Source organism: Oryctolagus cuniculus, chromosome 19 (genome assembly GCF_051225735.1).
Source record: "Oryctolagus cuniculus isolate XC-2025 breed Fujian yellow rabbit chromosome 19, ASM5122573v1, whole genome shotgun sequence".
Classification (NCBI taxonomy): Eukaryota; Metazoa; Chordata; class Mammalia; order Lagomorpha; family Leporidae; genus Oryctolagus; species Oryctolagus cuniculus.
Genome location: NC_142885.1, coordinates 47,786,940 through 47,851,055, shown reverse-complemented (window position 1 = coordinate 47,851,055; position 64,116 = coordinate 47,786,940). Strand labels below are relative to the sequence as shown.

The 64,116-nt window shown below is 43.1% G+C and overlaps 1 protein-coding gene across 1 annotated transcript; it reads right to left on the bottom strand.

The window, feature by feature from the left end:
* Positions 1 to 31,742: 31,742 nt before the first annotated feature.
* LOC127486342 (transport and Golgi organization protein 1 homolog) lies at positions 31,743 to 56,790 on the bottom strand. Its single transcript, XM_089320823.1, has 18 exons — positions 56,667 to 56,790; positions 56,439 to 56,556; positions 53,609 to 53,709; positions 47,987 to 48,118; positions 44,953 to 44,974; positions 42,448 to 42,536; positions 42,107 to 42,184; positions 40,490 to 40,561; positions 39,953 to 40,025; positions 39,651 to 39,789; positions 37,509 to 37,610; positions 36,831 to 36,891; positions 36,687 to 36,722; positions 36,542 to 36,609; positions 36,325 to 36,407; positions 34,844 to 34,914; positions 33,293 to 33,449; positions 31,743 to 31,909 (listed from the first exon to the last, which is right to left on the bottom strand). The coding sequence occupies exons 2-18, from the start codon at positions 56,524 to 56,526 to the stop codon at positions 31,833 to 31,835; spliced, it is 1,449 nt and encodes a 482-aa protein (XP_089176949.1). The 5' UTR covers positions 56,527 to 56,556; positions 56,667 to 56,790; the 3' UTR covers positions 31,743 to 31,832.
* Between the last annotated feature and the right edge of the window lie 7,326 nt (positions 56,791 to 64,116).

The following is a 64,116-nucleotide window of genomic DNA, read 5'->3' as shown; positions in this document are numbered from 1 at the left end:
TTTTGCTTCAAGTTATTTGCATCTGAGGGGACAAACCCTGTGCACACCCATAACATTTTGTCTTTGAACCAGTAACTAAAATGTGAGAAGTTGTTAAGGCACCTTGTAAAAGTTGAGAGGTCAGTGAAGGGTTTGAACCTGAATAACACAGCACTCTTTTAACCTTTTAGTTCAAAACAAACAGACACACCATAAGCTCACTGACAGAAAAGCTGTTTTATTCCTCTGCTGTAGATAATCCACATGGCCTGTTTTGTTCACCTTTCTCCTCTTATAGAAATAGTGCACTTCCCAGGCAGTCAAAGCCAAAATCAACTATTGGGATTGCATCAAATTGAGAAGTTTCTGTACTGCAAAAGAAACAGTCAGGAGAGTGAAGAGACAACCGACAGAATGGGAAAAAATATTTGCAAACTATGCAACAGATAAAGGGTTAATAACCAGAATCTACAAAGAGATCAAGAAACTCCACAAAAACCAAATGAACAACCCACTTAAGAGATGGGCCAAGGACCTCAATAGACATTTTTCAAAAGAGGAAATCCAAATGGCCAACAGGCACATGAAAAAATGTTCAAGGTCATTAGCAATCAGGGAAATGCAAATCAAAACCACAATGAGGTTTCACCTCACCCCGGTTAGAATGGCTCACATGCAGAAATCTACCAACAACAGATGCTGGCGAGGATGTGGGGAAAAAGGGACACTAACCCACTGTAGGTGGGAATGCAAACTGGTCAAGCCACTATGGAAGTCAGTCTGGAGATTCCTCAGAAACCTGAAGATAACCCTACCGTTCGACCCAGCCATCCCACTCCTTGGAATTTACCCAAAGGAATTTAAATTGGCAAAAAAAAAGCGGTCTGCACCCTAATGTTTATTGCAGCTCAATTCACAATAGCTAAGACCTGGAACCAACCTAAATGCCCATCAATGGTAGACTGGATAAAGAAATTATGGGATATGTACTCTTTAGAATACTATACCGCAGTAAGAAACAATGAAATCCAGTCATTTGCAACAAAATGGAGGAATCTGGAACACATCATGCTGAGTGAAATAAGCCAGTCCCAAAGGGACAAATACCATATGTTCTCCCTGATCGGTGACAACTGACTGAACACCAAAAAGGAAACCTCCTGAAGTGAAATGGACACTATGAGAAATGGTGTCTTGATCAGCATAGCCCTGACTGTTAATGAACAACTTAATACATTATCCCTCTTAGTAGTTTTTTTGTCTGTTCTACTTAATATGACTGGTTTAATTCTGTAATTAATACACAGTTATTCTTAAGTGTTAAAAATTAACTGAAATGTGATCCCTGTTAAACATAAGAGTGGGAATAAGAGAGGGAAGAGATGTATAATTTGGGACATGCTCAAGCTGACTTGCCCCAAATGGTAGAGTTAAAAACATACCAGGGGATTCCAATTCAATCCCATCAAGGTGGCATGTACCAATGCCATCTCACTATTCCAAGTGATCAATTTCAGTTCACAATTGATCATAATGAAAGGACTAAGAGTCAAAGGGAGCACATAAACAAGTCTAGTACCTGCTAACACTAACCGATGAAATAAATAAAGGGGAGAGTGATCCAACATGGGAAGTGAGATACTCAGCAGACTCATAGAATGGCAGATGTCCTAAATAGCACTCTGGCCTCAGAATCAGCCCTGAAGGCATTCGGATCTGGCGGAAAAGCCCATGAGAGTATTTCAGGCATGGAAAGCCAAGACACTCTGGCAAAAGATCTCTGCGGGTGAGATCCCAGTGGAAAGAACAGGTCTTCAAAGAAGGAGGTACCTTTCTCTGAAGGGAGGAGAGAACCTCCACTTTGACTATGACCTTGTCTAAACAAGATAAGAATCGGAGAACTCAGAGGGCTTCCATAGCCTTGGAAACTCATGACTGGAGCATAGGGAGACTACTGATGCCATAGACAGGAGTGTCAATTGGTAAAGTCAACAACAGGAGTCACTGTGCACTTACTCCTCATGTAGGATCTCTGTCCTTAATGTGCTGTGTATTGAAATTTAATGCTATAACGAGTACTCAAACAATATATTTCACTTTGTGTTTCTATGGGGGTGCAAACTGTTGAAATCTTTACTTAATGTATACTAAACTGATCCTCTGTAAAAAAAAAAAAAGAAAGAAATTATCAACTCCCAACTTGACTCTCACTGGGATTAAACATGACAATAGGTCTGATCTGATTTCATCATCATTTAAAAAAAATCATCTATTATTTTTCACTTTATGTTTCTGTGTGGGAGCAAACTGTTGAAATCCTTACTTAATGTATACTAAGCTGATCTTCTGTATATTAAGATAATCGAAAATGAATCTTGATGTGAATGGAAGGGAGAGGGAGTGGGAAAGTGGAGGGTAGTGGATGGGAGGGACGGTATGTGGGGGAAGCCATTGTAATCCATAAATCGTACTTTGGAAATTTATATTCATTAAATAAAAGTTTAAAAAAATTAATCTGAGACTTTTTATAATACATCATTTCAAATATTAACATTTTGCTTAAAATGTACTCCATCATTTATATTATAATTAAAATTGTGCATAAAAACTAAAATATTCCTACCTTTCAAAATGCATTAAAATGCTTGCCATGAACAAAAAAATGCTGACTCTGGCATTCTGACATATTAATATAATATTAGTAATATTAAAAATAATGTGGGTTAATTTTAATCACTTAGAATATATGGTTCTCATTTGTTATCACTAGTTTGAAAAACAATGTTCCTGTTGCTAAGTATTCCCACTGAGTGAATAATAAAACTTTACAGGATGATAATTATTAGAGTTCATAAATCTATTTTCTCAAAATATCGAGCAGGCTTAGTCATCTTTATATAGAAGTATGATCTTCAACTAGTTTCAAAATGTTATTTAAAATTTCAATTCTAAAAGACATTTTTTAAACACACATCACAGTGAGGTTGAATTAATATACTCACCAATGTACTTAGCTTGCATTTTTACTGGTTTGTTCCTAATAGTCATGATAAGCTGGGGACTATTTTCATTTATTCTAATGTATAACCAATAACTATCAATCTGCCCATTAAGTTCATTCCAAGACATGGGCTATCTTTCTAACAATATATTAGTTAAATATTGTTAGAATGGCAATTTATTTTATAATTTTGTTTTAATGAATTTTGATTACTGATAATGGATTATCTTAGTGACAAAATTAAGTCAGAGTTACTCAATCAAATCTAAAATTGTCATTGATATATATGTCTGTGAAATAAAAATATATAAAAAGTCTATTTTTGCATTCCCCACTCACCTATTCTCTTTAATTTCAAAGTGATGTATTTTATCTATTTATTTGAAAGATAGAATGATAGAGTTATCCAGGCAGAGAGATCTTTCATCCTCTGGTTCACTCCCCAGTGCCAGCAACATCCAGGACTTGGTCAGCCCTAAACTAGAAGCCAGGAACTCCACCTGAGTTTCCTTTGGCAAGAGGCTGGATCAGAAGCAGAGTCAGGTCTCAAATCCAGGCACTTTGATATGGAATGTGGGTGTCCCAATGGTATCTTTAACCACTGTGCCAATATGCACACCCTGACTCATTCTTACTAACAGATATTGTTAAGTGCTTTCTTTTTGTTATGGCTAATTTTATATCTAAAGTAATACATTATAATTTCCTTTCTTAATTTCAAAGAGGTAAACATCATCTGTTGTTTGTTCATTATGGAAAAGAATTTCTCTTAATTATACACTGGCATTGTCTTTTAATGTATTTGTCACTCTATTTGCTCCATAGATCAAGCTTCTAAATTGAAAAAAAAAATCTGAAATTTTATTCTCTCTCTTTTCAAACATACACATGGTTTTGATTCTATTCTTTGGATTTTTCTTTTTGGTCTCCTAACTGAATATAAAAACTTAGGTACGAAACACAAAGATGTTATAAATCCTTAATATACTCATTACCAATTATCTATGGAATCCCTTTCTATGTGAAAAATAGGTACTTTTATTGTTCACATTAATATGACTGTAATGATTTGCTTCTAGGGTGAGACAAGAAATTCACAAGGATTAGATTTTCATCTTTAAGAATTTAACAGATCCAACCTGTGTATCCAAAATACTTCTCTGTGTTTATTAATGAAATTTTACTAATATCTATGCTTAGTTTCTGAATACACTGTGCCATTGTGAAATTACTATTTATTAAAGCAATCTAGTATGGAACGTATACACTAAACTCTTTCTCATTAGGCCAGTTGCATTCCATTTTATTCCATGTCTACTGTACCTAAAACAAAAGTTGAGCAAAAAAGGACTTTAACTTTGTTGACAAATGATTACAGAGATTTTTCATTACTTGGATTCATGTTCTACTTTCTTAATCTGTTGGTAAGCTAACTTGATATTAAGAATTTAGAATTCCTGGGCCGGCGTCGTGGCTCACTAGGCTAATCCTCCACCTTGCAGCGCCGGCACACCGGGTTCTAGTCCCAGTCGGGGCACCGGATTCTGTCCCGGTTGCCCCTCTTCCAGGCCAGCTCTCTGCTGTGGCCAGGGAGTGCAGTGGAGGATGGCCCAAGTGCTTGGGCCCTGCACCCCATGGGAGACCAGGATAAGTACCTGGCTCCTGCCATCGGATCAGCACAGTGCGCTGGCCGCAGCGGCCATTGGACGGTGAACCAACCAATGGCAAAGGAAGACCTTTCTCTCTGTCTCTCTCTCTCACTGTCCACTATGCCTGTCAAAAAAAAAAAAAAAGAATTTAGAATTCCTTTTCATTGAATCACAAACACATTTTGGCATGTTTCTAAGTTGTATTATTAGGTTTTAACTGCTTTGAATATTTAGAGGTTGTCCTGTTTTTTCATATTTGGTTTTCATCAGATATGTCACATGCTCAGATGGCCTCTGCTGCCAGGTGGATCCTGTACATTTCTTCATTCTGTTTATGAAATCAATTTCATATCAGCTGAATCCTGCTCTTTCTGGTGGTCCTAGGCCATTGGATTTTCTTTCACGTCAACTACCTTTGGATAGTCAGTCACAAACAGAAAGAGCTTTGTGATACTGTATCTCCTAGAGATCCTGATAGCTAAGGAAGCAGTGAGCTAAGGATGAGATGTGTGGGGGTGGGGGTTACTGAACATGCAAAGGGCAACCCCCATCTCCTAAGAGTTCAGTCAACTTGTTCAATCCCAAAGTCATTGCAGACAACAGGGAGCAGTGTACACCACACACTACATGCTACACACTGCATAGTATGTGCACATGCACACTGCATGGTGCACAGTCATCTCTGGGGGTTGAGAGAAGTGGGTGCAGGGACCCACCCCTACACAACTGGTGATGGGAGAGGGGGTGCTTCAGAAGAGCTCACATGATCTTTGGCTGGGGCTGGGTGGCAGTGAGGATGGGGCAACAGAATTGTACCATTACCTGCCTTGGGGTGCTCTTCAGCATCTGTCTGCTGAGTGTCCAGTGGGCTGACATCCCTAGTGGGCCTGGGGCTTCTGTGGGCCAACTACACAGTCATCACTGGGCAAATCCAAGAGGCTACTGCTCACTACTCCATGGCAGTTTCTAATTTCCCTGAGTTTGAGGCATTTTCAGTTGTAGCAAGTTTTTGACCCCAAAGGGCAGGGATAGGGGCCTTTGAGAAACTGTCTTGAGCTGCAGAAGCTTAGAGCTTTGGAGAAGGAAGGGTGGAAGTCAGCCTGGACAGATGTCCAGGGAGCTGGGATCTGCATGGCTGTGTGCACTACCCTGACAGCCTCAGGAAGGGCTAAACAACCAAAGATGCAAGGGAAAGGGAAACAGGAAAACCCACCAGCAAGGCCCAGGGAAGGGCCGTGTATTGCAGCCTGGTATTGCAGAGGGGCCTGGGGCTGGTGATGGGCAGCAGGTCTGTGTGGCACTTCAGGAGACCAAGAGGAGGCTCGGGCACAGGAAAGTACACATAAGGGTCAACTCCTAGCCACTGCATGAGTTCAGAGCCAGGTTTCAGGCCTTACCTTGATCTGTTTTGTGCTGCCTTAATAATATACTTGAGGCTGAGCACCTTATGAAGGAAAAGTTTATTTGGTTCATAATTCTGGTGACTACCATGTCCACAGAGCATGGCATCAGGTGAAGGCCCCCTGGCCATGTAAGAACAAGGAAGCAAGAGTGGAGACAGTGGCCATCTGGGTTTTTTTAAATATACTTTTATTTTTAATGGACATAGTAACTTTCATATTTATGAAAATACAGTATTATTTTATAACATGCCTAAAAAGTGTAGTGATCAGATCAGGATAATGGGCATGTGTATTGCACAGGCAATTGCACACATGCACAGGTTATTGGCATATTTTATACCTGTATCATTTTTTGTGTTGAGAACATTGAAAATTGTTTTAGTAGCTATTTGGAAATACTCAGCTGTGGTCATCCACAGTTACCTTGTTGTGCTGTTGAACACTGGAAGTTATTCCCTCTATTCAGATGCACCCCTGTACTCACTAACCCTCACCTCTGCTTCCCTCCCACCCTGCACCCTCTCCAGGCTCTGATAACCACATATCTGTGATCAACTTTTCCACTTCCACATATAGTGACAACTGTGGTATTTGTCTTTCTCTGTGACAGGCTTATTTCATTGAACACATTGCCTGAAAGTTCCATCAGGTTACAGCAAAAGATAGAATTTCATTACCTTTTAACTTTCCTTTGCATGTGTATATCACATGTGGTCTATCCATTCTCCAGCTGATGAGCACCTGATTCTACATCGTGGTTACTGTGAATAGTACAACACTAAACATGGTGCACACGTCTCTTCAACATACTTCCAGCTCATAGATACACACCCAGTAGTAGGATAGCTGGAGCATATAGCAGTTCCATTTCTGGGTTTCTCAGGATTGGCCACATTATTTTCCAAAATAGTGACAGTCATTTCCATTCCTACGAAGAGATCCCCTTTCCCCACACCCTCATCAGCATTTGTTATTTTTATCTTTTTGATCAAACTGTTCTAACTGGAATGAGATGTTGATTTTGATTTGCAGTTCTCTGATGATTAGTGACATATCTTTTTCCATATTCTTGTAGGTTGTTTGTGAATCCTGATTTCAGAATATCTGTACAGGTTATTTCCCCATTTTATAATCAGATAATTTTTTGTATTTAGATTCTTGAGTTTCTTCTTCATTATGGATATTCATAAATATTCATTCTCAAAAACAAAGTTCTCTAAGGTGCACTTCTGTTTTTCAGTCATTTTAGAAGAGTCATCTTGGGGCTTCCAGCTCTCTCATTCCCTCTGTTCAGTCACTTGGGTCTGTGACCTAGGCTCCAGGTCTTTATCACTTCAGGGCCTCTTAGTGGCTCCAGTCTTGAAGAGGTTTTACCTATAGGTTCTGCATTAACATCCCAAGAGGAACTTTCCTAAACCACAAACTTCACTGTATCATTCCCTAGCCCCTCAATTTATTGAAGCCTTAAAGCACACATAGAGAGATGCCGGCAGCAGAGGGATGCTGGTATTGCAGAGTGCAGCTTAACCCAGTGCACCTCAACATGAGACCCAGGATGAGGGACTTTCTGCAGGGACTTTGGAGGGGTCCATTCACTTCTTCCACATGTGAGGACACTTCAAAAAGGGGCCATCTTTTTCCTAATGTTTGGATGTTGAACTCAGTCATACTGGTGTATTTAAAGGGGTACAATGCTCCCTTTCAACTCTTACACATATGGTAAATAGCAGCCTTCCCTTTCATTATCAATTTTTTGAAGAGGGCACCAACATAGAAGCAGAAAGTGAGCCCTTTCAAGTTACTGGATCTGCTGGTCCTCAATTTTACTCTCCCCAGCCTTGAGAACAGTGTGAAAATTTTCAAATACCCAAGACAAGGTCTTGTTACAATAGCAAAAAAGCACTGACATCTCTGGGAATGTCTTGCTTTTCTCCCTACAATTTGAAGCATAGCTTTGCGGGCTACAGCTACAGATTCCTCAGTTTGTGCTTGCCTTTTTTTTTTTTTTTTTTTTTTTTTTTGCCTTCTGCACTGCACCACATCAGCCCACTGCCTTGTGGTCCTCCAGGGATTCCAATGAGCAATCTGTGCATGAACATAGGGGAAATGATGGAAGACACCTCCCTCTCAGCTCTACAGATATGAACAATACACCCGAGCTGTCATGGGCAACAGAACATTTTGTGGTGGTGTCATGATGCCAGGAAAGTGATCCCATCATGTTGAGACCTATCACTCAGGTGTTAAAGAGGAAGGAAAGGCTATTTGGGGTGTAGACTTTAGGAGGCAATTGGAACATTCTACATGTGCTAATTTTGCAAAAAATAAATATAAATTTCTATCACTAACCTAAGCAAAGATCTTTAGGGGGTACTTCCTCTTTAATCAAATGACAGATACTTCTGGAAACTGCTGTGGAGTATCACCAACTGTGATTGGTCCATTTCTTGCTCTGACGTTGGAAGGCACATTGTGATGTCATTCCAACTGCCAGTTTGAATCCCTGGCTGGGTGAAGGATTTTGTCCGTTTTTTCCAGGAAGTAGTTGGATGCTGACAGGCGAGACTTGGACAAAGCTGCGTGTTTTTCCATATTTTGTTGTTTTTGCTCTTTTGTCTATTTCTTGTTAGTGTGTTGTTTATTTTGTTCTTTTATTGTTCTGTTCTTTTTGTCCTCTCCTTTCCCCCACAATCTTTTACTTCATATCTGTGCATTTTTATTTTATTTAAATATCTCCTCATTTCTCTATTGATTTCTCTTGTCATTTCTTCTATTTATTTTCCATTTTCATTTTCTAATTCTTTAATTTTTGTGTATCTCACCTTCTTTTTCTCATCTGTAATCACTTTCTTTACATAGGAGTATTAGTATTGTAAGTTTAGTTATAAGAGTTGGTGTTTTACTTTCTGTTACAGTTTTCCATGTTTCTGTTTTGTCACTTTTGATTATTTTGTTTGAATCACTGATTAGTATAGTGTGATTCATATATAGTGCTTGTTCAAAATATTAGCATAGTGAATAGAATTAATCTTAATAATTAGTGTACTTCATATACTGTTGTTTTTGTTATGCCCAGATAAGTAGATCCCCAAAAAGCCATCAGCCACCTGATCACGTTGAAATCCGAAAGCAAGATTTTTATTAAAAAGGTACAAGCCGTGACAAGGACCTCATCCAACCCATCGGTGCAGCGAGGAAGGAGGAAAGGCCCAGGTCTTTGGGGACACTTTTAAAGGGGAGATACATCAGAAAGGGCTTAAGGTACGGGGCCTTTGTGATTGGGCAGGGTGGGGGGTCTCCATTTGGCTTGGGTTCAGGAAGTTACCCATTTGGTAGTCTCTACTGAGCTGCCCTTGGTCTGCTAAGGCCTAGCTGTCCTTGCTAAGCTTTGATACCTCTGGAATGCCTGAATGCCTGCTTGTACAAGGACTCGGGTCTGCTATGGGAAACGGAGGCTGCTTTATATTGTTTCAAAATAGAGTCACTTTGGCTCTTCAGTTTTGTCTGTTCTTTTTAGTGCTGTTTCTTTTATTCTTTTTTTAAATTTTGTTTTCCCTCTTTTCTTCCCCATTCCCTACAAATTTTTGCTGTTTATCTGTGTGTATTTTATTCAAAAATTTCATTTGTTTTTTGATTTTTCTTGTTGTGTTCATAATATCACATAGTGAATTAGAATTGGTCTTATTGATTAGTACAGTGAAGTTCATATACAGTTATTTTTTGTCTACTTGTTTGTTAAGAGCTTTATTTTTTATTTTTTATTGTTAGTTTTCCTCCCCCCGCTCAATTTTTTCTTTTTATCTCTGTGTATTTAATTTAAATATCTTTTTCTGTTTTTCTTGTTATATTAGTAATATAATATAGTGAATAGAATTAGTTTGTAGTATAGTAAATGTAGGGTTACCTGTTAATGGACTTACTCATTTGTTTCTGTCATTTTATTTATTTATTTGTTTATTTATTATCATGTTTATTTCATTCATTTGTTTTTGTTTTGTCACTTTTGATTATTTTGTTTGAATTAATGATTAATATAGTGTAACTCATATATAGTGTTTGTTCAAAATATTATCAGAGTGAATAGAATTAATAATTAGTGTGGTTCATATCCTGTTGTTTTGTCTGTTCCTTTTAGTGCTGTTTATTTTGGTTTTTTTTGTTTGTTTTTCCTCTTTTCTCCCCCACAAATTTTTGCCTTTTTTATTGGTATTTTATTTTAAAATCTCATTTATTTTTTATTTCTCTTGTCATTTCTTCTATTTATTTTCTGTTTCCATTTTCTAATTGTTTCATTCTTGTGTATCTCACCTTTTTAATTTTTTTCTCATCTGTAATCACTTTCTTGACATAGAAGGATTAGTACTGTAAGTTTAGTTATAAGAGTTGGTGTTTTACTTTTTGTTATGGTTTTCCATGTTTTTGTTTTGTCACTTGATTATGTTGTTTGATCACTGAGTAGTATATTGTAATTCATATATACTGTCTGCTCAAAATATTAGCATAGTGAATAGAATTAATCTTAATAATTACTGTAGTTCATATACTGTTTTTTCTCTGTTCTTTTCAGTGCTGTATATTTTGTTCTGGTTTTTGTTTTGTTTTCCTCTTTTCTCCCCCTCAAATTTTTGTTTTATCTGTGTGTATTTTATTTAAAAATCTCATTTGTTTTTTGATTTCTCTTGTTGTGTTCATAATATCACATAGTGAATTAGAATTGGTCTTATTGATTAGTACAGTGAAGTTCATATACAGTTTTTTTGTCTATTTGTTCTTTAAGAGCTTTATTTTTTTATTTTTCATTGTTAGTTTTCCTCCCCAACTCAATTTTTTTCTTTTTATCTCTGTGTATTTAATTTAAATATCTTTTCTTTTTCTCTTTTTCTTGCTATATTAGTAATATGCGTATAGTGAATAGAATTAGTCTGTAGTATAGTAAATGTAGTGTTACCTGTTAGTAGTATTAACATATTGACTTATTCATTTGTTTCTTTCTCGTTGGATTGTCAGGTCACCGTAGGTGCTGTAGGAGACTAGCTAGTGTTACTCCCAGTACACTAGACACAAAGATACCCCCACAATGAGTGGTGACAGATCCTCACACACAGAGGAGGAGGTGTTCCGGGGATATGAGGTCCTCAGAACCCTTGGCAAGGGCAGCTTTGGCAAGGTGAAGCTGGCCCGCCATATGGAGAGTGGGACCATGTTGGCTGTGAAGATCATTGCCAGAGAGCATGGGGATTCCTCCGAGGTCCCACAGGCAAGGGTAGAAGCAGAGATTATGAATTCTCTGCATCACCCTCACATTGTCAAGCTAATGCAGGTAGACTACACTGCAGAAAAGGCCTACCTGTTCATGGAATATATTAGCGTGGGGGACCTTGGAAAGTTAGTGGCAGTGCGTGGCCACCTGCAGGAACAAGAGGCGTGTTGGTACTTCAGTCAGGCCCTAGAAGCTGTTGAGTACTGCCATAAGCAGCACATTGTCCACAGAGATATAAAATTAGAAAATCTCCTTGTGGACAGAAACATGTGCATTAAACTAATTGATTTTGGCCTAAGCCAAAAGCTGACTGAAGGCCAACAACTCAATTCATTGTGTGGCAGCCTTGTATACTGTGCCCCAGAAGAATTCTTAGGTAAGGAATTTGATGGGTACAAGGCTGACGTGTGGAGCCTGGGCGTGCTCCTATACACCATGGTGAAAGGGTGGCTGCCCTTTGAAGGTGAGAGCTTTACCTGCCTGAAGGAAGCCATCCTGGCTGGCTCTTACCTAGTCCCCTCCTCTATAAGTGGGGAACTGGAGCAGCTGCTGGACTGGCTGATGACCTATGACCCTGCTGAGAGGCCCACGGTGGCAGATGCTATGGGCCACAAGTGGCTCAGCATGGAGCAGAAAGGGCCCAAACTGAGTGAAGACACAGCCGCACAGTCTCTCAGTTCAACCGAGGACGAGGACCTCAGTGACAGTGTGGAGAGCCTGAGCTCTCAGGAGGGCCTCAGAGAACAGGACGGCCCCCTGTGGGGAAAAGCCCAGCTACAGGCTGACCTCAGAGGAGGAGGAAGCGAAATGCACATGGGGCTCCCAGGTCCTTCGCATGTTACTGAAGGTCCAAAACACCTCTCAGGCCTTCTCTTCCAGCTGGGCTGTGAGGAGGAGGATGGCTGCTTGTCCCCTGCTCTGAGCTGGGGGAAATCCCAGGAGGGCTTCCGTGGAGCAGCAAGACCTGAGCTCACTGAAGTGGAGCTTCTAGCATCTCCGGAGGATGCTGAGGCCCAAAACTACCTGGTGGATCTGGGCTTTCAGCTGAGCCATAAAGCAGCCTCCCTGACACCCAGTCTCCAAGCCAGTGCCATGTCCCCAGTGCTGCCCGAAGGTGACCAGTCGTCAGGGCTAAATGCCTGCCACGGAGCCCGCAGGATGGACGGTTCCCCACCTGGCATGATGATGATCCACACTCCATGCCCAGTCCTCAGGTACAACAGCCCCATGTCATCTGTGTCCACTCTCAACACCAGCAGCAGTGAGGCCCACAGGTCAGATAGTCCCCACCCTGTCATAAGGAGGAGGACCTACATTCCTGGGCCAGTCCTCAGCTACAACAGCTCCTTGTCCTCCATAGCCACTATCAGCGTCACCAGCAGTGAGGCTGAGAAGACAGATGGTCCCCATCCTGGGATAAGGTCAAAGACCTACATTCCTTGGCCAGTCCTCAGGTACAACAGCACCGTGTCCTCCATATCCACTCTCAGCTCCAGCAGCAGTGAGGACCACTTGGCAGACAGGAGCTGTTCCCAGGGAGTGGCAGAGAACGAGAGCCTCCCAGAAAACCAACAGGACAAGGAGGCAGGGACCTCACCTGCTAAAGCTGACAAGAGCAAGGGCCGCCGGGGGGTCTGCAGGAGGATGGTGAACTGTCTTCTGCGGGTGTGTTGTATCCTGCCAGACCCAGAGGAAGACCTCTGAATTCAGAGGAGAAAGGTGGCCCCGTAGCTTCATTCACTGGAAATGCCCAAGAGGAAGTTATGATCCCTGTCTGGGAGGAGGGATTGTGGGGAGGCAGTAAGAAATAACAGGCAGGGAGTGAAGGCAATGGGTCTCATAGGAGGAACTAGGACCAGGCATCAGACCAGAGCACACCACAAGGTCCTGTGTCTCATGTGCTTAGCAGCTGAGCAGGTGAGCATAACCTCATTTCAGTGGTCAGGTCAGTGACATTTCTCGGTTGTCACATAGTTCAAGTAGTCAGCAGAATAACAATTTTATTGGTTAGCATCCATGACCATTTGCTAGGCACCAGAAAAACAGACACCTGATATTGAAATGCTGTAGTGAATGTATCCACATATAAGGACTTACTATAGAAGCTCCTTTATAAGAGGCATAACATACTGGGGCACAGTGCCAGCCTCAGGGGCCTTTATCTGGATTCTGAGGACAGAGCCACACTGTGTGCATTCAGCAGAACTTACAGAACCTTATGCATAAACATCTTCCTGATTCTATAAAAAGTAGAAAAAAGGAACAAAGAGACCAGGCCCTGAGACTTCCAAGAGCTGTACAAACCTTGCCTTCCCGTCTACAAGGTGTGCAGCACTGGGCAAGTAACTCCCATATTCTGAGTCCTGGTTACCACTAAAAAAGTTTGGGAGGAGGCTCTGAAAAGTCCTTGTGACACAGTTAGTCTCTGGATGTTTGGGATGGAGTTTCTGGGATGACAAATCCAGCCATGTGCTTGCTCAGGGAAACCCTGCTTGGATGCATCCATCCCCAGGTACGTGTGGAAGATAAGCCTGCCTTCTAGCATGAATGTACTGGACTCTCAGGTTATACTCAAATAGTCTCCCATCCTGTTTTGGGATGTGTGCAGGGGCCACTGGCTGCTTGGGGGATGACTGGCAGCTGCTGGCCCCAGTGGCCCACTTAGGTATGTGATGTCGAGGGTCACTGTCAAGTCCAGCCTAGTATTGGCAGCTATAGTCAAATTGAGTAACTTTGGTCTGAATTGATAGATATTGGGGTGGATGGATTCTTTTACCTTTTAAATTATGCTAATAATACAAAACACAAATGTTACTATTTTAACCCTTTTAAAGTATACAGTAGTGGGATGAAGAGCATTCACAGGGTTGTGTGCACATCACCACCACACCTCTCCTCCACATGAAACACTCCCCATCCCCCTCCCTAGCCTCTGGCACCCCCAGGTCTACTCCTGTCTCAATGAATGGGACAACTCTATCTCAACTATTATGCAGTATTTGCTCTCTCTTTAAAAATTTCATTGTATTTGTTCTTTGAGAGGCAGAGAGACAGGCAGAGCTCCCATCAGCTGGTTCACTCCTTGCAGGCCTGTAATGGCAAGTACTGGACTGGGCTGAAGCCAGGAGCTGGGAACTCAATTCAGGCCTCTCATGTGCATGGAATGAAGCCAATCACATGAGCCATCAGCTGCTACTTCCCTGTCTGCAACAGCAGAAAGTTGGAGTCAGGAGCCAGAGCTGAGAGTGAAACCCAGTAACTCTGACAGGGTACGCAGGCATCTTAACTGCCTGCCCTTGGTGTTTGTCTTTCTGTGGCTGGCTTGTATTATCCAGTCCTCAAGATTCATGCCTGCAGTAGCAAGTGTCAGAATATCCTGCCTTTGAAAGGCTGAATAATACTCCGTGGTTCAGTTGGACCACATTGTTTTCCCACACTGACTTTCTTTTGATGGTCTCATGGGTTGTTTGCATATTGGGGTAATGTGGATAATGCTACTGTGAACATAGGTACAAATTACTCCTTGAGCCCCTGTCTTCAATTCTTTCATTATATATGTGCTTACATATTTGAAAGACACAGTGACTGAAAGAGATCTCTGCCTCACTCCCCAGATGGCCACAACAGTGAAGGCAGGCCAGGATAAAGCCAGGAGCCCTGCACTCCATCTAGGTCTCTCACATAGTTGACAGAGGCCCAAGAACTGGAGCCATAATCTGTTGCCTTCCCATGAGTATTAGCAGGAAGCTGAATTGAAAGCAAATTAGCCAAGACTGGAACCAGCCACTCTAGTATGGGATGTGGACCTCCCAAGTGGCAGTTTAATTGGCTGCACCACAACACCCACCCTGTTTCCAATTCTTGGAGTCATATACCTAGATATATATACACCCAGATGTATACATACCTAGATGGACTACTTGATAATTCCATGTTTAAAAATTTGGGTGGCAGTTCTCTTTTGTGGTGTAGCAGGTTAAGCCACCACTTGGAACACCCACACTCCATATTAGAGTCAGTTCATGTTCCAGCTGCTCTACTTCCAATCCAGCTCCCCGCTAATGCATCTGGGAAAGACATGAAGGTTGTCTCAAGTACTTAGGCCCCTGCCACCTACATGGGAAACCCAGAAGAAGTTCCTGCCTCTGACTTGGCCCAGCTTGTTTGTTCTGGTCATTTGGGAGGTAAAGCAGTAGATGGAGGAGTCTCTCTCTGTCTCTGTCTCTCTCCTCCCACTCCCTGCCACAGACTTTGCCTTTCAAATCAATAAATCTTTTTTTGGTTATAAGGAAATAGATTTATATTTTTAATTTAAAAAAATATTTATTAATTTGAAAGGCAAATTTACAGAGGCAGAAGCAGAGAGTGAAAGAGACAGAGTGGGAGAGAGAGAGAGAGAGAGAGAGAGGTATCTTCCATCTTCTGCTTCACTCCCCAAATGCTCACACCAGCCATGGCTGGGCCAGGCTGAAGCCCAGAACTTGGAGCTCCATCCTGGTCTCCCAAGGGAGTGGAAAGAACTCAAGTATTTGAGCCATCACCTGATGCCTTCCAGGGCACACATGAGCAGGAAGATGGAATGGGGACCTTAACTTAGTCTAGAGTCCAGGCACTTGGATACGGATGCAGACCTCCCAAGTAGTGTCATCTCTGCAAGAAACCGATGTCTAGTGGGGCACTGTTCCTCACGCCAGGAGGAAAAGCTCCTGGGTTGTAAAAATAACACAGCCTATGCCTGAAGACCAGCTGCTAGAGTTTGTAAGCCCTGAAGCTTCTGTGCCCTGAACATTCTCTGGGGCTAGGACCTGCTCGGCCCATTTGCCTGCCACAATGTTTAATTATTTGCTGAACTGCATCCCATACCTTTCTGTTTTATATTTGTTAGGAGCACATCCCAGATCCTACAAACTCAAGGGTAGGGGGTTGAAAAAATGATGGGACAAAGCATGTAGCCAGGTTCAGACCATGGAGCTGGAAGTCACTGAGCCCCTGCCCCATGCAGTTCTAGCCTAGTTGTCCACCAAACAACTCTTCCTGGGACACATCTCCTTTCCCTGTGATCTGAGGGTGAGCGGCCAAGTGAGTAGCCACTTTCCTTCCAACCTCATACACCAGCAACACTGGGAAAAGCAAGCTCTTCAGCTGGAGACCAGGACAGAAGGAGGTACTACCTCTCCTGTTCCCCTCCCCCAGCTGTTTATGCTGCTGGCCACTCCCCACTATGCCCATGCATATGTGTTCTTTCACCTTTTTAATAAACTTCATCGTTCTGGGCAGTGTATATGTGCCTGTACTTAGAATCCCTCTCTAAAAGAAGGCATAGACCTGGAATACACAGCCCCACTTACTCCACTTCTTATGGGTGAGCCAGCCAGGTGTCTGAGAAAGCCCAACAGGGAACTGAAAAAGCAACAGTGGTAAGTAAAATTCAATTCTTCTCTGCCTCAGCTGTACTAAGCTTTTACCTTCTTGTGAAAATTCAAAAGTGTCTCCCTCAGTCTCACTGCTCTTGATCTCAGGCATCTGTTAAGATGCAGTTGGGGGCACTTTTTCCTAAGTTAGTAGCTGTAGAGGATGAAAGGCGACTATGAAATGTGTTCATAAGAAGGATCTGGACAGAGAAATGGGAAGAGAGTCAGCCAGCGTGTGGCCATGTGCCCAAAACCTGTGTTTCTAGCTTGCAGTGTTTTTAAAATTCGTTCTCACTGCTGAAAAACCTAGAACTCAGCATTTAGTTTCTACTGGATGCAATACACCTGGCTGAAAAGTTCTGTCTTAATATTTTGAATCATGGTGTTTTCCTTATTAAGATGGGCAGTTGGGCCAAGCAACTCACCTTTCGCTAGCAAACTTCTCTTCATCTGACTGGAGTGGTCCTCGAAACAGCTGTGCAGTGTATCTATGTCAAACCCCCTGTCAGTAGGTGGTACTTCCTAACATGGCAGGAGTTCCTCATCAGGAGCTGAGGGAGGGACTTTGCCCAACCATGGAAGCCTGAGGTGTGGCTTCAGTTTTTCAGTGGAAGATGGAAATGGGCCCCACTTGACCATGGTGGACCCCATAGCTAGTGCAAGCCATGTACCTAGTCAGCAGCACTACAATTTATCTTAGCTTTATGCTGGTTTCTGCCACCCTGGAATACACAGCCAGGTATGGGTTTCAATGCTACCTGAGGTCACAAGCTCTAGATATGCTGGTCCTAGCCCCAGAGAATGTTCAGGGCACAGAAGCTTCAGGGCTTACAAACTCTAGCAGCTGGTCTTCAGGCATAGGCTGTGTTATTTTTACAACCCAGGAGCTTTTCCTCCTGGCGTGAGGAACAGTGCCCCACTAGACATCGGTTTCTTGCAGAGATGACATCCATAAGCTCATGTTGGGTGCTGGGAAAATGCCCCAATTATACATGCATTTGCTCCCGAGTGGGTTGGCACCTTTGTGAAAGCAGCAGCACTCTTCAAATGGCCAGATTATGTAAGGCATGTTCATTCAGACAATTTAATAGGGACATTGAGCAATGAAGATGCCCTTAGATATAAATCAACCCACAGGGAGCCCTGGAGGCAGGCTGCTTAAAACCAAAAACCTCAAATTGGGGTATAAAAACTTTGTAATGTATCCAATATGACTAGTACAAGGGATCTGAAACACATGTATGAGCATAACAGGGTTTGTGGAGAGCCATATCACTTTTGTCTTTTCAGGTTCTACAGAAACTTCAGCTGTATATGATCCCTCATTCATCCCTGTGGACTCACTCCTAAGGGTACAGTTTCAAAAACCTCTAGAAAATGGAGATACCAAGTGGTTTACTGATGGCAGTAGTTACATGAAGTACAGAGTTAAAAGGCAGTTTATGCCATGGTGGGTCTTACTCAGGTGATAGAATCTCAGACATTGCCAACTAGCACTTGATCACAAAAGGCCAAGCTCACTGCTTTAACTATAGCCTTGCAATGAGGAAGAGCTAATGAGTTAATATGTACGGGCTCCAGTTTGTTTTCCTTGAGTTCCATGCACATGGAGCAATTTGGAAAGGAAGAGCCCTCCTGACTGCAAAGAACTCTCCCATTAAATAAGGAGAAGAGATGTTGGCTCTCCTTCAGGAGCACTGGAGTCTTTAGAAAGTGGTTGTCATCCACTGCAGGGGACACAAGAAGACAGATAGCCATGCTATTCAGGGAAATGTGCTAGCAGATAAGGCAGCAAAAATTGCTGCTGCAGAGCAGGTTCTAGAAATAGCTTTAGTACCTGAGCTTTTTGGTGACTAAATATCCTCAATACAGGAGCCCTGTCATACAATGTTCTCCTCAACCAGGCTACATGGAGGATGCCGGTGTTCACTCATAAGTCCATGTGCTGAATGGAGGATTATTAATATACAACTCTCACTGTTTTGGAAGAGGAGGTTTAATGCCAGGAGTTCCTTGGGTATTTGGAGGGTAAAGGCTGCATACTGCCATAAAGACAATACCTCAGCATGTGGTGACTGCTTTAGGTTTTTCTTATCTCCATGCCCCTTGGAGACCTTAGTCATCAAATAAACTAAAAAAGCTAATCATATTCTTAAGATACTCCTGGCTAAGCTTTGCCAAGAGACCTCAGAAACATGGCTTAAATTCTTACCTATTGCCCTCAGGTTGAAAGTGGCACCTAAGGCGGCCTGACTAAAATGCTATATAAAAAGGTCTTCTTCACCTCTGACACTCTCTTTGACTCAGGGATACAGGATCAGATAAAAGTTTATTATTAATCTTTTTCCTATACAAGAGGCTAATGGACTGTGGTAATAAAATTCTCACAGTGCCAGGTCCCAAAAGTCACGAACAGCCTGTCCCCAGGAGACCAAGGCTTAAGAGACACTTGGAGCAAAGACTCTTCCTCTGATGAGTTGCAGCCTAAATGAAAGGGATCCTACCAGGTGCTACTCAGCACTCCTACTGAAGTCAAATTCAGGGCATCCCAAGCTGGGTACCTTTGTCAAAGATCTCAGTTCTACCTCTTTAGTCTTCACAGGTGCACACAGAGAACAAGTCTGCTCGCTCTTGTGAATGCATTGAAGATCTCGAATACATCTTCAAAGGGCAAAAGGGTGAGTAAAATCTTTGCTTTTATCATATTGAACCTGCTACACTTAATGGTACACATGTTTTACCTATCTTTTATTCTCTCAGGAGGCTGCTTTTGTGAGGAAAACTCCATAGTTCTTGTAGTATGATAGCAGTAGGTCCTGCTAGGCCATAGAGAACCATTTAAAAATCTGTTTATTGTGTGGGCCAAACTAGAGCCTACACTTCAGGCTGGATTTAATGGCAATTGCTTGAGTCCATGGGTGCTCTAAGACAGTCATAGACAACTAGCTGGCCATAAAATGCATACTGGCAAAGTTAGGAGCATGTGCAGTGATTAATGGAATCTGCGGCATCTACTCTAACAGTTGTATATTCACTGAAAAGGATGCTACCAGTCTTTATGCCTATGCTAGATGGTTTTATAATCTGGGCAAAGACAATCTATCAATGCCCATGTTTTGGGAAACAGTGGAATATATTCCTCCTATCTTGAAGGGGATTCAACTTGAAATTTATCTTTTTTCCAATTATGCTCATCCTGATTGACAAACTTTTCTGTTTCCAAATTTGACAGCTTCTCAAAATGATGATGACCATGTGAGGCAACAGCGATTGGCCGTGACAGATGAACATTTTCCAGCTCATGAGATGGATCGATTAGATAAGAAGAGGTTTCTGAACCCTGGATAGGTAGGGACAACGCCCCTGGCCAGCAGGAAGTAGCTACAGAAGACGGATCATCATCCTTCAGCACCCCCTTAAGATTAAGGGTCGGAAATCTCTGCGGGGGGGGATGAGATGGGATAAGGCAGGTAGCTAGCTTAGGGCCACAGAGCTGGAAGTCCCAAGTCGCAAGCCCTCACCCCATGTAATTCTATCCTACTTGTCCAATAAACTGCCCCTTACTGGGCATGTTTCCTTCTGGGTGGGGCACGTGCCATGTGAATAGCCACCACACTTCTACCTCAAAAGCAGCCAGCACTGGAAGAAGTGTGTCCTGCTCTTGGGAGACGGATGCTGAGGTGCTCTCTCCACTCCTCTCCCATCCGTTTTCTCCTTCTGGCCCACTCCCCACCCATGCTCACATTTCCTTGCTTTATCATCCCTTAAATAAATGTTATTGTTTCGTGTACTGTACATGTTTCTGTGTTTCAAATGCTTCTCTCAGTAGAAGGCAGGGATCTGGAATAAAATAAGACCCCACTTCAGGGTTAAGGTTCTATTTGCAACAGAAGGATCCCATATCAGAGGGCCAGTTCAAGTCCTGGCTACTCCACTTCCTATGCAGTTCCCTATTTAAGCACACTCTGGGAAGGTAGCAGGTGATGGCCAAAGAGCTTGGGCCCCTACCATGTGGGCAAGACAGATGGAATTCTGGGATCTTAGCTCCATCTTGGCCAAGCTTTAGCCATTGTGTCTATTTGGGGAGTGAACCAGTGAATGGAAAATGTGTTTGTGTGTTCGTGTTTGTGTGTGTGTGTGTGTGTGTGTGTGAGAGAGAGAGAGAGAGAGAGAGAGAGAGAGAGAGAGAGAAGAGAGAAAGAGAGAGTGGCTCTGCCTTTCATATAAAGAAGAACAAACATTTTTAGAAAACAGATTGTACCAGGAGGTGGGGATCAACAGTGGCTATCTAAGAGCCTGTCTATACAATTCAGGCCATGAATGAACCTAGAATGTTCTGTGTGGCACCTGAAATATGTAAACCATACAAGCAGGAACAAACTCTATGAACAAGGTGCCATCCAATAGGTTTTCTACCTAATTTAGTGGGGGGAGTGAGGCTCAGTGGTGAAGTGAGTTGACATCAGTAAGATGCTGTTACCAGTGGAGCAAAATTGAGAATATGGGCCCATCTCACTCTAAATGCAGGCTTTTTCCTTCACACTTCTTTTCTCTGATTCTCATTAGAGTGGTGTAAGAGACACACTTTGGGATGGGCATTTGGCTTAGAGATTAAGATGCTGCTTGGGACATGCATGTCCCATATTGGAGTTCTCGGTTTGAATCCTGGCTCTGCCTCCAATCCGAGGTTCCTGCTAGTGCACACCCCGGCAAGTAGTAGATGATGCTCAACAACCTGGGAAACACAGATGGAGTTCCAGCCTCCTGGGTGTTGCCTGCCATGGTCTGGCTGTTACAGGCATTGGAGATTGAACCAGCAGTTGGAAGATATCTATGTCTCTCTTTCTTACAATAATAATAATAATAATAAATGAGTAACATAATAAAAAGCCTAAACCCTGACACTGAGCAGGTGTTGGCAAAACTTCATTCCTAGAATTTCAGCACAGTTACTGCAGATACAGGCACTTGCACCTATGCTTACATTGTCATCTCTTCTCAAAACTGGCCTGGAGGCATCTGGGAAACGTCCCAGCTCAGTTAGTGGAGGAAATGAGCACCCAGGTGAGCCCAGAAAAGCCAGCTGGGTGGTTAAAGTGAAGGCAAAGGCAGGATGCTGGCTCTGCCTCCTCCACTTCTGTCACTTGTCATGTCACACATTGTGTGATCACACTGGCCTGCCAACTCCACAGGCCATTTAGGTTTACCTATGGGGCAGGTGTTTAATTGGAGCTTAAGTATCCCTCCTAGGCTTCATATCCGAGTCACGGCACCATTATCCCTCCTAGGTTTCATATCCGAGTCACGGCACCATTATGTCGCTCCCCCTCTCGCGGAGGAACGACACTAAACCCTGCGCTGTTCTTTTGTCTGCTCGGCCCTTCCCGGGTTTGCTGCTGGTCCTTCCCGGGTTGGCTGCCAGCCCCTCCACCTCCGTGGAGGGGCGGCACCCCCCGCCGCTATCCCCGCTTCCACGGAGGAGTGGCACACCGCTGGCCGGCTCTCTCGGGGGCTGCTCAGATGTTCCTCAGGTGTTCCTTCAGGTGTTCCTTCAGGTGTTCTTGGTGCATGTTGTCTCTCTCCTCCTTTATAGTCCTCTTCCACCAATCCCAACTCTGCTACCCACATGCTTAGCACACTGCTCTCCTCCAATCAGGAGCAGAATTAGTTCCTGCAGCTTATCAAACTGGCGAGAGGCAGCTGCGTAGAGGTTGTTTGGTCTCTCTCTCAGTGCCATATTGTGGGAGAGCAGATGCATAGAATAAGTCTTAATTCCAGTAACTTAGTCTAGTCTCAGTTGCTCCCCACACTGTATTTTTCTTTTTAAAAGATATTTTAAAGATTTATATATTTATTTGAAAGGCAGAGTGACAGCACAGGAGGAAGAGACAGAGATATGTTCCACCCATTGATAGGCTCCTGAAATTCTTGCAATGGATAGGGCAGGGCCAGGCTAGAACATCGAGCCAGGGACTCATTCCAGGTCTCCCATGTGGGTGGCAGGAACCCAATTACTTGAGCCCTTGGCATTGCCTCCCAGCATCTGCATTAGCAGGAAGCTGGAGTCAGGAGCAGAGCCAGGCATAAAACACAGGCACTCTAATGTGTAACAGAGGCAGGGAAACTCCACTTTTTGAATAAGTTATCCTTTCTTTTTTGAATTCTCTGTGGTACTGAGTAAAAAAAATTCAATTCAGCATATTTGTGTGGTCTATTTGGGTTCTGTGTTCTGTTTGTCTATGTCTGTCCTTTTTCCAGTGTCACAAATTCTTGATTACTGCATCGACATAGTGAGTCTTGACACTGACTGCAGTGAATCTTCCCACTTTGTTCTTCCCACTCTCCCAAGACTGTCTTAACTTTCCATATAAATTTTAGAATAAGTTCACCAAGACCTACAAAAGTCTTGCTGGGATAATGATGGAATTGCATTAGAGTTATTAACTAATTTGGAGAAACCAGCACCTTTATTACGTTTATCCTATAATCCATGGGCACAGTATGGTTTCCAGTTCTTTAGATGTTCTTTGCCTTTTTAAAATCAGTATTTTGGTATTTAGAGCATACAATATTATACATATTTTGTTAATACAATACGTAAGCATTTCATTTTCTCAGATTAGTTGAAAGTGGTATAGTTAATTTCAGGTTCTACATCTCGATTGTTAGTATTCAGAGAATCAAGTTTTTTATGTTTTGTAGCTGGAAAACATGCTAGGGAGAGAGAGAGAGAGAGAGAGAGAGATACTCAGGCAGCATGGCCTTTTGCAGTAGCCAGTAGAGGCCAGGCCCACACAGCTGGGATAACCTGCTCCAAATCATTATGACCTGAAGAGAGCAAGTCCCACTCACCTGGACCTGAATCCATCCACATCTCCTGAACTTCCTTCTTGCCTAGAAAACAAAGTCCAGCTCAGCCAGTCACTTGACACAGGTGTGGCCTCTAACTGCTGTAGAATATGGAAGGAGCAGTGCTTGGCAATGATGACATCATGGAGCACAGTCACAATGGCACCCTCCTAGATCAGCAGGTGTCAGGGTCAGGGTTCCCAACCCCCTGAGGAATCAGAATCCCCTAGCAGTGGGGCCTGTGGTCATCCTTGGATCAAGAGAAAAGGGCAGATGTGTGGGAGGTGTGTCATGGGCTCAGATGTCCCGGTGCCCTCTGTTACCCGCTGGACAAGGTCCCCGGTCCCTGCCACTCTCCATCCTCCTTTTCCTCCTCTGCAATTATATTTTGTATTGACTTTTGAACACTTGCATTTTGGATTAATATGTGTGCAATGGGTGCCCTCACAATTGGCATACAACTACCTGAGGTCCCCGTACTTTGCCCACCCTTGCAATGACCAGAACTGGGGACTCCCAGTGACCACAACCTCCTGCCACATGACAGGCCTACCCTAGCACTGCTGATCCAGGCTGTGCCTCTTTCCCTCCTCCTGGCTTCTCCTTGCTGCTGCTGTTGCTGTTGGGTATCAGAGTCCAGAGACTAGGGGGAGGGTAGAGGCAGGTTGCCTGCCACCTGCCTGGGACCTTGAGCCAGCAGGGACCAGACTCTCTGCAGGAGAGACAAGAACTCTGTCCTGGACACAGGCAAGAGATTAAGGATCGAGTCACTGTGACTTCACCATCAGCCCCTGACACTGGTGCTGACCACACAGAGGCTGATGGTGTCAAAAAGCATGTGGGAGTCAGGAGCACCCACAATCCCTAGGGTTCCCAGAAGAGGGACATCCATGTCTGGGGACACCTTCACTGTCAGCACCATTAGGCTCCTTCCAGTTCCTCTGCCAGGCATGGTTACCTCTGGCACCTGAAGAGACAGTGAATGCCTTGCAGGATTTGTGGAGCCTCCTGGGTACTGGGTACTGCTGTGGCCAAGCTCCTCACTACTCTCCCTGTCCTGGGGGCCTGAGCTGTTATATCCCACTGGGGACAAGTGTGAGCCTGTGTGTGCACGTACATGTACATGTGCACAGGCCCATGTGTGTTCCTCGCTCTGCAGGTCCCATTGCTGCTGTTGTGTTCACCAGTCTCCTCACCACCCTTGTCTGGTCTCTCCTGGAGGTGAGGATGGAGGGAGGCCAAGGGCATGGTCCTGTGAGGAAGCTGGGCTCTGGCTAGTGGAGGTGAGTGTGGTGCAGTGCTGGGTGTGCTCTGCACAGCAGGGATCCGTACCCCACCCCAGACATCACCACATTCAGGGACTCCAAGGATGAACCACTTCCCAAGGTCTCAGGCAGCTGGGTTATCAGGTGCTGCTGATCAGGCCATGGGTTGAATAATATGAGAAGAAAGATGGGAGAACTCACTTCAGGGACATTGCTTCTGTCACTCAGGGGGTCATACGGAGGCACCTCCCATCTGTCATCCCCTCCTCTGCCAACCGCCCTCATCATTGGAGACTAAATAGGGCAAAGTCATGGTGAACATATCCCTGCAGCCTGTCTTACCCTCCTGAGGCCCCACAGGGTCCCACCCCCTGCTCCTTAACCCTGACTCACACTGTGATAACCCCACACCATTGCTGGCCTGGCCAGGGCATGTGACCATCAGGGTTAAGGAAATGGAACAAGCTCCTCTTCCACAGAGGAGCCTGAAGCCTCCCAACCCTGCTCCTGCCAGGACAGTTATTCAGGCCTCACCTAACCTGTGCTTAGTCTTGGATCCCACTACACTCCTGCCTGGAAATTCCACATCATTCCTTCATGGTCCTCCTTGTGTTGACCTCCTGTGAGCTCACAGCTTGCCCAGGAACTGAGCTCACAGTGTCCAGTGTCTCCATGGACTGCACATCCAGTGTCTCTGCTCAGGACAGGCCACCAGCGTCCTTGTCCCAAGGAGACTCTTCATGTCCATGAACTCACCAGTTGTCTCCATCACCCACTGGTCTACTTCTTCAGTTGTTAAATTATAGTATATATAGTAATTATTCTTCAATTTGTATCTGTGCTCTAGGTTGAATCCAAGATTTTTGTTCAAATAATTAAAAGAAGAAATATTTATAGAAGATAATTCACATTTCCCATTTCTTTTTTTTATTTTTGACAGGCAGAGTGGACAGTAAGAGAGAGAGACAGAGAGAGAAAGGTCTTCCTTTGCCGTTGGTTCACCCTCCAATGGCCACCGCTGCAGCCGGTGCACCGCGCTGATCCGATGGCAGGAGCCAGGATCCAGGTGCTTTTCCTGGTCTCCCATGGGGTGCAGGGCCCAAGCACCTGGGCCATCCTCCACTGCACTCCCGGGCCATAGCAGAGAGCTGGCCTGGAAGAGGGGCAACCGGGACAGAATCCAGCGCCCCGACCGGGACTAGAACCCGGTGTGTCGGCGCCGCAAGGTGGAGGATTAGCCTATTGAGCCACGGCGCCGGCCCACATTTCCCATTTCTAATGTTTATGTGTCTTTCAACAAACACGATGTCTTTTCTGTGAATCCATAAAGAGTCTTGTGGTTTCTGGTCCATACATGAAGCATTTATTGAATGAATGAGTTCTTTTGAAACTATCAAGTGTCTGTTGCAAGGTAAAACAATGTAAAAAAGCTCCAATACAAAAATATTTTAAGTTTGTTAAATATACAGTTATAGAACTCTCTAAATATTTCCTATAAAATTAGTTTCTCATTTGAAATTATTCTATTAAAATACAAACAACACATTGACAATAACCTTTGTGTTCCAAGAATAGCCCCCATCAATACTGTAAATCCCGAACACATAAAAATCCTACAGATATTAGATATTTAAACCAAACTATGATTATAGTAAACACATTCATTGATTAAGTTCAATACATTAGAATTGTGGCTTAGAGACATTAAGAACACAATTATAGGTGCAGTTTCATTGATTTTCATAAATCTTCTAGCATAGCCCCCCTAGCACTGCCTTTGTGCACCCACTCCATATATATGGTAGTGCAGCACACATCATACTGAAGACTACTTCCCTTCATTACTTAGCTGTTTAAATATGTTACTGAAAAACAGGCCAAAATTTAACGCCAGTGAAGACAAAAATGTAAAATTAAAACAAAATCTTGAAAATACATTCTAATTTTTTAAATTGTATGAACACTACTTCATCTAAGCAAGCATCAAAATAAGCAGAAAGAATTTAAATATCAATAAAAAAGGTGAAGGTTTGACCGTTCCTAAAATATTCAGAAATATTTTCAATAAAAATAAAAGCACTTTGTCAGTAAAGAAATAATGTCATATCTCTTGCCAATTTTAGAATGCCAGAGATTTGAAGATAAGTGTTCAGCATAAAATATTTGTACCATACTGTAAAATGCAGTTTAAAAATTGCAATTTTCCTGTGACTATATAAGGGAATTTTTTGACGGTGCTATTATGTTAATATTTTAAAGGGATCATCCAGGTAAACGTAGTGTAAACAGCAATATACTTGAATGACTAAGGTTTGTTCACACTGTATAAACTACAGCCTGTATCACACGGTTTACCTGGCACTGCTGCTCTTCTTCATGATCGGTCCCTCCATTAGAGAGACTGCAGGAAGGATTCAATCGTATGAAACACTTTGAAGCACACAGTGAAGTCCTTTAATCCATAAGCACCACCCTCAGCTCTACTTTACTAGAAAACACATGAGCAAAACCTGTGATTGCCTCACAGACTTGCGCAATGGCAACCAGAAGGAAGATGGCAGAAAATCTTCTGGCAGGAAAAGTAAGATTCTGTGCTAGTCTTCCTGTGACATGTTTGCATGTTATGTGAGCTACACTATGACACTGTATTTTGTTTTTGACAGGCAAAGTTAGAGAGAGACAGAGAGAAAGGTCTTCCTTTTTCCATTGGTTCACCCCTCCAAATGGCCCCTACAGCTGGCAATCCAAAGCCAGGAGCCAGGTGCAGGTGCAGGGCCCAAGGACCTGGGCCATCCTCCACTGCAGTGGACTGGAAGAGGAGCAACCGGGACAGAATCCAGCACCCCAACCGGGACTAGAACCCAGGGTGCTGGCACCACAGGTGGAGGATTAGCCTAGTGAGCCGTGGTGCTGGCCAATGACAACAGTATTTTAAGGACATATTTTCTTTCTAGAGGAATGTTTAAAAGTAGAGTCTAAAATTAAAAATTGTGATCCTATAATTCAGTAGTCTACCATCTGGGTTAAGTTTTCACACATGAAAACGTGCATTCCACAGGCAGAGCAAAAGTTAAACAGTTTCAATCAAACTCCTTAACTGGCTTCTCTCTTCCTGTTGATTTCTGCTTCACTAGGGCTGGAGGGGAAAGAGAGGGGCACTCCTCCAATCCACCCCCACCAGCTCCCACCAGGAGCAAGGACTTGTAAAGAGAAAGCTACACTCCACCCTGCAAACATGAACACGCAGCAAGAATGTATCCTTTCTCTAAGGGAAGCCAGGCTGGGGACATCCACAGGGAGGGAACCAGATGCAAATACACAGCCCTGCTCCTCCTGGGTGGGGGCTCGCCACTGGGGTTGCTCAGTGCTCCTGAGATTATAGTGTCAGGCACAAGCAAGTCAAAGCAGCTTCCACAATACGCATCTTCTATCAGACCAGTGTTGGGGAGAAAGGCGTTTCAAAGGGTGTTTTGTGAAAAGTCCAAGTGGTTGCCAAATTATACTCCAGTATGTATAAGGGAAATCAGCTAAAAACTTGAATTGTTTCAAAAAACAGTATTTCAGTTAACCCCTGCAGTTACACAACATATGTTTTCATGATCAATGCAAAACCGGAAAATTAGACACCACTGAAACAATAATGAATCCCCTCAGGAACTGGAGCCATACCCTCCGGGAAGTGGACAGGCCTTGCCAGGCCAGTCAGGATCCAGGCTCCTCACTGAGCCTCTGGGGTTGAAGCCGCCCCTTGTAGATCTGAAAGCAAGGGACGCATCCCCAGCATGGGGCGCCATGGAGTCCACTGCCCACCCCCTCCCCTGAAGAAGTGGCACTATCACCACCAGCTGTCACCCAAAGGCAGCCCTCAGCTGCCTCAACCACCCTAGTGTCCCCCAAACAGGCCAGGTGACTTCTGCTGTGTGCAGCACTTCCTGTTGATGCATGCTTGCTGAATTCCAAGCCATGTTAGAAGACAGTGCCCCACACAAGCCCTCTTTGAAAACTTGTTTTCTCTCCTGCCTGGGGTGCACTTTTCATTTTTTTAAATAGTATTTGTTTATATTTTTGAGACACAGGGTGAGAGGGAGACAAGAGAGAGCATCAGAGCTTAGCGGCTCCAAGAGTTAATTGTATGCCTCCCCTCCCCCCATTCCGCAGTCACTCCTGTCACCCATATGAAGCTGAGATTTACAGAGTTTATTAGAAATCAAGGCTTGGGGTAGAAATAAAGAATGATTAAATCCAGAATAAAGCATGATTAGATCCAGAGGAAGAGCATGAACCCTCATTTTGGTGGTGGCAAGAATGATGGTTATGGTACGTACAGGTTTGTGCAAAGATTTAATTTTAAGCGTTTTCCAAGTTGTCTCTTCTAGTTGAGGAAATTTAAATGGGGTAATTCAGCTACTGCATTTGAATACATTTTCTTTATCTCTGTAGCAATTTTTAAAATGAAAACTGATTCCTACTGTTTTCCAAATTTTATCTGACAGAGAGAAAGACATACACAATGGACAGACACACACCCACAGAGACAGAACAAGAGCTGCCCTCTGCTGCATTGCTCCCCAAAGCCTGCCTCCAGCCAAGGGCTGAAACTGGGAGCTGGAAGTTCTATCCAGGTCTCTTATGTGGGTGGCAGGAACCCACGCACCTGAGCCATCACCACAGCCTCCCTGGGTCCAGATTAGTGGGAAGCTGGACTCATTAGGCTGCTACTCGGAATGCAGCAATGCAGTTTTTTATTTTTTTAAATATTTGTATTTATTTGAGGCAGAGTTACACTCAAAAGAGAGGGAGAGACAGAGAAAAAGGCCTCCCATCCACTAATTCACTCCCCAAATGGCCATAATGGTTGGAGCTGGGCTGATCCAAAGCCAGCAGCCAGGAGCTTCTTCTGGGTCTCCCTCATAGTTGCAGGGGCCCAGGCACTTGGATCATCTTCCACTGCTTTCTCAGGCCATTAGCAGAGAGGTTGATGGGAAGAGGAGCAGCCAAGACACAATTGGCACTCTTATAGGATGTGGGTGCCACAGGCAGAGGCTTAGCCTACCACACCATGGCACTGGCCCCAAACACAGGCAGTTTAATGAGTGTCCTAACCAGTGACTTAACTGCTGGGCCTGATGTCCGCCACATGATTCTTGTTTTAAGATGGAGAAGAGGCCGGTGCTGTGGCTCAATAGGCTAATCCTCCGCCCTGAGGCGCTGGCACACCGGGTTCTAGTCCCGGTCAGGGCACCGGATTCTGTCCCAGTTGCCCCTCTTCCAGGCCAGCTCTCTGCTATGGCCCGGGAGTGCAGTGGAGGATGGCCCAAGTGCTTGGGCCCTGCACCCGCATGGGAGACCAGGAGAAGCACCTGGCTCCTGGCTTTGGATCAGCGTGGTACACCAGCCACAGCGCGCCAGCCGCGGCGGCCATTGGAGGGTGAACCAACGGCAAAAGGAAGACCTTTCTCTCTGTCTCTCTCTCTCACTGTCCACTCTGCCTGTTAGAAAAAAAAATGGAGAAGATCCCCAAACCTGCATGAGACCGAGGTGCAGGAGCTAGAGAGCCGATGTATTATTGAAATGGCTAAAGAAATGTTTCTATTACTGTAGATGGAATCAGGGGTACATTATATAATTATTGCTCAAGGTTACCCATATGAAAGACTGGATCTTTAGCAAAACATTGAAATCAATACTGGCATTAGCCATCCTTGTGTCTAATTGCAAATAGGTGGTTGACTATATCCAGCAAAAAAATTTTCGTATCTTCATGGAATCTTGCTAAGAAGTATTAAAAACCTGTGAAGGATTTGTTTTAGAGGTAATATTCACTAATGTACTGTGAGAAAAAGTCACATCCAGCACAGACCGTAACGATTACAATATGCACATAAACTGTACTTTAACTTCCAATCTGCACCAGGCACTACATAATTTAATCTATGTGTGATTCATTTAAATTATCTCCATCGAAAGGACTGTGGCTCACTTCCTAGTGGCCATGCTGCAAAGGCTGAGCTCATGGATCTACCCTTCCCCATGACTGACATCAATGAGAAGACTCCAGCCTTATTCATGTGGATTTCTGCTGCAATCCATAGGAACAACTTTCATGAAGCTGAAAGAAATGAGCCATAATGGAGTGAAAAGAATAATTCATTTAAAATTATTTTGCTAAGGTACACATATCATAAAGTTATTATCTTATTTTTTTTAAGATTTATTTTATTTGAAAAGCAGAGTTACAGAGCAGGAGTGAGAGAGGTCTTCCATCCTCTGGTTCCCTCTCAAATGGCCGCAACAGCTGGAGCTGGGCTGACCCAAAGCCCAGCCTGTGAATGCTGCTTCTCGCCTTTTGCTCCTCAGTCTCTCCTCCTTCCTCTGTACAAATCACTCTCTCCATCAGTCTCTCTCCCTTTGTCTCTGGGATTTCTTTTCTGCACCCCACATCTCTGTTCCCATGATGTTTCCCTCACTCTCCTTCCCCTCCCTCTCCCTCCACTTCTTCCCTCCCCACCCTCCCCCTCCCTCTCACTCTGAGATTCTTTCACACCCTCAGGCCTCCAGGCTCTCTATTCTACTTTAGTCTTGTCCATGGTTCCCCTGAAAACTCACCTCTGCCCATTTCTCAATAAAGAAACTGCAGGACTTTGGGACTCACAGGGCTTGTCAATCAATCTGTTTCAAATTCAGCTTCTCTTGGAGGCCTCCTGGACTTGGTGCCACTGGGGAGCAGCTGGCAAGATGAAGTCAGGCTCCTGACAAGGCCTGGACCACTGGTTGCACCCTCATGGTCATTACCACCAGGAATGGCTGCCCTGCTCCAGCCTGCAGCACCACAGTTTCTGCCCAGGTTTGGGCTGTGTGAATCACATGGTGTCCCCCTCAGGGGGATCAAGTGGCCTTCCCGGAAGCAGACACTTAGCCAAAGTCAGCACCACACAAGGTTTATTAGGGGAATCACTCAGACAGATAAGAGAGGAAGAGTCTTCGTGGGACAGGGAAAACATTCGGAAAATGGGCATCAGGTGGCTTTTTGACTCACAGGCACAGCCTGTTCTGGATAACTGAGCTTCCTATTCCAATTCCACAATGGCTCTCCTGGAAGACAAAAGAAATTGGGATTGTTTCCCCCATCTACTGACTTCTTCCTTTCTACATTTGTCCTCCATGTTGTGTCTGCTCCTGATGTGTTCCATGTGCGGCTGTACCTGAGAGTCCTTACACCACTCAAACCAACAGTCCTCACATCTCAGCCACAGACCTCGGCCTCCACCTGTGCACATTCGCACACTTCTCTTTCACCTTGTAGGTAGGATTTGCATTTTATTACTAGAGAGGGGAACTTTGCCTTTTCTTAGGAAACAGATTTTGCAAGTCTCTGGGTGTGAGCTATTGCACCCCCAGCTTTATCTAATGCACTTAATGAGCATCTCTTGGTGATCTTGATAGAAGACGGCTGCATATATGTACCAGATATTTGTAGAATACTTTTCCCATGGACTTAATGTCTTCCTGCTAACAACATCCTCAGAAACCAATAGGATCTCCACGTCACAGCTCCACAGAGCACTGTCCTCAGGGGCTGGGACAGCATGGGCACAGGGAGAGAGACCCATATTGCCTGGCGTGACACTGAGAGGCAGGGGTGTCTGGAGGAGCTGAGACTCCTGAGGCTTCTTGTTGTGAGGCAGAGACAGCTGCCTGCTAATCGAGAGCCGACTTCATTGTCAGTATCCTTGGGGCATCATAAACTCAGGCAGAACCTGGACACACCCATGAGACTTCTTCCCTTTTCCTTCAGATTGTGGCCTGAGGGCTGTAGGACAACAAGAGCACTCTGAGCAGGATGGTGCCCTGGCCCACACTGGGTCATGAGGACTCTCCTCCAGCAGCTCCGTGTGACCCCAGGCAGCCTCTACCTGCTCTGCTCACACCGCCTGTCCTGCTAGGTCAGCTTTCCAGCCCCCATCTTAGGGAGCTCAATGTGACCCTATACGGCCCCTCCTCATCTCCTCCTCTTTGCCACCCCTCATTTACACCCAGGAGATTCACTCCCTCTTTTACACACTGGGGTCCTTCACTGGCACTTCCATTACAGTGATGACCAGTCCAGCGCTGAGCATTGTGAGACCCTACAGGACCCTGCACTTCTCAAAGCCAAGGCCAAGTCTCATCCCTCACAGAGCTGAGCATGACCCCCCTCCCCAACACTGGGTTCCATGCTCTGCCAAACTGCTATTTCTGCATTCTATAGATGACTTCTTTCCTCATCTGAAGACACCTACACAAGTTAGGACTGTGATGTAGCCCACTGTGTGCCCTCAGAATCAATCATGAGCAAAGTTACAGAGCCCTTAGGTAGCCTCATCCTTGAAATGCAAAGCCCGGCAGAATCACTGGGACATTTTGTGTAGGAATAAAAATGAGAGAAAGATACTGGTACACTTTGCAAGTCAGTTCATTCAGGGCAGATCATCATACCAAATTCTGGAGACAGAGGTACTGGCCGAGGTCTTGGAAACCACCAGGGTGGAGGAGGTGGCAGATAGCCCATGAAGGATTCTCTGTAGCCCCTCATGGGGTAGGGCATGTAGGGTGGTCTTGGGAAAGGAGGAGGTCCTCCTGCAGCCATGCTGACCTGCAGAACAGAAGTTAACATTTTGAAGTAGATTAATATCATGGGCAACACCAATACCAACACAACTGAATCACAGTACAGCAGGTGATAATGGTAGGCGCCTTCCTCTCCACCAGGTATTAAATAAGCAGCCTCAGCACCACAAAACTCTCCTCTTCCACTGGATCCCAACAGTTTGAGGAGTGAACTGCTGTCACCACACGTCACTGTCCATGTCTGTAGAGGTATGTCCCAGAGAAACAGTGCCGTGGCAAACTGATAAAGACACACACTCCATACAGACGACCTCCATGTCAAGGACTACCCAACATATCCACAGACATTTCCTGCACATTGGAGGAGGGGACAGTCCACTGTGCACACATGAGAGGGCCTCTCCAATCTTCTCTGCTTCCCTCCCTAGCTGAGGGTCTCCTCACTGGGGGTGCTGCCCCTGGACACAGGATCTCCTGCAGAATGCAGATTCCTGGTGTCTTGCAGGGAAACTGGGAATGTGATTTTCCAGAAACCATGTTACCCACTGGAGTTAGGTAGCACATGTTTCGATCTTAATTCATAGGCAAGACTGAATTGGAAGTACTCTGGGAGCTGCACACTACTTTTATCTCCTACACAAACAAGGTGGGAAATAAGAAAGTTAAAACAAGGTACATTTTCATTTCAAACTACAGATGTCCAGTGGCATCTGAATGGAGAATCACCAACATCAGCATCTACACAGGTCACACAAAAACCTGCATATGGAAACCTCAATTAGGCTCTCCTGGGAATTGGCCTTGCAGGTAAATGCTGATGAACACCTTTCACTATCTCACAGCAGGTGAGCATTTGCCATTCTGCAAACATGATCCCTGAAGCTTCAGAATATTCCACAGAGGGCCCCACTGGAGGGTTTTCTGCACAGCCCATTTACCAAGAGAAATGAGACAGTGATTTGCTTTGTCCAAAATTCAATATTGAACAAAACAGAAAAAAATCATGGATTCTGTGGGTGAAGATGTTCTGAATGGTTAAACAACCTAAATCAAAACAGGAAAGGAGGTATTTTATTCCGGCAATGAAATGTGGCCTGGCCACCTCCCAGGTTGTAGAAGCTTGGGGGGAGTCACTGTGCCATGAGGCTGAAGGTCACAGCCATCTTCTCTGCCAGTGATTTCCAGGAACTGACAAGCAAACCTTCAGGCTTCAGCCTGTAAAGCACCAGCACAGATGCTGAGCTGGAAAAGGAGAGGCCCACAGGCTTGTGGGGGAAGGCTTGGCTGCTTTGAAAAGTTACAGACACAGAAAAGGTATCACAGCACACACAAGTCAGAAAATAATGGAAGAGAGAGTGTTGTATATGCAATGATCAGGTTTCAGGAAATCATTACAAGGAAAATGACCACAGCAATTACCTGTTCCTTCCTGGTGTCCTCAGCAGGGGATGAGCCTTGGTTCTTCATGTGACCTCCACAACTTCTGGAATCTGGCCAACAAGAGACAGCAGTGTATTCTTTCTTAACAAAATGTTTATATATTTATTTATTCAAAAGGCAGAGACAGACAAATTCCATCTGCAGGTTCACTCCCCAAATGCTAGCAATAGCCAGGCTGAGGCAAGCAGCAAAGACCACCATCCAGATCTCCTACATGTTTGTCAGGGACTCAAGTGCTTGAGCCACCATCTGCTGCCTCACAGGTGCATTAGCAGGAAGGTAGATCAGAAGCAGAGGCAGGACTCAGTCTCATGCAGTCCTCCGATATAGGACACAAGCATCCCAAGAGGCAGCTTACCTGCTGTAGCAAAGTGCCAACCACCCGGGGAGGGGAGTTATTCTGCCTCAGTGTTGAGAAAACCCACACACCTTTTCACCCTCTAAACTCAATCCCATGTTAGGTCTCTGGTCAGAGGCCCAGGGTTTACCAGGTGCCTCAGAAGAGCCCTGAGTACAAGGGGGAGGCCCATGTCCTCACTGAGGATGATACCACCTTAGCCTGTGCCAGGGGTTCTCACCACAAACCAACTCATTGTACCTAAGTCAGTGCTAAAATTAGCTGGAAATCAACATGATATGTTGATATACATACCTAATATGTATAGAGGAAATTATAGTTTAAGAATATCCTTGGACATAAAGAATATCAATAAACCCTGGCCATGAGCAGCCCCAGGCCCTGAAATCATGGGGAGATTCTGAAAATCTTAGTCCCTCTGTAACTGGCCATCTATGTGATCTGTTGTGATATAACTATTTATAAATGGAAAAGGACTTAACTATATTAATGATGAGAGTGATGACAAAAGGAAAATGTTTTCATTGGGTTTATTATAAAATTTGAGTGTTATAATATTATAGAAGTGAAATTACATAGAAAATTAATTTACTGATGGAGCTCTATAGTTGACAGTAAAGAAAAAAAAAACAAAAAAGAACACAGGCTGACTGATGTAAAGCAGAGCTTGCAGAACATTACTAGAGGGATGATAGTCCAGGACATTTCCTCTCTTATCAGGATGCACAACCTTTACTGTCAAGTACTGTTGGTGCTGCTAAGGCCTCTACCACTGACTCAAGGTGGACAGGAGGATCTGGCCAGGTTCCCTTCTATGCCCTTATTGTCAGTTAAAAAGAACTGAGTTCAGGTGCAGTTGAGGAGAGTCCCCAGTCAGTATTGGGGTCTGAGTTCTACCCTGCCTGGGGTCTGGTTGAAGAGCCACTTGTCCAGGGCACATGAGGAAAACAGCACCCAGCCTCCCTGCAGGACAATCATTTCTCTTTGCTAAGTGCATGGAACTCTTCAGGAAATGGAACAATCACTGCCCAGAGTGAGAAGCTGAGGGTGTGGAATCTGCAGGGGACATGAAGCTATCACCCTCCTTCCACACTGCTCCTACCTCTCTGTGGAGGGTTCTCCCAGCCAGGTCCCCCTGACACTGGCTTCTGCCTCCTGGATTCCTCTGCCTGCATTATTTCCAATCTTGAAGATAGAGAAAAAACAGATTTAAGTAACAGAACACACACATACACACCCCAGAACAAGTCCTTTACTAGACACTCAACAACTTAGTCTCTAATCAGAGACACGCTTAAAATGCCTGCTCTTTCATGCACCTGTGTTTCAAGTGGGCAGTCTCCCTCTTCTGCACCATCAACTCCCGCTCCAGAGCTTGAGCCCTGAGCTGTGGGGAGGGAAACACATGCACATTCAGTTGTGGAAAAGAGGGCAGAATGGAAAGAACATATGAAAAATTTTTACCTCAACGTCACGAGCCTTTTGTTTATGAACAGCAATCTGAAAAGGCCAACACAGAAAGTGAGGGCTTAGGGACTCTCAGGGGCCCTTTAACCATCTGCATTAAGACGTGAAGGACGGTGCAGCTATTGGGCAGCATGCAGTTACCTCCTGTCTGAAGGTCTCCTTTTCTCGCTGCTGCTGAGCCTGCATTTCTTGCAGTCTTCTCCTGTGATTCAGAATCACTTTCATCAGATGAAGCACAATGTTGACTATGAAGTTAAACAGCTTCCCCATGTTACCCTATCCTCAGATGTCAAAAATACTCACGATGATTGTAAAAGTACAGAAAGACTAAGCCCTACTGCTGCATCATTTCCTTATCCTTTATGTTATACCTGCAGGATTCCCAGCTGATGTCATCTCCTTATTTCCCTAGTTTTTCCTCTCTTGTGTGTCTTTTATCATAAAAGTCCATTCTATTACTTATATCCTTGCCATGTTTCTGAGGGCAGCAAGAACCGGGTCTATAAAATGGGGACAATCATTGTAATGGATTTGATCCATCCTACAATGAGCTGTCTTCCTAAGGATTAGGAAGGTGGATTCTCACCACCCCAAGAAACAATCGAGTTTCCATGCAGTCAGGCCAGCATTTGGAATCAGGAACTGTGTAGGAACAGTATCACTTGGTCATTTGTAAACTTAAAATATTTGGTATAATCTTGTATGAATCATCTCTATGTCTCTTGAACATTGCTTACAGTTATCTTTTAACTGGGCCTAAGCATTAAACAGTTAATCCAACCATTGTTTCTGGACTGGTTGTATAGTCTCTAGACTCACATATAGTTCTCAATTTCTTCTTCAGCCCGTTTCAAATTCTCCTCCTTCTCTGACAGCTTCGTCTCCTTTTCCATCCACTCTTGTTGTTTCCCTGCCATCTTCCTAGGATGGGAAAGAAATGCATATTTCCCAGAAGCCCATGTGGGATTATGCCTCCCCGCTTGCTAACAGTCTGAGTGCATGATGGGAAAGTCCCCTTGCAGGCATCCGTATAAACACACAGACCCACAAACAGTGCAGAATCAGAAGTGAAGCCTCCCACTGACAGAAGACGATCCATTGGCCAGCTGGCAAGTTCTCTCTAATTACTGTGTGCTCCTATGCATTAGTAATAAGTCAATGAATATACATAGCACCTGACACTAAGCAGTTGTGACTTTGAAATGGTGAACACTCCTTTGTGGAAAAGCAGGTCAAATCATTTCATCACTAGTAATCCCATTAGGATGAGACAGGGGGTTCTCACTCGTCTGCCTCCGCCCATGGAGGAACATGATTCACAGTCTGGCTGGGACCATGATACAGACAATCTGATCTACAGAGATCCTTCCAGCTCATGGAGTCCTTAACACTGCAGTCACTGTGAACACTGCTATGATGCAGAGGTAGAGCTCCTGCCTCCTACAGCTGGGAGCCTGATGCAGGGAAGGAAAATCCAGTGCTGACAACATGAGTGAAGTACACTGTCCTGAACTGCCACCTTATTGGGGCTTTCCTCAGCTCCTGAGAACCTGCAGCTTTGTCTGCGAAGCCCTCGGCCCCAGTGCTATTTACTTCTACATAGTGGCAATCACTGAGAATGCAGCCAGCAAAAGCCCATGGTCTAGAAAGAGTCTCCCTTTGATATCTGCTTTAATCCACATTACCCATAAAACCCCAACAGCTGTAGGACACAGGCACAAAACAATGGAGAGGGTTAATGCCTTGGAAGTCCTTGGTAAATTCTTTCTGTGTTTTTAGGTGCCAAGGATACAAAGTAGAGTAGGCACTGTTCCTACCTTAAAAACCCACAACATACTAGTAAGGACAACAGCAACACTTGTCTCAGACTTTGGAAATATTATTCCAAGTCTGAGCCATGGGGGACCATAAGGAAGAGTTCTGGTTTTGAACATGGGTGAGTGTGGATGAAGTCCTGGATCTCCCCCGAGAACAGTAGGAAACACTGGACAAACATGAGGTATACAATGGAATAGACTGAATCACTACACGTCAGCAAGGACATGTGGGAGCAACATGGAGAAGAAGGAATCTTGGAAACAAGATTGACCTGGCATCTCAGCTGGCATTTGAGGCCCATTTCCCTGTAGATCATGAAAGAATTCTCTAGGAGACTAGAGAGAGGTAATTATGGGCAGCCTTTGCTCACATAGATGGGTTCAAAGGAATACAGTGGAGTTCAGGGTCTGACTGGAAAATCTCACAGCTTTGCTTGGAACACTATGAATGGAGGAGAGGACATACACTGGCCTTTGCAATGAATGCCCTCAGCTGCTGAATGAATTAACAGCTCCCATACTGCCAGCATTCTTGCCTGAGGCCATCTCCTTATTTTCCAAAGCTAGATCACATCACACCACATTTTAATTTTTTCCCAATATTTTTACTCAATGACAGGCATTCAATTAGAAATGACTAGACACAAGAAGGAAAACAAAATACAATATGACCAAAAACCCCAACAATATAAAGGTATACAAGAGAGGTTGAACAGCTGCTCCCTGCTGATGCCCCAAAAATGCAGTGGAGGATTTGTCCAAATCTTTGGGCCCCTGCATCTGCACCCAGAAGAAGCTCCTGTCTCCTGGCTTTGTATCGGCTCAGCTCCCTCCATTGTGGCCCTTTAGAGAGTTAACCAGCAGACTGAAGACCTTTACCTCTGTCTCTCCTTCTCGCTGTAACCCTTCCTCTCAAGTAAATAAATAATTAAAAAAAAGAGAGAGAGATAGAATGCAGACATGGACATTAATGATGCTGGTATCAGTTCTTCCAGTACCCACAAATAAATTACAAGGGAGTGTATAACCAACAGTTGAAAGGAACAGAAAAATGCATATTATGGGAATCAAGGCAAAAAGTATGAGAATTCTTTACTGACTGAAATTAGCACTGACATTACTGAGTCGGTTCAGGACATCTTACTTTGCAGCAGCTGCCACCTTCAGTTTGTAGATTTCATGAAAACTCTCCATATTCATATCCATCAGTTTGATTTCAGCTTCCTTTGCTGCTTTCATGGACTTCAAGGTATTACAGCTTTTTTCCAGGTTCTTTTTACTTTCTGTAAAGGATAAAAGTTTTCTTTGTGTGTATGCACATGGACCCAAGGAGTTGGCTGGAGTTGGGAGAAACAGCAAGGACCCGGGAGACAGGAACCACTCTTCACCTTCCCAATGCAGATGTATTTACACTAGACAGGACCTCCCTCTAATGAAGGAACGTACCTTCCAGCATCCATATTTTGGCCCTCAAGGCTCTCAGCTGTAAATCCTTGGCTCCATCATTTTCATCTTCTGACTTTAAGAGATTTTTAAGAAAAGACATTCAAGAAATGGTTGCAGAACAATGCAAATGTCATTACTACTACAGAAATGCACACCTATATTGTTCAATAGATAATTTTGCATCACCACAGACTTTATAGTTAATTTTAGTTTAGAACAACTAATTTAAAACAAGTAAAAAGGAAATGAGAAAGTTCAGTTTTCTGGATCACAGTCTCTTCAAGAATGTGACTAATTTTGTTACCTGCTCCTACTAGATTGTCAACTAAGTATTTTACTTTTATAACTTCAATTTCCCTTCACTGAAGCAGTTTCATTAAAGGTGATTGGATCTTAACTGAAAACACTGTAATTAGTTACTTCACAAGAACAAAATTCCACATAGTTATCATATAAATTTAATCTTCAAAAATGAAATATTTCTCATTAGAGCTAAAATGTACAATTGAAATATTGAAACAATTATAGAAAGTTTACCTCTGAAATTTCCGAGTTGTTCATTGAAATAACTTCTTTCAAGTTTTCAGTAGATTTCCCTTTTTCAAATGCCTGCACATAAGATAGAAACAAAACAAGTGCTAAGGTTTACAAAAAGAGGCAGGAGTTTCACATGGTGGTTAAGACTCTGCTTGGGAAACATGTATTCCATATTGGACTGCTTGACTTAATGCCCTGGCTCTGCTCCCAAATTTATCTTCCTGCTAATGCACACCCTGCACAGCAGCCATTGATGGATCAAGTACCTGGGTCCCTGCCAACCACATGAGAACACAAACTGAGTTCTAGTTTCCTACCACTGACCTGGCTGACCCATGGCTATCATAGGCATTTGAGGGGTGAATCCACAAACGAGAGCACTGTGCTAGTCTGCATCTCTATTTATAAAGTCAAATGGAGAAAGAATTAATTGAAGTGCTTTTTAATTCCATGACAACACCAGCTGAAACAGCTAAAAAGCTGAAATTGCAACCAAGCACATCCCACGGCTAACTCTATATGTTATGGGCATGTCATGGATCCAGATTGGGTCTAGAAGAAATGTCAAGAATATAATGAAATGAGGGGGAAAACACACTGAAGTAAGAATACTTTGTGGCATAAACAATCTTTCTGCTTAGGAAATAATGAGAGAAATGATCTTCTGTAAAAAAAAAAAAAAAAAAGAAAGAAAGAAAGAAATTATCAATTCCCAACTTGACTCTCACTGGGATTAAACATGACAATAGGTCTGATCTGATTTCATCATCATTTAAAAAAAATCATCTATTATTTTTCACTTTATGTTTCTGTGTGGGAGCAAACTGTTGAAATACTTACTTAATGTATACTAAGCTGATCTTCTGTATATTAAGATAATTGAAAATGAATCTTGATATGAATGGAAGGGGAGAGGGAGTGGGAAAGGGGAGGGTAGTGGGTGGGAGGGACGGTATGTGGGGGAAGCCATTGTAATCCATAAATCGTACTTTGGAAATTTATATTCATTAAATAAAAGTTAAAAAAAAAGAATATTAATAAAGGAATAAAAATAACTCTCAGATTTCACTGATAATTTTTTTTACTGAGCATTAAGAGGGGTAGGGGCTGTTTAAGTTCATCTAAACAGTCCCTACCCCCTTAATATTCCTTAACTATTCACACATTTCCTAAATATCTTGCAGGACAGCAATGAATATTGTGATAATTGCCCAGACAGGAAATCAAACACACTTCTTGGATCCCTCAATTTAAGATGTTACTTCAGTATTTTTTACAATAACATTGAACATTTTTTCAGAAGAAAGTTCATCCCCCATACTCTTAAGACTTTTACTCTGTGAAAAGCAATAGAAAATGTACCAGCTGGATCACTAAATGGACAAAAAGGCTCAGAAGCCAAATTATGGTAAAATATAGGAGCCAAATTACTACCACATCATGATTCTTAGCATTCTGATCTCTTCCAGACGGCAGGTTATATGTACCTTGTACGTGGTAGTTTTAGTGTTGTCACTTTTTTTTTGCATTATCCTTCAATACAGCATATTGCATCAGGAATATTTATTTCTTTTACTTGTTTTTATAATGGATTCCATAAAGGCAAAGGGTTATTACCTTAAGTTTAACTGATTCATCAGAGACCACCTTTTTTTGTCTTTTAGTCTCCTGAAGACGTTTTCTCGACTCAGTGATCTATATGTATATGTAATAAAGAATCAGAATACAAAAATGTTAATTAGAGGGGCACGTAACACCTATCCTCATGTATGATTGAGTACACAAGTGAACAGAGCAGCACTTTGCATGCAGGAGGCTGACTTCACATGTGAAGAGATTACAGATCTTATGAAGCAGGGCAGTGGATGAAAGAGGGTACAGTGGAATACCTGAACTAGACGTGGAAGTGACTCAAACTGAAACCATGAAAAATATGAAAATTGAAAGGACATTGATACCTTCTGTTCCAAAACAGAAATTTGTTGTACAAGTTCTGCATTTTCTTTCGTGACATTATTGATCTTCTCAGAAATTTGCTGCAAATTAACTAAGGGGAGATAAAAACTAAGGTTATAAAGAATAAAACAATATAGTTGAACTATCTCAATGTATTAGCAGAAATTACTTGTTATCTGGCATTATGGCCAGAAAATAACTTCCTAACTTCACTACTAAGCCTGAAGAAAGCGAACTTTACTTACAGTAATTTTAAAACCAATATAACTAGTAGGAAATAAGAACCAAATGTCAGTTATAATCCTATTTGAAATTATTGGAAACATGGGAAATACATGTTTTCATTGAAGTACTCTCATCAATGGAAGATGGCACTTCATTCTTAGAAAATTCCATTACTTGGCAGGCGCTCACTAGGCTAATCCTCCAACTGCGTTCCCGGCACCCTGGGTTCTAGTCCCGGTTGGAGCACCAGGTACTGGTCCCAGTTGCTCCTCTTCCAGTGCAGCTTTCTGTTGTGGCCTGGGAAGGCAGTGGAGGATGGCCAAAGTGCTTGGGCCCCTGCACCCACATGGGAGACTGGGAGGAAGCACCTGGCTCCTGGTTTCGGATCGGTGCAGTACACAGGCCATAGTGGCCATTTAGGGGGTGAACCAACAGAAGGAAGACCTTTATCTCTGTCTCTCTCTCTCACTGTCTAACTCAGCTTATCAATAAAAGAAGAAAAAAAAGAAAATTCCATTACTTCAAATAGTTTTGTCTTCACCAGAGAAGAAACAGAAATCAAACACCCTAGCTACTTACATTTCTGTTCCCTAATTATGAAGGTAGATAATTATGTTCCTTCCTCAAATACCATCATTTGAAATTCCTATGAAAGCAGTGTTCAAAGTGTCAATTGATTGGCTACTCCAGGGCCTCCAAAGACTTCCTGCTGCCCTGAGGATTGTCTTTCACAAGAAGCAGAATGGAGGGCTCTGGAGAGATGGTTTTGAAGTATAGAATAATTTAATACAACCTGTTACCACTTAGTCTCTACGGGATCTGGATGAGCTCCCAACCCTCTCAGATAGGACTTTCCACTACCAAGATCAGAATGCTACTGCCTACCATAAAAGTGAACATCGTGCCCTGATGCACCCATCCTGTAAGGTGGATGGCTCACATAAACACCTAAAGGACTCCTCTGACAGTCTTTTAGTTCTCTCATCTGACCTCAGATGCATCCTTATTTTTGTTTTGTTATTTGCCCATGATATGAGCTCTGCTGCCCTGAATTCACCCTTTCAAACATGACAAGTGATAAATTCAGTATAAAAAATAAACACACAGAGCCATTGCTGTGGTATAGCGGGTTGATTCTCCACCTGCTATGTCAGGAACCCATGTGGGTGCTGGTTCGTGTCCTGGGTGCTCTACCTCTTATCCAACTCCCTGCTAATAGCCTGGGGAAATGTTGGATGATGGCCCAAGTGCTTGAGCCCCTGTCACACATGTGGGAGACCAGGATAAAGCTTCTGGCTTCAACCTGGCCCAGCCCAGCCATTGCAGCCATTTGGAGAGTGAACCAGCAGATGGAATTCACTCCCTCTTGCTCTCTCAACTCTGCCTTTCAAATAAACTAAATAGACCTGTAAAAATAAAACGTGTTGGGCCTACTATGTGTCTGGCAGCTTTGGCTCTCAATAGATAGCAACACTTATTTATTGCCCATAAAGCCTATATGAAATCCTTCTTCCACCTTATGCATCATTTCTGCTCTTTCTGCTCCGGCATTAAAGACTTTCCACATAAATATCCTGACACATTCTCCCCTCCCCCAGAAAACCAGATCTTTTCTAAGTCTTAAGCTTTTTGATAGGTTCACATTATATAATTTTTTTAAAAAAATATTAGTATCACTTGCTTTTTTTTTTTTTGACAGGCAGAGTGGACAGTGAGAGAGACAGAGAGAAAAGTCTTCCTTTGCTGTTGGTTCACCCTCCAATGGAGGCTGCCGTGGCCGGCGCACCACGCTGATCCAATGGCAGGAGCCAGGTGCTTCCTCCTAGTCTCCCATGGGGTGCAGGGCCCATGCACTTGGGCCATCCTCCACTGCACTCCCTGGCCACAGCAGAGAGCTGGCCTGGAAGAGGGGCAACCGGGACAGAATCCGGAGCCCAGAAAGGGACTAGAACCCGGTGTGCCGGCGCCACAAGGCGGAGGATTAGCCTAGTGAGCTGCGGCGCTGGCCAGCATCACTTTCTTCTTAAACATTTCTAGGCGAAGCTAAACTCATTTCAGTCTCCTATGCCCACTAATGCTTCTTCTTCCTGCATTTTTACAACAGATCACGAGTCCCTCTCCATTGTCATTTAGAAACCACTCCAGGAATACTAAAACCTTCAAGAAGTAATAAGCCAGGAAGTTATAAAAATTACTGTACTTAGAGCTAGTTTAATAAAAGCTCACATCTAATACCAGCACTGAGAAAAGTATTATAAAGAAAACAGAGGCTAAAATCTTACCTTGATAAACTGGCTGTTTTATCTAGGACAAGGAAGAAACAAAGTTACCCTTATTATAATAATATATACTAGGAAATACATGTTGTTCCTGATGAAAGTAAAAACACTAATCTAGTGAAATAACAGTCATTTAGCTTAAAGGACTTCTAAAAGATTAAAAACAATGAAAGAAGCTGGTGCCTCGGCTCAACAGGCTAATCCTCCACCTAGCGGCGCCAGCACACTGGGTTCTAGTCCCGGTCGGGGCGCTGGAGTCTGTCCCAGTTGCCCCTCTTCCAGGCCAGCTCTCAGCAATGGCCTGGGAGTGCAGCGGAGCATGGCCCAAGTGCTTGGGCCCTGGACCCATGGGAGACCAGGAGAAGCACCTGGCTCCTGCCTTCAGATCAGCGCGTGCGCTGGCCGCAGCGCGCCGGCCGCGGCGGCCATTGGAGGGTGAACCAACAGCAAAGGAAGACCTTTCTCTCTGTCTCTCTCTCTCTCATTGTCCACTCTGCCTGTCAAAAAAAAAAAAAACAATGGAAGATATTTCCTACTTCATTGTGATCTTTCATTAAACCATTTCTGATAGGGTAGAAAAGTAAACAGTTATTTTTGACCAAAAACACCTATTTCCATTTTATTAAAGGAAAACTAATCTATTTAATTTTTATCCTAGAAATGGCAAAATTCATAATTAGAATGCAAATACATTATTTAATTTGTTTGGGGGGAAACCCAATATCTATAATGAAATCTTAAACAAGAAAAGCCTCTATGAAAACAGAATAAATTCTAAAACATTTATACTGCAGTACACTTTTTTGATTCACTAGAAACACCTTACAAATTTTAAAATACAGTTGGATGGGGGCTGGCACTGTGGTGCATTGGGTTAAAGCCCTGGCCTGAAGTACTGGCATCCCATATTGGTGCCAGTTCGAGTCCTGGGTGCTCCTCTTCTGATCCAGCTCCCTGTTATGACCTGGGAGCACAGTAGAAGATGGCCCAAGCCCTTGCCATCAGTCTCTGCCACTTTCAGTACCTGTAAACTGTAATGCCAGCTAAACTTCTACCAAGATACCCATAAAATCTCTCACAAAGGACCTGTTTAAATCAGTTCCTTTCACTCAATGTAATGTCATGATTTTAGTAAAGAATTAGAAGGCATATTAAAAGACAAAAAAATCAGTTTGATTTGAGAAGGCAAGCATTAGAATCACACTCAGATAAATTACCCTTCCAAAATGGACACAGACTTTCTAAGAAAAACATTAAAGATCTCTCTCTTTCTTTCTTTCTTTTTTTTTTTTTTTTGACAGGCAGAGTGGACAGTGAGAGAGACAGAGAGAAAGGTCTTCCTTTGCCATTGGTTGGTTCATCCTCCAATGGCCGCCGCTGCTGGCATGCCGCGGCCGGCGCACCACGCTGATCCGACGGCAGGAGCCAGGTACTTGTCCTGGTCTCCCATGGGGTGCAGGGCCCAAGCACTTGGGCCATCCTCCACTGCCTTCCTGGGCCACAGCAGAGAGCTGGCCTGGAGGAGGGGCAACCGGGACAGAATCTGGTGCCCTGACTGGGACTAGAACCCGGAGTGCCGGCACTGCAAGGCGGAGGATTAGCCCAGTGAGCCGTGGCGCCAGCCAGAACTCTCTCTTTCACAAGCCACACTACAAAGATTTTAAAAGAGGCTCTTCAGACAGAAGGAAGCGAATAAATGTCAGCTACTTGGATCTACATAGTGCAAGAGCAATAGGCAAAGGAGTAAGTGAGGGCAAAGTTGTTATCTTACTGATTGGTTTCTCAGACAACACTTTGCTTAATATAACTGAACAAAGTAGTAATAACAATACATATGGTGATTATAGCTTATGGATTATAGCAATGTTGTAAGAAATGGGACGGAGTTTGTGGAGTCACCTTTTACAACATAAATTTCATTTCCTGTGAATTGGATTACTTTTTAATATGTGTATTTCCAATTCAGGGAGAACCACTTTCAAAAAAGACAACAAAAAAGATAAGTTCAAGTATAACTGGTGTGCTAAACACAATGAAATAAAACTTGCAAGATTCTAAGTTAGGCCCTGAAAAGGCATATAAAGAGTGTAAGGCAAAAGGGGACAATGAATAAAAAACAGCCATAAAGGTGATAGATGTTAAACCAATTATATCATTAATAATTTTAAATGCTAATAAAGTAAATACACTAATTAAAAGACAGTGACTGTAGAGTGGATTAAAAAATAATTCCCAGCTAATGAATGTATACCAGGAGCCCATTTTCAAATCCAAGCTATAAATGCATTAAAAGTGGGTTAGAGAAAAATGTACAGTTAGAACTAATCAAAAGAAAGCTGGAGTAGCTATTTCAGTTTCACACAAAACAAGCACAATGCAAGGAGCATTCAAGGATCACATGGTATTACAATAATGATAAAGGATCCATTTTTCAAGAAGACATGACAATCCTTAATGTATAAATACCTAACAACAGAGCTTCAATATTCATGAGGCAAAACTGCACTGCAACTAGAAATAGATGAATTCACCCCCACTCCTCCCTCAGTCACTGGCAGATCCAGCAGGAAGAAAGTCAGTAAAGATTCAGAATAACTGAACAGCACTGATAATCTGCTGAATCAGTCCACACTACAGAATAATTCAGCCAGCAAAATGGAATACACTCACGCGGGCTCACACAGCACATTTACTCCATTCACTCAAGACACAAGTTCACTTTACCAAATGGAAAGGAGTAGGAATCATAGAATGTTTGCTCTCAGGACAGTGAAAGTAAGCTAGAAATCAATCAGAGAATTTGAAAACTTCAAAGCATTTGGAGATTACATCACACACTTCAAAAGAACACATGGGTCAATCTTTCCAGACTTTTAAAAAATGTGTCAATCCAAATTATAATGAAAACAACCTTATTAAAATTTGTGGGTTATGGGGAAAACAATGAATGGAGGAGGACTGATTTTACCAGGTGCAAATGCAATTACTATACAAATTCCTCCTTATTTATCATATAAAACACTCCTAGTATACTCACAACAAGAACAGTTGTCCAGAAGAAAATGGCAAATGCCGAAATAGCCACGACTGTAGCAATAATGATAAGCTTCCGAAAAATCCCCCAAAAATCAGTACTGAGCTGAAAATGGTCAGGAAAGTTCTGAGATAGCTGCAATAAAACATTGGAAACAGTGAGAAGACACAGACATTGACTGTATTTCAGTTGCTAAGAACCCTAGGTCAGCCTGCAAGGAGTAATCATGTCCCTCAACTGACTCAAGGGGATTTCCTTGCTTCTAGATAGACTGGGGTCCTGGTGTCTGGCACAATGGCTAAGACCCCACTGGTGATGCATGTATCCCACATCAGAGTGCCTGGGTTTGAGTCCTGGCTTTACTTCCATTCTATCTTCCTGATAATGTGCCCCCTGGGAGTTAGCAGATGACAGCTCAAGGATGTATATGGGTGTCTACTGTACAGGTGGAAAAACTGGACTGAATTCCAGGCTCCTGGCCTTGGGCTTGGCTCATCCTTGGCTATTGTAAAAACTGGGAGAGTGACCCAGCAGGTGAGGTGGAGAACATCTGTCCTTGTCTCTTTGCACTTTTAAAATACAAATAAAAATTAATGAATTAAAGTTTAAAAATAAGCATAGCTTGCCAGCCTCAAGTTGCTTGGGTGGTTGGTAGTGTTGTTAGATATCTGTGTGGGTGCCTTTGAGCACAGAGTATCCTGGTTCATTGTGGGCCCTGTACTCTCCTTTGTCTAATACTGGGCGAGAGTTCCTCTCTACCACATCTTCTCTTGTATTGATGATTTCTTTTAAATACCAGTACCCATCAAAACGTGAGTGAAAAGCTTATAAGGAGAAAATCAAATTTTAATGCTTAAATAAAATCAAAAGTGGCAAGAACAATGGTAGCACCAAAACACAAGAATTTTTAACAGTCTTCATATAAATTCTATTGATCCACTATGTGAATTAAGACAAATGTTTCAGCTGAGTAAGTTAACACTTTTATTTACAACTTTTCTACATAGGTTGCTTTGGATTTAACTGTGTATTTGTTGAAATTTGGCACCTTAACCCTAAACAATTCCTATAGAATGGTGAATTAAACAGAGATGTTCATTCAGTAGAAATAACTCAGATGAGTCGGGAATGAAAACAAATGAATTACTGATCCATACTGCAACATGAATTCTCTCAGACATATTGTCCTGAGCAGAATCAGGTGATACAAAATAGTCCATATGGCATGTATGCATCTATTTATATGAAATTCTAGAAGAAATGTAATATGTTTTAATCTAAATTGATATAAACATTAACATTATAATAATTTATATGTCGCCGGCGCCGTGGCTCACTAGGCTAATCCTCCACCTTGCGGCGCCGGCACACCGGGTTCTAGTCCCAGTCGGGGCGCCAGATTCTGTCCCGGTTGCCCCTCTTCCAGGCCAGGTCTCTGCTGTGGCCAGGGAGTGCAGTGGAGGATGGCCCAAGTGCTTGGGCCCTGCACCCATGGGAGACCAGGATAAGTACCTGGCTCCTGCCATCGGATCAGTGTGGTGCACCAGCCGCAGCACGCCGGCCGCGGCGGCCATTGGAGGGTGAACCAATGGCAAAGGAAGACCTTTCTCTCCCTCTCTCTCTCACTGTACACTCTGCCTGTCAAAAAAAATTATATGTATATAAATATCTATGTATATATGTGTATATATATATATATGTGTGTATATATGCCATTGGAGGGTGAACCAACGGCAAAAAGGAAGACCTTTCTCCCTGTCTCTCTCACTGTTCACTCTGACTGTCAAAAAAGAAAAAAAAAAAAGAATGGAGTCCTGTCTTTTGCAACAAAATGGATCCAATTGGAAACCATTGTGCTTAGTGACATAAGCCAATCTCAATAAAGACAAATATTATATGTTTTCTAAGATATATGGCAGTTAATATAGAATACCAAAAAATCTATAGGAATGAAATGCCCATTTTGGACTATTATTGTCATATGTAGCTCCTGTTTATACTCCTGTTGAACTGCAGTCTTCCTAATTTTTACTTGTGAATATTAGTGGTGAATTAAGTTTTTGAATATAGTTTGGATTAAAATGATGGCTTTGCAAAAACTGATGAGAGGGGAGAGTTGGAAGGGGATTGGGCGAGGAGCAGGGCAGTGAGGAAGTGTGGTTGTCTTCTTGGAACTGTACCTAGGAAAAACAGAAAATCTCTTAATAATTAAGAGGTTTAGAACTAGGGTAAGCAAATTTGTCAACTTTAAATGATAAATGAAAAATGAGAATCGTTTGAGAGTTTTCCATTTCTATGCATCCTTCAATTTCTAATTTCTTCCTATTCCCCTTCTCTTTTGAATGATTTGGATTTTTTATGAGCTCATAAAAGCAGGATGCAGATACTTATTTTCACATCTCATGTCTGTCTCTGGGCTCCCTTCAAATAGAGTTCCTAGGGACAGCCTCCAAGAGCTGAGGAAAAGAACAATTCAAAAGTTAACAAAAGTCAACAAAGCAGATAATCCACAGCAGAAGTGACAGTTCACGTGCAACAATCTAGTACTAATACCACCCACTCGGAACCACTGTTTCAAGGCTGCCTGGTGTCAAGACACATGAGTCTTATCTCAGTGACACTGCTACATGTGTGATGGTACCAAAGGAGCAGCAGCTGAGGATCTCCCACAGATCCTGCAGGAACCAGGCTAACAATCACGACTCCTAAGAAATCAGTTTTCCTGTGTTATTTTCACCACTACAACATGTAATCCAGTGGCTTCTAGCATATCCACACATCCTCTTTTGATACTATGAGGTTACTGTTTCCAGGATTCCACCCTGTCAGGCTTTCCTGCTGTTGATCAAGCAGAAGTTGATGCCACAGGTGTGGCAGAGGTTTGTCAGCCTGGCCACGACACCTGTGATGTCTAACTTTCATCTAACTTCATCTTTGGAAAGGACTGGATGGCTGTGCAAGAGCCAGTGAAATGGTGTTATCTAAACCACAGTGGGACACAGCCAATAGAAGGAAAGAGACCAAAGTGAATCTGGTGTTTACTCACATTCTGTGCTGTGTGACTGGGCAACCCCAGCACAGGGAGCCAGAAGATCCACCTCCATACCTTCATGTCCGGGTCCTCTCAGTGCACTGAGTTACCAGGAGTGAGAGACTGGGGTGGGGGGTAGAGGAGAAGGGTGTGACTTAGGGCGGGGCAAGGACTGAGCTCACAATTGGCTTGCCAACAGGGCAGGGCAGTGATTGGCTATCCATTAGGTGGGGGATGGGGTGTGGCAGTAATAGGTCACAATTAGGTTGGGGATGAGGAGCAGTGTGGCAGGAAGAGGAGAGCAGGATGAAGAGTGTCAGGGTCAAAGTAGGGTTTGGGGGCAGGGTTCAGAGGTCAGTGGGAGATGATCCACAGACCAGTTGGGCACACATAAGGATGGGAGTCTCAGGAGTAAGTGAGGGATGGCACAAACCAGGACTCTGGGTCTCTGTTCTCCTCTTTGGTGGTCACCTCTCCCACCTGGGATGTTCATTCTCTCCTGACCAATTCCCTGCCATGTAACCCCACCTGATGTGTAGAACAACCGTGCCTGGCTGAGCCAGCACAAGGAGACAAACCAAGAACAGAACCTCTGCAAACTTCTTTCTACTTCTGACTCTGGTTATTCCTGTAGCTCCTCAGTGGCCCCCTTCTGGGTAGATCCTTTCTGTTGGAACTCCTCATGTTTCCCACAGTCACTGATGGGGACAAAATATACCAAAAAAACTGATCACAGTACTTCAGGTAGAACCTAACATACAAGCATGGTGAGAGGTTTCACAAGTCTCTCTCATGAATGGATTTAAAGAGTAAATAAAACATTAGTAAAAAGTATAAGGCCTTAGCAGCAAATCATCTTAACTCTAACTTTCTAACTTTATAGAAACTCAAACGAAGGTGGATATGTCACTTTTCTATGTCATACAATAGCTTGGGCTTCAAATTTGAATTCCAGTGGGTGGTGGAGGAAAACCAATCTGTCATGATTGACCTTTCAGGTATCTCCAAGGGGACTGTGCATTTTAAGAGAGAAAATTCATCAGATTTCCACGTGAGTGATCAATGATATCCACAGCCCTGGAGAACATAACTAAGGATGGGAGGCTGGGGTGGCCCTGGACATAGACGTTGTCTATGGAATGTTTCTTTAACTCGGCAAACCAGTAAAGGCTCTGCTTATGTTCTGCGATAGTCCCTGCCTTCTTTGTTCTTTGCCTGCACACATGCAGATGTGATGCCACATCCATTTATCCCTGTGACTTCCCTTCATTCCTCAGGCTGCCAGGACCCAGTGAAATAGGAGAGTTTTATGACTCTGATGCTCCTTATTTGATATCAGGTGGAGAAGCGCCTATCCCTTCCTCTACTCTGGTTCAGCATTCATTGGTGTTGCTTGCATCCATCAGACTGATATATTTGTACACGTGAACTTGTGCTCTGCCCTTCAATATGGATGTAGGACTATCCTCTTCTTTCCTAGGATTCACCTATGTGCCTGAGCCCCATGGGTATCCCCTCAGTACCATTCATGGGCACCAGTCACCCCCTACACTCTCGTGGGCTCTTAGGCCTCATCCAGCACCTCCACCTCCAATGTCTGGTATGATGATCTTCACTGAGGGAACTGACTTGTAAACTATATCGATCTTTTCTCTCATTGTAAATCATTACAAAAATGTCCCAGATGGTACTGCAGGGATTTACAATAAAAGGGTGAGGTTGTCTGGGGCCCTGTAACTTGGATTGATATTCTGATGACATACAGTGGGCTACATCACCACCCCAACAGCAGGTGACAGCAGGTGTCCATTTAGATGAGGAAAGAGATGGCCTACAAAAGCAAAAATGCAAATGTGACATGGGAGAGGGGTAATGTGCCTGGCTTTGGAAGGGGTAAGATCGGTCCCTGACTTTGAGGAATGAGAACCTTACAACAGGGGAGTGACACAAAGCACGCAGTACAGAGCTGGTGATCACAACAGAGGCACCAGTGATGGGCATAAGAGTACAAAGGCGAGAATGGAGCTCCTGGGTGTAAGTGGGGGGGGGGGGTGGATAGGAGGAGGAAGTGTAGAACTTTATTGCCTATGTATTAATAAACATTTTATATTATCTGTCCTTATGAAAATTAAAAAACAGCAAATAGTAATAGTCATTACTATAGAAAAATTATTTCTTTAGCTTGTGGAGTTTTTCTTTAAAGATGTTGAACTTTCCAACTGTATTAAATAATTCTTGCAATCCATTTATCAAATATGACCTGAACACATAGTAGTAGTAGTATCATGATCTAGGCATACCAAAACCTTGCAAAATTCAGAGCTGACACAGTTAGTGACTGACTTGCCCCACTGACATCACTTTGGGTTTCTGGGTGTATGATGTGGGCTGCCTGCCTTGAGGTGCAGAGGACTAGTAAATGGAAAGAAAAAATTGCCAGCTCTGTATGTATGGCACCTACCTTGCTGCTGAACACCTCATACAGGAGGGCTGTGCTTTCTCCTGTGATTGGTATGGAACGTTAGTCAGCTTTTCATTACTTTAACATACAAGAGAGGAGCTACTCAGGAAAGAAAATGCTTATTTTTGCTTACAGCTCGGAGATCCTTAGTTGGATATCGGACAGCCACATAGACTAGCTCTGGTGAGGCTGGCGATGGTGAAGCCTGTGTGGAGGGATGATCCCATGGTGAGCCTGGAAACACAGCGAGAGACACAGCAAGCATGCCAAGGTTAAACAACCAATCTTCTCATGAGAACCACTCTCTGAGGGCAAGCCTGCAAGACCTAAAGTCTCCTCCAGCAGATTCACCTAACAAAAGCCATAATTAGAACAAGTATCTACTTTAAATTGATCAATTGTCAACATAAGACTCTGGAGTTTAAATGAGCTGGGGGAGCAAGTCATATCCAATCCATAATAGAGAGGTTACCGTTTATTAAAGGTCAATGATAGTCTTCCACCATTCAAATGACACAGTAAAAACATGTGCAAAGATAGGCAGAGAAACACAAGTTAAGGGGGATCCCAGAAGTAGCATGAAAAACATATGGCAATATGGCCTATGAAATAGGAAACATGTCAGTGCAGGTGTTCAGACACCTCAGCAGTCATCTGAACAATATAAAACAAAATTTAATCCTCACTTCAATGTGAATAGTAAAGTTATAAATGATGGCCATGGTTTAATATTGAAAGTGAAATCATGTGTATTTCTCCATGGATAATGGAAACCTCAGTTGATGTTTTAGGGATGAGGCCAGGAAACTTTGCTGACTGGGTGTCAATTCAAGTGGATTAGCAATGCACCTTTTCTCATAAATCATTTCATCTGTAACTCACTCATTCAAATAAATAAAATAAATCTTAAAAAATCAGAAGTGAGAACTGAAATACTGGTATTAATTTTCATTTATTCTTCATAGATTTCATGCTAATGTTGGAAGACTATTGGGAATTGCAACAAACTTTTAGCTTATATGTGCTATGGGCATGATCAGGGTAGAGCATCTAAACTGGTATGTCTCTGTGGCCTGTCATCAACAGCAATGCAGCATACCCAGGGCTGGAGGCTTTCAGGATTCCAACTCTGCTCAGCTGGAGATAACGGGAAAATCAGGAAGGACCAAGAAACTGGTGTTAGGCAGTTAAATACTTTAAAACCTTGTTTGGAAGTTGTACTCACATGTTTCTTACTCAAGTTATTGAAATCACATATACACAAATGTGGGTATTTCAAAAAGTTGATAGAAAATTGAGGTAAAAGTTTGTTTTGTTGCAAAAACTGTTTGAGATGGTAATTCACAATAATTCATGTAAAATGTGTAGTACAGTGGTAGACCTGTGGCCTGCCAGTTAAGACACCAGTTGGAACACCCACATTCCATTTCAGAGTATCAGGTTTTGCGTTACAGCTCCTCTCTGCTTTTTTTTTAACTATTTGTTTTGAAAGCCAGAGTTGAGAGAGACAACGAAGCCAGAAACTAGGAATGTCTGGGCCTCCCATGTCAGCAGCAGGGGCCCCAACATTTGGGCCTGCTTCCTCTGCTTATTCCAGACCATTCTCAGGCAGCTGCATGGTAAGTGGAATCGCCAGGACACAAACCACGGCCCATATAGGATGCTGCGTCACAGGCAGCAGCTTTAACACCACGTCACAACACTGCCCCTTCCCCAGCTCCTCTCAATTCCAGCTTCCTACTAACGTGCATCCTGGTATGTCACAGGTGATGGCACAAGTATTTGGGTCCCTGTAACCCAAATGGGAGACCGTGATTGAGTTCCTAGCTCCTGGCTTCAGTGTGGCCCAATCCTAGCCATCGAGGGCATTTGGAGTAAGAACCAGTGGAGGAGCTGGGGGCGCTCTCTCTCTCAAATAAATAAAGTTCAAAATTAAGAATTAAACAAAGACAATATTTATTCAGTAGGACTGTTACAAAAGATTGATTCTGTTAAAATTATTTTCCTAACTCAATTAAAATCAAATCCCACTAAGGAATCCTCCGATTTGGCAAAGTAATTAACAATTCAGCTTAAATAATGTAAACACTACCAAAAGAACACTAAAAAGAGGAATAAGCAGGCAGAAACTTGATACCGTAACGGACATCAAAATGCTGTACATTTTATTGATAAAAGGTAGTGGTTCTGTTTCAGGAAGCAGACAGTAACACTCAAAAACAGAACCTAGGGACTTCAGATAAAATAAAGTGACCTTTAACCTAATGCCAAAAGATGAACTGTTGGGTACAGAGAGTCTCTGAAAAGCTGTTTTCAAAAGAAGCTCTTAAATATTACACTATGCTCCAAAAGTCGTCATGGACTAAAGATTCACTTAGGGAAAATCGCAAGAAGTGAAAGTCAGAAAACCTTAAAGGTAACCCTGAGCCAAAGAGCGAACAACACGAGGTGTGCATAAGTGGGGTTGTGTGTTTTCTGCAAGATGCACATTGAGTTCTCACAGACTCACATAATGACACATTGCAGGAACTCATGAAAACAGCCTTTTGTTGTGGACCCCCTAAATTTCAAGGGATACTGGCTGGGACCCAGAAGGATGTAGAAGGGGTCATAAACCAGGGGCAAGGAGCGTCTTCCCGGAAATGAGGCCTTCATCGTGGTGAAGTTTCCACCACTGGAGTCCCAGGTGAGTGCAGAGATGGCTTGTGCACAGCGATGAGTCTTTCTTTTGCAAAACGTCCCTAACACTCAGGCAAGTATCCTCAATTTTACAGGCAGAATAATCGCTGTTTGGGAACCCCTGGAGCTTGCACATGCGCAGCGAACCGGCCGCCCCCGCCCCTCCGCCGCACGCCCCCACCCCCACCTCTCCGCACACGCATTCCCTGGCTGTTTGGCCACTGTTATCCGCCCAGAGCCAGGGCTCCAGAGCCGCCGGCAGGGGCGATGAAGAAGATTTTCACCTTGGCGGGTAGGAGGAGCCGGCGGCTCTTGGGCTTCTCCGTTGATACCTCTGAGGATTCTGGGAATCAATCGCGGCTGGCCTATCATCCGCGCCACAGGGTCCTCGAGAAGATTTGGCTGGGAGAAAATGACAGGGACCAGAAGAGGTAAGGGGACGGGGAGCTGGCAGTGACGGGAGAAGCCCGCACCTCCCGGGCCCTCCTGTCACCGCGATGCAGGGTCGCCACCTGTGCTGACACCGCAGCGCCTGGGACAGGGAACCCGAGCGCCTCGGCCGGCTTCTGAGAAGCTGCAACAGAGCCGAAACTTCAGCTGCTTCTCCTCTACTCACAGTTCTCCTCACAGACTGCTGTATTGGCCACTTAAAGTGACATCATCAACCAAACTCGACAAAGCTTAGTGTACACGTTAAACACACACACGCACTGCTGTATGCATTATAGAAAAGTGGAAATGAGAGAAACAATTTCCATAATATATCAGTTTCTGGGCTGAAATTGTTTGAGTGGAATTCAGTATCCCCCCCCCCTTTTTTTTTGGACAGGCACAGTGGACAGTGAGAGACACAGAGAGAAAGGTCTTCCTTTGCCGTTGGTTCACCCTCCAATGGCCACTGCGGCCGGCGCACCGTGCTGATCCGAAGGCAGGAGCCAGGTGCTTCTCCTGGTCTCCCATGGGTTGCAGGGCCCAAGCACTTGGGCCATCCTCCACTGCCTTCCCGGGCCACAGCAGAGAGCTGGCCTGGAAGAGGAGCAACCGGGACAGAATCCGGCGCCCCGACTGGGACTAGAACCTGGTGTGCCGGCACTGCTAGGCAGAGGATTAGCCTAGTGAGCCGCCCCACCGGCCTCCAGTATCCCTTTTATATCCGTGCAGAAGATCGTTTCATGTTCCTGAACAGGAAGGCTCATTTTTTTCTCAAAATGTGAGCTTATCTGTTTTTCTATTTTATATAACCAAATAAAAGAGGAGGGGGTTAAACTTTTTGGGTTATACATGCTCTTATTGTTTTGATGACACTGATTTGTAATATATAAAGAATGGCTTTGAGGTTATAAAAATGTGCGAATTTCCATATTTTACTGACCACTGAACAGACCAATAAATGAAGACAAGTGACTAAAAACCCAAATATACATAAGAATTTATAATGATAGTGGTTACATTTCATATTACTAGGCAAAGGTGGATTATTTACAAATGATGCCTGCTGATTTGGGGAAACTGGCTAGGATTTTATGTCACAAAACTACATTCTTGATGTACTAAATATTACCAATTTTAAATACACAAAACGAGAAAAATGCTAAGGGAAAACACAGTACCTATCATTGGCTTTGTGTGGTCAAAAGCCTTACTAAGAGTTTCCTCAAAAGCAAGCATTCTGAAGGTTCACTGAGTAAAATAAAAACTAAATCCCCCTGGCATTTGGCACAGGGGTTCAAATGCCACCTGAGACACCTGCATTCCATGGATGCCTGAGGTGAAGTCTCAGCTCTGCTTCCAACTCCAGTGTTCTGGGGATGTAAGCCTGGGGATGACGGAAGTGAAGGTGCAAGTAGTTGGGTCCCTGGAACCCAAATGGGAGACTCAGATTTCTGGGTTCCTGCCTGCCCCAGACCTGGCTGTTGCAGGCACTTGAGGAATCAACCAGAAAATGGAAAGTTCTTTCTGCCTCATTCACTTGCTATCTCTCTTCTTTTTAAACAAACAGGAGTGTCAATTTGTAAAGTCAACAACAGGAGTCACTGTGCACTTACTCCTCATGTAGGATCTCTGTCCTTAATGTGCTGTACACTGAGGCTTAATGCTATAATGAGTACTCAAACAGTATATTTCACTTTGTGTTTCTATGGGGGTGCAAACGATTGAAATCTTTACTTAATGTACACTAAACTGATCTTCTGTAAAAAAAAAAAAAGAAAGAAAAGAAATTATCAATTCCCAACTTGACTCTCACTGGGATTAAACATGACAATAGGTCTGATCTGATTTCATCATCATTTTAAAAAAAAATCATCTATTATTTTTCACTTTATGTTTCTGTGTGGGAGCAAACTGTTGAAATCCTTACTTAAGGTATACTAAGCTGATCTTCTGTATATTAAGATAATCGAAAATGAATCTTGATGTGAATGGAAGGGGAGAGGGAGTGGGAAAGGGGAGGGTTGTGGGTGGGAGGGACGGTATGGGGGGGGAAGCCATTGTAACCCATGAGTCGTACTTTAGAAATTTATATTCATTAAATAAAAGATAAAAAAAAGAAAATGACCAGATTTCATTTTTTGCCACTTTGTAGTATTCCTTAGTTTACATATCCCATAATTTTTTTTATCTAGTCTTCCATTGACAGGCATTTAGCTACTGTGAATTGAGCTGCAATAAACATGGAGGTGCAAATAGCTCTTTTATTTGCTGATTTAATTTCCCTTGGGTAAATTCCAAAGAGTGAGATGGCTAGGTCGTATGGTAGGGCTATATTCAAATATCATATATTCTCTATGATCTGTGACAACTAACTGAGCACCTAAAAGGAAACCTGTAGAAGTGAAACTGACACTATGAGAAGCAATGACTTGATCAGCCCTTGTTCTGTCTAGGAACAGCTCACTATTTTATTCTTTTTAGTATTTTCTTTTTCTACTTAATACCATTGGTTGAACTTTTTACTTAACACAAAATTATTCTTAGTTGTTTAAATCCAATTGAAAATTGATCCCTGTTAAAAAATATGAGTATGAATAAGAGAGGGAGGAGATAAACAATTTGGCACATGTTCCCACGGACTTACACCTAAGAGTAAAGCTAAGAATTTGTCATGGGACTCCAAATTCCATTATGTTGGCAGGTGCTAATGCCATCTTACACATTAAAGTGGTCATATTAAGTGTGTAACTGATCATATAGATAGGACTAAGTGTCAAAGGGATCTTATAAATAAGATCAAGTTTCTGCTAATAATAATAGATAGAATTAAAAAGAGAAAATGATCCAACATGGGAAGCAGGATACAGAGCAGACTCATAGAATGACAAATGCCCTAAACAGCACTCTGGCCTCAGAACCAGCCCTTAAGGCATTCTAATCTACCTAATAAGGGGTCATCAAAGCAGGATGTACTTTTCTCTGAAGGGAAGAGAGTACTTCCAATTTGCTTGTGGCCCTGTCTAAATACTGATGGAGTTTGTGGACTCAATAGACTTCCATAGCCTTGGCAGCTCATAACAGGAGCCTCAGGGGATCACTGAGGTCATGAATAAGAGTGTAAATTGTTAAATCAACAACAGGATTCACTGTGCACTTTGCTCCCCATGTAGGACCTCTGTCCTTAATGAGTTGTACTATGAGAATTAACAGTAAAACTAGTGTTCAAACAGTACTTTATACTTTGTGTGTCTTTGTGGGTGCAAACAGCTGAAATCATTACTTAGTATAGAGTTGATCTTCTGTGTGTAAAGATAATTTAAAATGAATCTTAATGAAGAATGGGATGAGAGAGGGAGTAGGAGGTGGGACAGTTTGGGGGTGGGAGGGTGGATATGGGGGGAAAAACAGCTATAATCCAAAAGTTGTACTTATGAAATTTATATTTATTGGGGCCGGCACCAGGGCTCCCTTGGTTAATCCTCCACCTGTGGTGCCAGCATCCCACATGGGTGCTGGGTTCTAGTCCCAGTTGCTCCTCTTCCAGTCCAGCTCTCTGCTGTGGCCTGGAAGGGCAGTGGGGGATGGCCCAAGTGCTTGGGCCCCTGCACCTGCATGGGACACCAGGAAGAAGCACCTGGCTCCTGGCTTCAGATCAGCGCAGCGCTGGCCATAGTGGCCATTTGGGGGGTGAACCAATGGAAGGAAGACCTTTCTCTCTGTCTAGCTCTCTCTCTCTCTCACTATCTATATAACTCTATATGTCAAATAAAAACAAAACAAAACAAAAAAATAAATTTATATTTATTAAATAAAAGCTTTCTAAAAATAATTTATTTGAAAGACAGAGTTACAGAGATGGGAAGAGTTGGTGGAGAGAAAAAGAGAAGGAGGTAGAGAGGGAGAGAGGGAGGTAAGGAGAGACAGGGAGGGAGGGATGGAGGGAGGGAGGGAGGGAGGGAGGGAGGGAGGGAGAGAGGGAAGAAGTCTTATCTACTGTTAACTTATCAAATAGTCACAACAGCCAAGTCTGGCCAGGCTGAAGCCAGGATCCAGGAACCCCATCCTGGTCTCCTACATGAGTTTCAGGGGCCCAAATACTTAAGCCACCTTCCACTTCCTTCCCAAGCACATTAGCAAGAAACTGTATCAGAAGTTCAGCAGGTGGGACCCAAACCAGAACTCTGATACAGGATGCTGGAATTCCAAGTGGCAGCTTAACTCGTTGCACAACAATGTCAGGCCTCAAGACAAAAACTTTAAGTTAAAATGGGAATTAAAATACTGTTTTCTATCAATTTGTGAGAATAAAGAGAAGAATGTACAGCGTTGCTTAAAGGTTATGTTGCCTATGTCTTTTAAAATAAACAATTTCATGTTATGTATTGTACAACATTTTAAAATGCATGCATTCTACTCTTCAATATACAACAGTATACTCTTCAATATACAACAGTATATTTCAAAAGTAGCCAAAGATAAATCAATTTATTTATCCAGCACTACTTAAAATAGCAACTTGCTAAGAAGAATTCCCAATGGATGTTACCAACTATAATGCATCTACAGGATGCAGTCATGTATGACCACTGAAAGTGGCATAGACAGATATATGTGGGCATGCACAGATATATCTGGTATGCCACGTAAGGAAAAAATCAGTTTATGCATATGTTAGCTAAGAAAATGTACAAAATATGATAAAAGGTGATATTTCAGGCTGGTGATTTATATGTGAAATTTTCTTTTTTATTTGTTATCTCTACAGTGAACACATAAAAATTCTAATAAAAGGTTAATAACAGAAGAATCCTTGGAAAGAGGAAAAATATGAATCTTGCAAGATAAAATGAGTTAGTTGCAATTAAATTTTTATGGATTATTTTTACTAACTTTTAACCTCTTCCAAAGTAAAGGAAATCTTTTTATCTGTGTTTCTATTATTATTTATGCTTTTAATTATATATTTTTCATACTATAAACTTTATTGCTTATGTATTGATAATAACCCTTTTATATCATGTGTCCTTATGAAAATTAAAGAACAGCAAATATAAATGGTCATTACTATAGAAAAATTATTTCTTTACCTTGTGGAGTTTTTCTTTAAAAAGATGTTGAACTTTCCAACTGTATTTAACCTTCCTGCAATCCATTTATCAAATTTGACCTGAACACATATTACATAGTACACATATTCTCTCAGCACTCTAGCATATTTCAAAACTTTGTTTTTCTGTCCAGTATCAGCAAGTTGAGAATTAAAATTGAAGTAATGAGGGGCCTGTGCTGGGGCACAGGTTAATGCACCCATATAGGTTCTAGTCCCGGATGCTCCTCTTCCAGTCCAGCTCTCTACTATGGACTGGGAAAGCAGTAGAAGGTGGCCTGAGTGCTTGGGCCCCTGCTCCCACGTAGGACACCTGGAAGAAGCTCCTGGCTCCTGGCTTTGGATTGGCACAGCTCCAGCCATTGCAGCCAACTGGGGAGTGAGCCAGAGGATGGAAGACCTCTCTCTCTCTCTTTCTCTTCCTCTCCTCTCTCTCTCTCTCTGCAACTCTGACTTTCAAATAAATTTAAAAAAATCTTTTTAAAAGAGCAAATTTAATTATATGAAGGATAATCAAATATACAGATAACTGATCTCTCACACTTTTATGTATTTTTCTCTAAAGACTTGCCATCAAACTTCATCTTGGTGATCCATTGTCTAAATCAGAGGAAAAAGATTACGATTTTGATGCCAAGGTAAAATGCTCTATTATGAATCAAATTTTCTTGGTCAGAATTTAGTTTTATATATTATTTACTTTTAAAATTGAGCAGTGCTCTATGTATCATCGTCTCACATGTTTAATGGAAAGTTGGTTAGAGAAAATAATTTTATAGAAATATGATTAGTTGTAATTTTAAAATGCTTTTAGTTTGGTAAATATCAAAAATTAGTATACACTTTAAAAAGGTAAGAGTGAAAAGAATGGGCTGAGAAATATATAGGGGAACATTAATAGGAAACACTTTACTGCACTAGAGGGAATATAAAATTTGGTCAAGGGTGCATTTGTAAAACACTGTGACTTTCAAATCATATCAACCTTTTAGAAAGGGTATGCCTAAAGAAATCATGAATGAACCAAATTAGCTGTTATAGTAATCATGGGATCTCCCTAGTGTGCTTCAGTTCTGAAAGTGTTAGCATATGTCAGGGAATTTTTTTTTCTTTTCTTAGTTCTTTTATTTTGCCATCATGTAATTTTTAGGAGACAATTTTCCCCATTTCTATTCTTGGTTCTGAAATTTGACTATTACAATATTAGAAATTATGGAAATTTCAAGTTTGGGTCACAATGGATCCTACTCTTTTTTCTAAGTCATTGCATTAATAGCATAGTTAAAACTCTGCATATAAGAGAACACATGTTTTTCCCAATACAATAAGTTCTAGAAGCAGAAACTCTTAACAGCATATGAAAAAACTTAATTTCAGAATTTTTTTAAAAAGATTTATTTTATTGGCCGGTGCCATGGCTCAATAGGCTAATCCTCCACCTGCAGCGCCGGCACACCGGGTTCTAGTCCCAGTTGGGGCACTGGATTCTATCCCGGTTGCTCCTCTTCCAGCCCAGTTCTCTGCTGTGGCCTGGGAAGGCAGTGGAGGATGGCCCAAGTCCTTGGGCCCTGCACCCGCATGGGAGACCAGGAGAAGCACCTGGCTCTTGGCTTCGGTTCAGCGCAGTGCGCCAGCTGCAGCCCACTGGCCGCAGTGGCCATTGAGAGGGTGAACCAATGGAAAAAGAAGACCTTTCTCTCTGTCTCTCTTCTCACTGTCCACTCTGTCAAAAAAAAAATATTAATTTTATTTATTTGGAAAGACAGAGTTAGAGAGGTAGAGACAGATAGAGAGGCTTCCATCCATCGTTTACTCCCCAGATGGCTGCAACAGCCAGAGCTGCACGATCTGAAGCCAGGAGATTCCTCCGGGTCTCCCACATGGGTGCAGGGGCCCAAACACTTAGGCCACCTTCTGCTTTCCCAGGCCATAGCAGAGAGCTGGATCAGAAGAGGAGCAGCTGGGACTAGAACCGGTGCCCATCTGGGATGCCAGCACTTCAGGCCAAGGCATTAACGCTCTGCACCACAGACGCCAGCCCCAGAAATATTTTGGATTGTTTTTTGTTAAAAAAAAAATCAACCTTAAGTCCTTATATCACATTCTAAAGATTAAAATTTTAGAAATTTTTGTATTTGGTACTATAAATATTCATGTAAGCTCCTTCATCACTGTGAGCTATTGGAAATTAGGTAATATTTATACATTTCCTAGAGCACTTAGAAATAAGGTATTAAAAGGGAGATCCAAGATTGTTAAATAGGGAGAAACGTGTTGATTTTGGCCTGAGAGAGATAAAGAAAAGCAGAGTAACTGCATTCCCAGGAGAAGCTGAAGAAAGGTTTGCAGTGGAAATTCTACAGAAAGAAGAGAGACACCATGGAGCAGTGTAGACAGTACAAACACCCAGGAGTGAGTGGGGA

Excerpts from the sequence above, each read along its gene's own strand:
- LOC127486342 (XM_089320823.1), bottom strand. The coding sequence starts at position 56,526 with ATGATAGGCCAGCCGCGATTGATTCCCAGAATCCTCAGAGGTATCAAC. Across the intron at positions 42,537-44,952 it reads AAAACAGCCAGTTTATCAAG|TTAATTTGCAGCAAATTTCT; the intron begins GTAAGATTTTAG and ends ATCTCCCCTTAG. Across the intron at positions 36,408-36,541 it reads ACTGCCCACTTGAAACACAG|ATTGGAAATAATGCAGGCAG; the intron begins GTGCATGAAAGA and ends TCTATCTTCAAG.